Raw genomic sequence first — 72089 nt, forward strand, 5'->3', positions numbered from 1 at the left:
AATAAAAAAAATTTCCGCTTGCCGATCGCTCGCCGATTGGGAGCCTGCAATGGCGGCCAGCCGATCGGCGAGCGCATCGGCCAGCGCTCGGGAATCGGTGTGGGCTTGCCGTTTTTCTCGATGATTTGGCGCTCGCCGGCTGCAATGGTTCGGCGAGCACCAGGGGATCGGCTAGCCGATGGGCTCGCCGCCATTGTGGATGCTCTTAATCATAATCTAAAATCTCAAGAATATATAAATTTAAGTACGATTCGATTTGTAGAGTGTGCCAGTTGTTGGCACAGTGATAAGGCCATTTGTGAGACTTGGTCGCTAAGAAGACTCATTTATATAATCAAATACTACTAGAAACAAAGAATACTCTTCCAAATTCCAATAGTATTTATTTTAGGGGGGAAACCACCAAGAAATCAATAAGCAGAATGTATAAATCGAAAAATCTTTCGTACTTTACCGATATATGTTACAACAGAGTTGTAATTTGTATGTGTTTTACTAGTAATTAGGATCAATCAGGCAAAATCTATAATCTTTCCTTTACCACTCTTGTGACAAGTTTCTGGCTGTCCCAAAACAGCACCAAGGTTTCCTTGTGCACAGGAGTTCGCCGAGCCTCCAAGTTGTGCAGCTCTAACGCGCTCTTTTGAAGCTTACACCGTGCAATCTTCACGCTTCTTAGAGAGCATCTCTCACCAAACTGAAACAAATTGCGTCAGTCACGCATCCTCTTATCGAAGGAACAGAGAAACAAAGCTGCTTATGTACTCTGATCATCATATTCACCAACAACTCATGCAACGACACGTGCATTCAGATGTAGTCATCTCATCCAGTAACGAACTAAGAATTACTGCGATACATTATTGTGAAATAATCTAACACTACTATAAGTGTTATTCTTACAAGATTGATACACCTATTACCTATATAAATTATGTGTGCCTCATGCATATCTAAAGGACATAAGACTTACGCTTGGCAGATCAAAATCACCATCCTTTGCATCACATACATCAATCGATACTTTTCGGAGCATTGGCAACTGCAGACATATTAGAAAAGAAAAATAAGAGGAATGTGTTAGCCGACCAGTATTTCTCAGGCCAAATTGCAAGATGCAGCAACAAACATTACCCTGGATGCAGCATGAATAATGAAGTCTCTTGCAATTCCAGGTCCCTGCAGTCCCACAGAGCAATTTAAGATAAAAATGGACTGTAAGAAAAGTGGATGGTGCTTTCTACTATATTATTGCAAGAACAGAGCAAAAACAACACTGACACTGTGACGTATTGTAAGATCTTCAAGGGCATGGCAGTCCAAGAGAGATGTCACACCATCAACACTCAATTCTCCACATTCCTGTAAGAAATCAAAAGGGAGATAGGATATCAAGGCAGAGCCACATATATCAAGGAGGTTTCTGCAATTTTTGGCCTAAATCAATTATTAAATTCCTGCATATACATTTTTCAGATTGAATCTAACACCGATTTAATAGAGCTAAAACACCACTCTTAACATTAAAAGGTAGTCTCTTCTATGGTGTGATGGATTGCTTCCTGGTTATGAGTCAATCATTAGCTAAAATAAAGCTTTTCCATTTCTAGAAACAAGAAAAGAGCAACTGACCTCAAGATGGAGAGATGTTAACCCTGGCCAGCCACTTGAAATTATTGCTTGTGCTTCTAGGAATATAAAAATACAATATTAATATAGATATCAAAGATCAGTTTTTTATTATCTTTTCGTATTAAAATTAGATATAAAAAACATGGATAAAGAAAAGAGGCCCTGGATACAGACAGCATGTTGGAAATATTCACGAAAATTTTAATAGTAATGTTTGGTTAGGCCAGCATCAATTCGATATGCATAAAAAAAATTCAAATAGGATCAGCCAACCAAAAAGGCATAATCATTAATTTGAATAACTGTTTGCAAGATGGAAGAAAAATGGAGACACTTACCAAAATCAAGTAATGGGCATCCCACCAATGAAAATGTGACCAAATCAGTACAACTCTTAGCCAGGATAGCTAATTCTTCATTAGTCATCCATGGTGTTACTCTTTCAAGTTTCAAGCTCCTCAAATTCGGTATCCTAGTCTTAAAGCTTAATGAGGATATGCCTCCAAAGCAATAGCACAGAGATAGGATTTGCAAATGTTGCAAGTTTTGTATTATGTTGATTATGGCAGAATCAGATATCACCTGTGAAAATAAGCAATTTACACCATGGCACTTATAGAGAGCAGCAGTTGCACAATGAAAGAATAAATGAGAGTATCTAAGTTCTAACATATCAAGTACTATAAGAATGACATCATACATATCTGCCAAATATGTATATCTGGCAACCATAATCTGCCAAATATGTTCCTGCTCAATTGGAATGTGAATTGCCTGTGCTTTAGTGAGAAAATAGTGCAAAACTTCTTTGTCGGATTATGAAATTAATAAAATGAATACATCTTTGTAAACATATGGTACCTGAAAATAAAGAATCAATGTCTCCAGCATTGGGCAGAAAAGGGGTAACAGATCCAATCCATCAGGGCCCAACGATCCACCTAAACCGACAACCAAGGTTCTCAATCCCTTAAGTCCTTGTTTAAGGGAACCAAGGGAGAAATATGAAAATCCCCATCCAAGTTCAAGCTCCTCCAGTTTGCAGGACTTGCCTAGCACCGCATAAAGTTCTTCTAAGGTGTTTTTTGACATGCACAACTTTCTTAGTTTAGTTTCACTTTCCTGTTGCAAGATATCGCTACAGCCTCTTGTTTTTAAAGATTTTAGTTTGGCATTTCTACTTATAACATGAAGTAAAGCAGCAGAGGAAACCTGAATTTGACAAGCAGAACATTTTTGCATTAGAGATGTGAGTATATTAAAATAAGTCGGACTAGACTAATTGAACGTCGGTAGATTAACAACTCGAGTAAATCATTGAACAAAACAAATAAAAGAATTTCTCTTTTTGGAGGTATGCTAAGGTGTTTTGAGACAAATGTGGCACACTTTGGAATCATGAGAATTAGTGCAAAAAACTTTAAACTTTATCTTCTGATGACAAAAAAAATCCACACTTGAAAGTTTAAGAAGATCCTTAAGTAACTAATTTTGGTTTCTCTTAAACTTCTGGTAATGGAAAATAGATATTAATTCATTTTTTCTGGTCCAGATTTCTCCGGATCCATTGACACGTACAGTAAGTAAACACAGCAATCTAAACAGAGCATCCTGTATTAGAACTTCTTGACATTTCCTTGAGACAGAATTTACACCTTGGTATCAGAAACATCAAGCATTTCTAAGGAGGCCCCCTGAAAACTTGTAAAGAGAAGTGTCAAGAAGTTGAGTTTCTCTAAGACATAGGCTCCTCAAATTGTCTGATTTGGACAGAAGCTCAGATAAATTATTTTCTGCAATACCTGGACAAAGAGATTTAGCATGATAAATGTCCCAAAAAAGGCACGAGATCTCCATTAGTATGAGACATTATTTTCAAACAAATGTAAAAATTCACAGATACAGGATACATTAGGCAAGTGGGACACATGAGGAACAATACGTACAAATTTATTCTGCTAAAATGAATGCAGGAAAAAGTATACCGCAGCGGCCAATGTGCAAGGTAAGAAGTTTGCGTGCGTTTTCACTTTCCTGTGTCTTGCTTGGATTGCTGGAACAAAGTGCCAGAGCAGAATGGTTGACGAAAGAAGTATCACATGCTAAAATTGAACATAGCTCATTGCAGTTTAGAATCATCCTTGATATTCCATGGTCTGTAACTAATGTACACCCTTTTATGTTGACATAACTCAAGGAACAACATATTTCTGATATGCTAAGTAGTTCAGAATCTGTAACACATTGTAATAAAAGAAAAAAATTTAGTGAAAACATTTCCAATCAAAAGGTATTTATATGATACAAAATTACTAGTCAATAACAAAATAGTAATGTCATTCCTACTGCATCTGGGAAGGAGAAAAGGGCTATTAAGAGAGGAGAGAAGAGATCCTACCAGTAATTTCAGTTCGACCCTCCAAAGTGAGTTTTCTGATATTTGATGGCAAGGGCCCGGATATAATATTGTATAATGAAGCAGTAGACTGGCGATTATATATGTCATACCGTGGTGTTGGTGTTGATTTCTCTGGTGTCAGAACTGATGAGCACACCGTAACAGATACTTTTGTAGGTATAACAGGGTCAACATCCAAAGTCAGGTCAATTGTGGTCAGTAGAGGGAACTTCTGCACTAACTGATGTAATTTCTTAGCATTGAAGTTCAGAAAATATGCCGCCCTTAATGATCTTAACGATGGAAATGACTTGTGCAAAATCTCAATTGCCGACTCCAGGCAATAAGAGGGGCAGTTTGAAATATCTAACTCCTGCACTCCTTCAAAAATTGTGATCTGTCCCAGCTCCAGCAAGGTCTTCAAATCATCCCCACCAGTCTTTACATGATCAATGTAAGACTTCTTAGCGATCTTTTTCCAAATTCTATCTGCATTTGATAAAGGGCGAACGGATAGAAGAAATAGCCCCGACGTAATATGTGGGCAACCGGAAATATCCACTTTCTGCGAATATTGCATGAAAAAGGTAAGTATATAACTAAAGTCAGCAGATTATGCATAAACTTTCAGGATGGTGGAAAGTTCTACGCTCTTTGAAGGGACATGTGCAAAGATTGTGAAATATGAAACTGAATGTTGTGCAAGTTTGTATACTGAATGATATAGATGATTTTATCAGGATACTTGTCGAGGGTGCAACAGGATTCCCAACAAACAACATCCCCGATGAAAGGAAGAAGTTGCAACAGATACTTGAATGCTCAAATATAGGATACAGGAAATAAAGTATATACCTGTGTATATTTTGTTAAACGAACTCTAATCTGACTCAACTCGCCTTCTCTAAAGATTTCTGTCAAGGCTGTAGGATGGTGTCTTTGTATCCTAAGAATCGCTCTAGTTGCTTCATCAGCGAACTTTGCAAAGAATCGGCACCTTCGTTTTCCTTAAAGATAAAAAATAGCAACATGGCTACAGAGGTCACATTCAGGCAGTCAACGTTTCTTTGGCAAGAGAAATAGCTTTCTGAACAAAGAGAGCATACCAGCAACAAACCACATGGGCAGGAGGCTTATCCGTATCTGTTCAACACAAGTATGAATTGCTAATAAATGTCACTGACAGCAATATAGATAGGAAATAAATTGAGGAAACATTAATCAGTCTAAGTTCTACAAATGCATATGTTTCAATCCTTTGCAGGTTACTGCAATTGATACCAATGAAAGGTGTAACATCCAGGTAAAATCACGCAGAAGTTGAGTATAGTTGATTAAAGCTTTACTGACCCAACTCTGATACAAATTCCTTTTTACACTAATAAAGTGAACCATCTCTTAATCAATCTGGCTACACATAACTTACTGAAATATGAGTCATATGACACTCTTAATAGTACATTCTAATTCTTACTAAAATAAATAAGTCCTAGTATGCAGGCATCCTTCTGATTTTATAATTTATTAGGTGGCTTACAGCATGGGATCTTTCACTTCATACCTGGCGACACAAGTCATTGCTACTCCAGTCCTCTGATTCGATGGCATTCACATTGAGCCAAACTAGAATTGCATCAGCAAAATGCCTCTCACTGTGAGAAACCAATATATGCATCACAAAGATGCTTCACAATTTGACGAATGAAGATAGCATTTGAAGTAAAATTTAATGAGAACTTTAAATGAGTAAACCATCAACCTGTCCACAGTTAAGTCGGGATGCCGGATACAGGAGTAAAGTAGTTTGTATGGGACATCAGCGTAACAGTTGAAAGATAGTGCCCACATCTTTAAAAGTAAAGAAAAATGTATCAGGTTTGAGTGAGTTAAAAGAGTGAAACAAAAATTATTTTATTTTAGATTAGAGCAAAATAGCAATAAACTAAATTTTACAGTCTTCTACCATGCAGTATCAAAAGCTTAATAACTGATGCTGTCAATGGGACAGTTTATATAATGATGAAGAGGTAATGAATAACAAAAGATCAAAATCTATAAGCATTACCTATTGACTTTAATCATAAAGATTCTTACAGCTATGAGAGAGAAATGATAGCTGATAATGAGTTAATAAATTTTGACATTGACAAAAACAAATGCTCTTCTGATAAAAGGGAAACACTCTAAAACGAGGACAAGAAAATATATTTATAAAACCCAAAGTGCTCACAAAGTTCCTCGCCAGATAGCTTGTGCAGAGCTGTAGGATGAAATCATTTGCTGCAACATATTTCACTTCCATCTATAAGAGTGAGTTCAATAATATCAATGACTCGATGAAGAAACTAAGCTTTACTTCTTATATAGACATTTTTCATGGACCTTGAGAACTGGATGGAAGACCTCACCGCGCTCAAAACCATACTTCCAGATGCGAATCAAGTCATCTAGAAATAGTTGTGGTGATTGATGCTCGGTGTATGTAGTCACTTCAGCTAACCATAGTCTACACTTGTCTAGAAGTTTATCCACCCCAAAAAACAAAGCTGCCTGAGTACATACTAGAACTTGATTACATTAACTTCGAAGGAAAACTCACAACATAAGAACCTTGACTGAGTGAACCATAATAGATTGACTTATCATTCGAGGCACCAATCATGAACTCCTTGATATAAAACGGGAAGAGGCCATAACAACAGATAGCTAAGCCCAAAAAAACTTTAAGAAACAATTAATATAAGCAAAACATGAAAATAAACTTGTAAATTAACTTGGACTCAACACTTCAAAAGCTGCATCTTCTTGCGAGTATTTCACCGGAATCATTCAATCACTTCATATAATGGACTAAATACTAGTAATATCAATCCTGACCAGAATGGTTCTCCCTTTTGTTGATCAGTGCTCTATTACCAACACTTGATCAAATGCTCCATTAATTTACAAATTACAATTTACCCTTGAGGCTAGAAATGGGCCCTCAATCACTAAACATACGAAGGAACAAAACCATACCTCATTCAAAGAAACAAAACTGTTAGAGGAAATCTCCACTTCGCATCCATACACGATCCTTAAAACAGTCACAAATGATTCCGCACTCCATTCTATTGATACAGAATCGAGGCAAGATTCACTGAGACAAATTAAGGGATGCAACATCAGTAAACGTTAAACTACACAAAAAGATTCATGAAGCTGCAAGAATGGGATGAGAAGAAATCTCAAGACAAATGTATAAACCACTAACCTAAAGCTTCCACCTAGGAGTCCACGAAAATAGGAGGATTCTTCAATGAGCCTGTGTGCATAAACATCAGTTCAGAATTTTAAAAATGGAAACTTGAAAACTAAGCAGTAATTATTTCTGGGGTTAGACTGTTAAATTGAGAAATTGAGCTTAATCTGCATTGGTATTGCCTGTGGGGATTGACTTGGATTCTAAGGAGTTTGTGAGAAAGAATTGAAGGCAAGTTCCAGTTGCTGATCTCGGACGTTGATATTGTGATTTGACAAGAATCGTGGAGTTTATCATCTGGGTTTAAAGAGTTGAATTCGCTGCATATCAAACTGACTGGATTGTCTGAATCCCGGCCGTGTTCCATGGCCGCCGTCACCGGATTCAGTACGGTAACTTGTGGTCTTGTATAAACGCAAGTCGGACGCACTACTAATAATCTACTACTATATGTAAATTAGATATATATTGATGTCTAGGGGGTAGATTATTTAATGAGTAAATCTAATTAACAACTTAGTTGGAAGAATAGCAGTTACCATACTCGTCCGATCACACCATTATATATTTATTTTTATATTATTTTTTAATAATAATATTATTACATGAAATATTTATTTTTACACAATAAAATTTATAAAATAACATAATAAATGGCACATTTAAAATTATAAAAACAAGTAAATAAAAAATATAAATTACAAACAAATATGATATTTTTTTTGTATGCAAAACTATAGCAATTGTGATATTGGTTAGTGATCAAGATATAACTAATCTTAAGTGTATAACTAGAGAACAAATCTCAGCCACACATCTTAATGGAACAAATATTATTTATTTTAATAATACAAAATAGGCCAAGGGTATTTTTGGAAATTATATTATGAAATTTAAATATGGCGGTTTTCATTCTCTCCTTCCAAATCTGCGATCCTTTCTTTCTCCTTCCAAATCTGCGATCAAGCTTCAGACCAAATGGAAATTGCTATTCCATTGCTGTAATGCACAGCATCATCCACCACCGCCTCCCACTCTCTCTCCCCACCGCCGCCGCGACAGCAAAGCTCGTGCCTTCTCTCAGCATCTCCACCACTTCCTTCACGCAGACCTTCGCCGGTCAAGTCGGGGAGCTCGAGCTCGGGGAATTTGGAGAGGTTAGGGTTCCGCGGTGGCGGCGATGGCTTTGGCGACGACGTCTCCGGCGAGGAGATCTTGCGGCCAAATCTTCGAATGGAGCTTGCTCTTAGGAGATCTTGCTCGGTTGTTCGTCTGATTGGAATTGTATTTTTGGGGCAAGATTCATCAGACAGTGTCCAAGTTTGGAAATTTTCAGAAAACGTGTCTGATGTTGTTGGTGGTGTTCGAAGCCATTTTGGCCTCTCAGGTGGATCCTGAAAATTTTAAAATTCATGCATGGAGAGATGTTTATTATCATGACTTCTTCACAACCCTCCCTAGAATGAGTGCATAGATACATTACCATGGGCATTTGGCATTGGAGTAAAGGATGATCAAAAGCAGGCTGTTGATGAGTCAATACACAATCGAAGATATCACCATCTGGACTCTGTAAAAAGCAAAGAAAAAATTAATCAGACAGAAATAATGTCTACAAAACACATCACTCTTAGCATGATTTTACTTCACTCTTATTAACAAAACACATCACTCTTAGCATGATTTTACTTCACTCTTGTTTACAAAACACATCACTCTTAACATGATTTTACTTTACTCTTATTCTGATTTTACTTCACTATTGTTTACAAAACACATCACTCTTAGCATGATTTTACTTCACTCTTGTTTACAAAACACATCACTCTTATTCTGTTTTTACTTCACAATTGTTTACAAAACACATCACTCTTATTCTGATTTTACTTCACTCTTGTTTACAAAACACATCACTCTTATTCAAATTTTACTTCACTCTTGTTTACAAAACACATCACTATTATTCTGATTTTACTTCACTCTTGTTTACAAAACACACCACTCGTAGCATGATTTTACTTCACTCTTGTTTACAAAACACATCACTCTTAGCATGATTTTACTTCACTCTTGTTTACAAAATACATCACTCTTAGCATGATTTTACTTCACTCTTGTTTACAAAACACGTCACTCTTATTCTAATTTTACTTCACTCTTGTTTACAAAACACATCACTCGTAGCATGATTTTACTTCACTCTTGTTTACAAAACACATCACTCTTAGCATGATTTTACTTCACTCTTGTTTACAAAACACATCACTCTTAGCATGATCTGAGCTTTTCTATAGCTCTTAGCATGATCTGAGCTTTTCTATAGCTTTCCACCCACGCTTCCTTATTACAGATTTCATTTTCTCCTCTCTCTATTTCTATCTCGCCATCCTTCATTTGACTTGCACAAATATTGCAAATACACAAAGCTTCCATCGGTTCACACACACACTTGGATTAGTTACGCCTTTTTGTTTGTAGCTATTTTTTTCGCCCACAAACACGCACTGTGGAGTGAAATGTTGGATCTGAACGTTGACGCCTCCTCCTCCGGCGATGAGGTGGACTGCGGCAAAGCGGAGGCCGCTGCTGATTCGGTGGCGTCCACGACGACGACGACCTCCGCCAACAATAATGCAGCCGCCGACGAGGCCGGTTGCAGCAGCTGGACTCGCGAGAAATATGCCTCCACGCTCAATTTCGCAATCCTGAACAACGACGTGATCGAGATCGAGGATGACCCCGACAATGACGCCGGGAACGAGCTGCAGCTCTTTCCGATCGCCAATGCGCCGTCGCCGGCGATGGTTAGGGCGAAGTATTGGCTGAATCTGTCTGTGCCGGAGGTCGACGAGATCCATTTCAGAGTTTCAGTGAACTCTTTGCCAAGCATGTTAGCTTTCATTAATCATTTTCTTGTTATGCCATCTGCAGCTATGGCTCCACCAATTGAAATTCCAAGCAAATCTCCTGCCGTCCAGAAGGCCTGGAATTGAGCGACCGACGCCATTTCAATTTTGTATGTGAAGTGACAATTATATCCCTGCCTTGTTAATGTGGAGTAAATTTGTGATTGAGAGAACTAATTTCTCCTTAAATTAGAAAATTATATGTATTAATACTAGCCCTTGATTTTCTTGATCTTGTGGCTATGATTTGTTCTCTAGTTATTTGGTTAAGGGGTGTTTGCCATAGATCACTACCCTTGTGATATTTATTTATAATGGATGAAAAATTATAAATTTTGGTATAATTTTATAATTTTTTAATATAGTATATTAAAGATATATAAAATTTTTAAAAATACTATATATATATATAGGTCCATGATCAATTGAGATTTTTAAGCTAATTGAGAAATGAGATGCAATCTCAGCCACTCATTTTTATTAAATGAGTGGTCTGGATTTTGCCACACAAAAAATATTTTTAAATTAATTTATTATGAAAGGGTATAATGGTAATTTAAGTTAAAAACAAATCCATGACTCCTAGCTCAACTGGTTGAGAAGGGTATAATGGTAATTTTAGTTGTTGACATTTTAATACGAGCTGTTGACATTTGATATTCTCGGTATTGATATGTGAATTATAAGTGTTATTTTTCAGTTGTTGACATTTTAATATGAGTTGTTGACATTTGATATTCTCGGTATTGATATGTGAATTATAAGTGTTACTTTTTAGTTGTTGACATTTTAATACGAGTTCTTGACATTTGATATTCTCGATATTGAAATGCGAATTATAAGTGTTATTTTTTAGTTGTTGACATTTTAATACGAGTTGTTGACATTGATATTCTCGCGAGCTTGTTGACAATGAAAAATTATAAATTTTGGTATAATTTTATAATTTTTTAATATAGTATATTAAAGATATATAAAATTTTTAAAAATACTATATATATATATATATATATATATATAGGTCCATGATCAATTGAGATTTTTAAGCTAATTGAGAAATGAGATGCAATCTCAGCCACTCATTTTTATTAAATGAGTGGTCTGGATTTTGCCACACAAAAACAAATCCATGACTCCTAGCTCAACTGGTTGAGAAGGGTATAATGGTAATTTTAGTTGTTGACATTTTAATACGAGCTGTTGACATTTGATATTCTCGGTATTGATATGTGAATTATAAGTGTTATTTTTCAGTTGTTGACATTTTAATATGAGTTGTTGACATTTGATATTCTCGGTATTGATATGTGAATTATAAGTGTTATTTTTTAGTTGTTGACATTTTAATACGAGTTCTTGACATTTGATATTCTCGATATTGAAATGCGAATTATAAGTGTTATTTTTTAGTTGTTGACATTTTAATACGAGTTGTTGACATTGATATTCTCGATATTGATATGTGAATTATAAGTGTTATTTTTTAGTTATTGACATTTTAATACGAGTTGTTGACATTTGGTATTCTGAATATTGATATGCAATGATTTTGTTTCTTTGATTGGATGTGGTGACATGATATACTATCATCTGTTTTTCTCCATTGAAGGCCTTCAAGAGAGCTGCAGAATCACTGGAGAAGCTAATGGATGCCACGAGGGAAGAGCTGCCGGACACCATGGCTATCGTTCGATTATCTGGGATGGAGATCAGCGACTTGACAATGGAGCTCAATGACAATGGTTCCGATTCAGAACTCTTCTGCTTCAGATCTCGCGAGCTCGTGGAGGTGACAAAATCGTCCAAGGATCTAAGGCACAGTGTGCCGGCGGTGTTGGAGGTGGAGGCTATTGACATGTGTTGTATGATCATAATGCCAGAACTTGTGTCAAATAAAAAAATTAAGATAAAATAGTTGTTATTTTTTAATTACAAGAATTGTTTTTGAGTTGTTGACACTATATACAAGTTGTTGACAAGCTGTTGACATTTTGCTATAAGTTATTGAAATTTGATATGCAGGCTATTAACATGTGTTGTATGATCATGATGCCAGAAATTGGGTCAAATAAAAAAATTAAGATAAAATAGTTGTTATTTTTTAATTACAAGAATTGTTTTTGAGTTGTTGACAAGCTATTGACATTTGATATACAAGCTGTTGATATTTTCATATAAGTTGTTGATATTTGATACGAAAGCTATTGACATGTATTGCATGATCATGATACCAGAACTTGTTTCAAATAAAAAAATTAAGAGAAAATAGTTGTTCTTTTTTAATTATAAGAATTGTTTTTGCGTTGTTGACATTTCAATACAAGTTGTTGAACTGATTGACATTTCATATATATTACATACTGCTAAGTTCAAAAGTCAGAAACCACAATAGTTGTCCATGGTTTGTGTGGGTAGTGCAGGTTTTAGGAAGAAGCCTTCACCAACCCAAAGTTCGATGAGTTTAGAGGCACGTATCTCACAATCTTCCGGGAATGCACCCAGGTAAAGGAAACAACCTTGAAGTCTAGTGGGCAAGTAAAGGTAGCTATATAGCCAAGATCTCCAAGTAGGAACCCTCCCCCGTTGCAGCAGCATCAGCAGTATCTTTTCTGTCTCCTGAATGAGAAGACCACCAACCACAACCAGTGACAGAGGAAGACCTTTACATTTCTCGGCGATCGATATTCCAATTTCCTTCAAGTGAGGAGGGCAGGGCAATGTAACATCATCATTATCATTTTTCAGCATATCACCGAAGGTAAGATAACAGAGCAACTGCCAGCTGTGCTCCAGCCCGAGCGGCTGCATCTCATGAAGTAAACTAGATTTTTCAGAAATTTTATCAGAGACCTCCCGAAGCCTAGTAGTGAGAAGAATCCGACTGTCGTTCTCCTTATCCGGCAAAGCATGCGCGATCCACGATTAGAAACTTGAGATTGTAAAGCTCTTGATGCAGGCGTTGGAGCAACGTCTGCTCATCGCCCTGAGTTGCATAGTGGCTTGCTTGGTAGTTCTTGCTCTCCATGATTACTAGCAGTTCATGACCTCACCTATAATTTATTTACTAGTATTAAATATCAAATGAACTTTGTAAATTTGTTAAATTTAGTCATGCATCAAAAACATTATTCCGATAATTCATACTAAGAAACATGTTTTTACAAGCAGGACGAAATTAATTGATATCAAAATCATAAAAATAAATAAATAAAAACACTTTGACGAACTTTCAGTAGCCAACTTCATCTAGAACTTTCATCAAACAGTTGGCAGAAATATGCAACACTTACATACCGGCGCATAATTCGTGACGCTCTTCACACCTCCAGAACCACTGCGGCCAGTGCGATGGAACTCATCCTCAACGTACAAGCTGATCGACACAGTCTCTTCCTGCAAATCACAACAATTAAACCTTATCCACAAACTCTTTAATATCACCTTGATTCAATCGAATTAAAATTGAAAACGTAAACACAACCTTGAAATAGTTTCCAACTGGAGAAGAATACACCAAAAATGTGTACTCGGAAGACGACGCCAGCCCCAAAACCAGCACCTCCCTATCAGCAGAGGCTGAATGTCAATTTGATTATGTCAACAACGATTCTAATAAGTATGCACTATGTCAATAACAAGTACATCATGTTTAAAGCAAGCACAATTATCTTATTACTATTATATCAATTGTTAAAGTTTATAATGTCAACAACAATTCAAACAAGCATACACTATGTCAACAGTATACAATATCATCTCAATGGCAAGTATATGCCGTTTATAGAAAACACAAGTATATTATCATAACTATGTCAATAGCTATTGTATGAAATGTCAATAATCTAAGAAATTTAAACAAATCCTTAACTGGAAGAAGATGTTTGTTCTCTTCCGTTTTTTCCAGCAGCATTGTTCATTTCCATCTCTTCCGATTCTACCATCGCTAATCAACAAAAAAAATAGCAGAAATCGAATTAAATAAAAAACTGCGAGATCTCTACTGAAATCGCGAAATAAAAGCAAAATTCAGCATTGAAATGAGCAGAAATCAGTATTTTCAGATTTTTCCTCAAATGTTCAAGCATTTTGATAAAAACAACGAAGCAAAGTTGAACCTCAAAATAGCTGATTCCTCGACTTTCTGGATTCTACACAGAGCTCCGGAGACAAACGCGAACAACAGCAGCGAAAACATAGGTAGCGATTTCTCTCACTAAAAATCAGTTCACATCCAACACAATTGATAATACAAAGCCTAATACCTCCAAATTCATACTCGAATCAACAATTAAGCTTCCGGCGAAGCGACGACGTGAGAAGCGAAGGCTGTTCGGAGCTTCGTGCAGCAGGAGCGGCGAAGCGCGATGAACAACGGCGACGTTAAACCGAGAGAGAGATAGAGAGGGGATGTGTCTGGAGGCGTCGTCGTCTCTGGCTTGATTGATGATCGGCGAAGACGATTGATGGTGGCGATATATATTAGAGAGGGTTTTAGAAAATGATTTCAAATCTAATTTTATTTTTTTCCACCATTTGATTAATGAAATGACACTTATACCCCCGTGTTGACATAATGTGATAGTTGTTGATATTTCGTTAATCTTGTAGATTAGTGGCTGAGATTGCATCTCATTTCTCAATTTAGCTAAATAATCTCAACCTAACAGCTATATATATATATATATATATATATATATATATATGTAGTAGTGATCTAAGGCAAATGCCCCTTAACCAAATAACTAGAGAACAAATCATAGTCACAAGATCAAAAAAATCAAGGGTTGGTATTAATTTTTGAATTTAATGATATATTAGTTCCCTCAATCACAAATTTACTCCATAATAACAAGGCAGGGGTATTCTGGTCATTGCATAGCCTATTGAATTAACTCCAAAATCATATTAGGCTGCAAAAATTGAATTCATTTGAAACCGCGTCTTCTTCTCCGCCGCCGCCGCAACGCCCGCGGAATCACTGAAGTGAGGAATCGATCAATTCGCGCACCAGAGGTTGCGATCCTCTGGAGAAAATCGATTTGTGGCTGCAGGATTTGGTGCCGGACATTGTTAGGAACCTAAAGCAGGCGCCGCTGCTGGTGCAAATCTATTCCAGATTGGACGGCAGGGTGAGGATTGAGACGGAGAAGGCCGTGCCGGAGGAGTGGCCGGCGGCGAGAGAGGGGTGGCGAAGCGGGGAATCGAAGTCGCTGTGTCTGGATTGAGTTTTGAATGTATTTACGTTCCATAATTTTATCATTTAATAGATAGCATCACTTTTGTGGAGCTAACATGTGAATATTTGTTTTTGCTTAATAGAATTTATCATTACTTGCTACTGGATTATGTTTTGCTTTTAGATGTTTTATAACTTGTATAGTTCAGTTTGCATATTTTCTCATTTCAAAGTCAATCAAGCTGCAGAAGTGTGATAACTTAGGAGTGATGCGTTTTGTAAACAAGAGTGAAGTAAAATCAGAGTAAGAGTGATGTGTTTTGTAAACAAGAGTGAAGTAAAATCAGAATAAGAGTGAAGTGTTTTGTGAACAAGAGTGAAGTAAAATCAGAGTAAGAGTGATGTGTTTTGTGAACAAGAGTGAAGTAATATCAGAATAAAAGTGATGTGTTTTGTAAACAAGAGTGAAGTAAAATCAGAATAAAAGTGTTGTATTTTGTGAACGAGAGTGAAGTAAAATCAGAATAAGAGTGATGTGTTTTGTGAACAAGAGTGAAGTAAAATCAAAGTAAGAGTGATGTGTTTTGTAAACAAGAGTGAAGTAAAATCAGAGTAAGAGTGATGTGTTTTGTGAACAAGAGTAGAGTAAAATCAGAATAAGAGTGATGTGTTTTGTGAACAAGAGTGAAGTAAAATCAGAGTATGAGTGATGTGTTTTGTGAACAAGAGTGAAGTAAGATCAGAGTAAGAGTGATGTGTTTTGTGAACAAGAGTGAAGTAAGATCAGAATAAGAGTGATGTGTTTTCTAAACAAGAGTGAAGTAAAATTAGAATAAGAGTGATCTGTTTTGTGAACAAGAGTGAAGTAAAATCAGAATAAGAATGATGTGTTCTGTGAACAAGAGTGAAGTAAAATCAGAATAAGAGTGATGTATTTTGTGAACAAGAGTGAAGTAAAATCAGAATAAGAGTGATGTGTTTTGGGAGCAAGAGTTAAGTAAAATCAGAGTAAGAGTGATGTGTTTTGTGAACAAGAGTGAAGTAAGATCAGAATAAGAGTGATGTGTTTTCTAAACAAGAGTGAAGTAATATCAGAATAAGAGTGATGTATTTTGTGAACAAGAGTGAAGTAATATCAGAATAAAAGTGATGTGTTTTGTAAACAAAAATGAAGTAAAATCAGAATAAGAGTGATGTATTTTGTGAACAAGAGTGAAGTAAAATCAGAATAAGAGTGATGTGTTTTGTGAACAAGAGTGAAGTAAAATCAGAGTAAGAGTGATGCGTTTTGTAAACAAGAGTGAAGTAAAATCAGAGTAAGAGTGATGTGTTTTGTGAACAAGAGTAGAGTAAAATCAGAATAAGAGTGATGTGTTTTGTGAACAAGAGTGAAGTAAAATCAGAGTAAGAGTGATGTGTTTTGTGAACAAGAGTGAAGTACGATCAGAATAAAAGTGATGTGTTTTCGAAACAAGAGTGAAGTAAAATCAGAATAAGAGTGATGTTTTTTGTGAACAAGAGTGAAGTAAGATCAGAATAAGAGTGATGTGTTTTGTGAACAATAGTGAAGTAAAATCAGAATAAAAGTGATGTGTTTTGTGAACAAGAGTGAAGTAAAATCAGAGTAAGAGTGATGTGTTTTGTGAACAAGAGTGAAGTAATATTAGAATAAGAGTGATGTGTTTTCTAAACTAGAGTGAAGTAAGATCAGAATATGAGTGATGTATTTTGTGAACAAGAGTGAAGTAATATCATAATAAAAGTGATGTGTTTTGTGAATAAGAGTGAAGCTTGGTTTTTCTTTCTTTCTTTTAAATAACAATTCTTTTATATTATATTAATAAATCTGTAGAAACCATTTAATCTCAATTGAAGTAATCAAAATTCACATATAATAATTGATTGCCTTCATTTCATACATAATCAAAACTAATGCAAAAAATCTGAATGCCTCAAACTCAGGGCAATCAAAACTCACTGCCTTTTTGTGAATTTTATGAATCAACTTTAAACTAAGCAAAAAAAAACCATCACCTCCTCATCATCGCCCGCCATAATTTCCAGCATCTCCGCATCGGGATCGGCCAGCAAATTCGTCACAAATCCACAGAATTCGAACTCCACGCCTATTGTTTAGCTAGCTGCGCCAATTTCCACCCTACCGCTGCAAGGCATCGCAGTTATCGGGCACCGGCGAGTGCCACGGCGATCGTGGAACTGGCGACGGCACTGCTGCTGATGATGCATCAAAATCCGCAACTCCTCCTCCAGGCTGCTCCGGAGCTCCCTCTCTAGCTCCACGTTTCTCTGCCGAAGCGCCTCCGACGCATCACGGTGGCGGCCAGAGATCGGCACACAGGGAGAGAGAGAATGATAATAGAAATAGAGAGAGATAATGTTTTAATGGAATGTGTATGTGAGAATATGGGAACGAAGTTTGTTTCCAAAAATACCCCTATGCTATTTTTATTAACTAATAATGTATACTTTTATTAATCATTGGATTAAGATAATATGTGACTGAGATTTGTTCTCTAGTTATACACTTAAAATTAGTTATACTTTAATCACTACTATATATATATATATATATAGGGTAGTGATCTATGGCAAACACCTCTTAACCAAATAACTAGAGAACAAATAATAGCCACAAGATCAAGAAAATCAAGGGCTAGTATTAATACATGAATTTAAGGAGAAATTAGTTCCCTCAATCACAAATTTACTCCACAATAACAAGGTGGGGGTATAATTGTCATTGCAGCCAAAATTATGTCATTGGCAAATTCACAAATTCAATTCGTTTGAGAACGAACCAGCGTTCTTCGTTGAGCTCCGAGATTCCGAGCAAACAGAAGCAGGCGGCGGAGAAGAAGCCCTACCGCGGGATTCGGATGCGCAAGTGGGGGAAATGGGTGGCGGAGATCAGGGAATTGGTCATCTTAGTGCGATCTCTCTGAGGAATCCGTAACCCTCGTTCCATCGCGTACAATCGACCTGATCAAATAATTTCAAATAACAAAAAAGGTAGATGACGTTGTTTGATTGGATAAAAATCATGATTCTCTATCATAATCGTTTTGTTGTTTCAACAACAAAGGCTAAGGAAATTAATGGAGTGAGAGAGAGAGATGGGTTTTACAGTAGTAGGCAATGAGGTGTTCGTGTGTCTGGAGCTCATCGGCCCGCTGAAGATAAGGGAGAAGTAGCTTCGCCGGTTCATTTTCCGCCGCCATGGACGACAGAGGAAAGATGGGCAGTATTAGCAGAAGTGCAAAGTAAAGGAGATACCGATGCCTGCAGAATAATGAAACTTTTAGATGGGTGGTCATTTTCTTCTTATTCGATTTAACTGTTACATTAAATACATAGCATGGCAGAAATTGGTCCAATCAGTTTAAGATTTTTTATTTACGAAGTAGTATGTGTTTTGTTAACAACGGTGAAGTAAAATCATGCTAAGAGTGATGTGTTTTGTTAACAACGGTGAAGTAAAATCATGCTAATAGTGATGTGTTTTGTAAACAAGAGTGAAGTAAAATCATAATAAGAGTGATGTGTTTTGTAAACAAGAATGAAGTAAAATCATGCTTAGAGTGATGTATTTTGTAAACAAGAGTGAAGTAAAATCATGCTAAGAGTGATGTGTTTTGTAAACAAGAGTGAAGTAAAATCATGCTAAGAGTGATGTGTTTTGTTAACAAGAGTGAAGTAAAATCATGCTAAGAGTGATGTGTTTTGTAAACAACAGTGAAGTAAAATCATGCTAAGAGTGATGTGTTTTGTAAACAAGAGTGAAGTAAAATCATGCTAAGAGTGATGTGTTTTGTAAACAAGAGTGAAGTAAAATCATGCTAAGAGTGATGTATTTTGTAAACAAGAGTGAAGTAAAATCATGCTAAGAGTGATGTGTTTTGTTAACAACGGTGAAGTAAAATCATGTTAAGAGTGATGTATTTTGTTAACAACAGTGAAGTATAAGTAAAATTAAAATTTCACATAATCCACCTTTTCCAAATTAATTGCCTCAATTTTCAATTTCGGATCTCATTATTTATTTTCCCAAAATGATTTTTTTCGAAATAGATTTAAGTTTGAGACGAGTTATAATCACTTTAGATTATTTAAAGGTAATTAATCCACATTTATAAAAAAAGTAATTAATATAAAATGTACTCATCAAACAATTTCATTTGTAAAGAAATTAAATTTACATTTTTGATGAATTAAATAGGAGGGAGAGATCCTCTAAATCCGAGCATTCATCGAGTTCTCCATCGACAAATCAAGAGGTTATGGTTTCAAGTTCAGTGACTCGATCTCAAATAGGAGTCCACCGCTCCACAACAATAGCCTATTCTCACATCCATGTCTCCTTCCAAGAACACCAATCCACTTCCTTCTGATATTTTTTTAAAATCAGAAATTCATCTTCATACTCCACATCATTCTTTCTCCCAATTGCACCACTTCTCTGAAATTTTCTTTCACTAAGCACAACATCATCACAAATCCAATTCACCCAAAATTTGGAATTCTCGGCGACCACCAGTCCTATACCCAATTTTCGATCGCTACCACCACCGGTAACGCCACCACCACCAGCGACGAAACCATCGCCACCATGAAATAAACCGTCCTCACTCCTCTCCATACCTTCTCCCACCACCAACCGCCCTTCGCCATCATCTCTGCCGCAGTAAATCAACTTCGACACCGAAAAAATCAATCACAAATAATTTCAAGTACTACAAAACAATCGAAATCTGGATCGACGAGGAAGCAGAACTCCACAGCAATACGAAGAAATCGACGGCGTCGCAATCGCCATCCCCGACGGCAGCACCGAGAACATAATATAGTCCTCCTCCTCCTCTCCCGTGAAGTTGAAGTTGAAATTGAGCACATTATTTCCTAAAATATCCCTATGCAATTTCTATTAACTAAAAATGTTTACTTATTTTAGTCATTGGATTAAGATAATGTGTGGCTGAGATTTGTTCTCTAGTTATACACTTAAGATTAGTTATATCTTGATCACTCACCTCTATATATATATATATATATATATATATATATATATATATATATATATATATATATATATATATATATATATAGGGTAGTGATCAATATATAACTAATCTTAAGTATATAACTAGAGAACAAATCTCAGCCACACATTTTAATACTCCAAATTAATCCTATGGCTTAAACAAACTTTCAGATTTTTATGAAAAAAAACTTGTCCAGGGGCATTTTGGGAATTCAATACATCAATGTGAATTCATGAATAACATATAATCACTGTGAATCCAATCTTACGAAAGTCATGCGCCGCGCTAGCTGTCTCTGTGGCGGAGCTGCCGCAGGCTCCGCCCACTCCGACGCCTTCTTAGACGTCTCCGACGGCTGCACCGCCGCCGTCGGTGATCTCGTCGACTTCTTCGGCTCCGGCGCTGTATGCTGGAGCAATTATGCATTACATATTTTCTAAGTGGAGATAACATTTTTTCTTTCCGCTTTCGCTCGGCTTTAGCTCGAAAATGATTTAAGTAAAAAAAATTAATTAGTAATTTCTACCGAAATGGATTGGGATTGAAAATTATTCAAGGATTCTAATATCAGTTTTAGGATTTTCTTCCTATGTACTAGTTGAATTAGGTATATGGCTGGTGTAATTCTCCAAAAATAATTATAACTTGATCAGAAATTGGATGCTTAGATGTATGTGTTAGTTGATGAATCCATAACCTTGATAAGAGAAGTGCATGCTAAAAGAGCCGTGGTGTTTCTCAATGGAGAAATTGTCAAATTGAAGTGGATTTTGAATACTTCACTCTTGTTTACAAAACAAATCACTCTTGTTTACAAAACACATCACTCTTACTCAGATTTTACTTCACTCTTGTTCACAAAACACATCACTCTTACTCAGATTTTACTTCACTCTTGTTCACAAAACACATCACTCTTACTCAGATTTTACTTCACTCTTGTTCACAAAACACATCACTCTTACTCAGATTTTACTTCACTCTTGTTCACAAAACACATCACTCTTACTCAGATTTTACTTCACTCTTGTTCACAAAACACATCACTCTTACTCAGATTTTACTTCACTCTTGTTCACAAAACACATCACTCTTACTCAGATTTTACTTCACTCTTGTTCACAAAACACATCGCTCTTACTCAGATTTTACTTCACTCTTGTTCACAAAACACATCGCTCTTACTCAGATTTTACTTCACTCTTGTTCACAAAACACATCACTCTTACTCAGATTTTACTTCACTCTTGTTCACAAAACACATCACTCTTACTCAGATTTTACTTCACTCTTGTTCACAAAACACATCACTCTTACTCAGATTTTACTTCACTCTTGTTCACAAAACACATCACTCTTACTCAGATTTTACTTCACTCTTGTTCACAAAACACATCACTCTTACTCAGATTTTACTTCACTCTTGTTCACAAAACACATCACTCTTACTCAGATTTTACTTCACTCTTGTTCACAAAACACATCACTCTTACTCAGATTTTACTTCACTCTTGTTCACAAAACACATCACTCTTACTCAGATTTTACTTCACTCTTATTCACAAAACACATCACTCTTACTCAGATTTTACTTCACTCTTGTTCACAAAACACATCACTCTTACTCAGATTTTACTTCACTCTTGTTCACAAAACACATCGCTCTTACTCAGATTTTACTTCACTCTTGTTCACAAAACACATCGCTCTTACTCAGATTTTACTTCACTCTTGTTCACAAAACACATCACTCTTACTCAGATTTTACTTCACTCTTGTTCACAAAACACATCACTCTTACTCAGATTTTACTTCACTCTTGTTCACAAAACACATCACTCTTACTCAGATTTTACTTCACTCTTGTTCACAAAACACATCACTCTTACTCAGATTTTACTTCACTCTTGTTCACAAAACACATCACTCTTACTCAGATTTTACTTCACTCTTGTTCACAAAACACATCACTCTTACTCAGATTTTACTTCACTCTTGTTCACAAAACACATCACTCTTACTCAGATTTTACTTCACTCTTGTTCACAAAACACATCACTCTTACTCAGATTTTACTTCACTCTTGTTCACAAAACACATCACTCTTACTCAGATTTTACTTCACTCTTATTCACAAAACACATCACTCTTACTCAGATTTTACTTCACTCTTGTTCACAAAACACATCACTCGTAGCATGACTTTACTTCACTCTTGTTTACAAAACACATCACTCTTATTGTGATTTTACTTCACTCTTGTTTACAAAACACATCACTCTTATAGTATAAACAACAACAACAAAATAAGTAATGAAATCAATATAATAATAACATCAAAATTGGTAAGAACTTACGGGCAATATGATTTGGAGAAAATGGCAATTTTATACTACTTATCCTAATTAACATCAAATGCACAGTATGAATATCTAATAGTGTGATACACACTGTTAGAAGTCACACATAAAAATGTCGAATGAATATTACAAACCGAAAAAGAATTTCAAAAACCCCAAACACAGCAATTCAACTGATCCAAACCCCCAAACACCGCAAATCAATATATATTACATACACACTCCGCCATAGCCTAGAAAGGAAAATAAAAACTCAGGTCCTGAGCGCCGCGCCGACGACGAACGAAGCTACGGCTACGGCGACGGCGACGGCGAGCGACGGAAGCCAGCGCCGGTGCGGGACCTTCCTGCGCGGCTGAGCTACCGATGAGAGCGAAGACGGTTTCGGCAACCGCCATTGTCGCCACCAAAACTCTCTTCTGCGACACCGCCAACTGCGACGAGAAGAGGAGAAGAGAGAAGAAGAGAAGAAGACGCGACACGGTTTGAATTCAATTTTCAAAATTGGATTTAATTCTCTGTGCAATGACCAAAATACCCCTGACTTGTTATTATGGAGTAAATTTGTGATTGAGGGAGCTAATATCTCATTAAATTCAAAAATTAATATTAGCCCTTGATTTTTTTGATCTTGTGGATATGATTTGTTCTCTAGTTATTTGCTTAAGGAGTGTTTGCCATAGATCACTACCATATATATATATATATATATATATATATAGGGAGATGATCAAAATAAGTATGTGTTTAAATCCAGAAATACAGACCAAATCTTGACCCTAGGATTAGATGATCTAATGGTCAATAATTAACCAAAAACACGGAAGGTCATAATTAAGCAATTTTAGGTCATATTATAATATTTGGATTTAATGTCATGCTAAGATCGTTTTAGGTCATGCTTTGTTAGCATGACCTAAAAATTACCTAATTATGACCTAAAAGTGACCTAATTATGATATTGTTCTGCGTTTCTGTATTTAAATCTAGTTTTGCATAGATCAAAACCCTATATATATATATATATAGGATTTTGATCCATGCAAAAGCATTCTTAATACAAAAATGCAGAACCAAGCATACAAAAGTAATTTTTAGGTCATTGTAAGCTTATTTTTACGTCATTATAGTAAGGATGACATGAAATGATCTTAATATGACCTCAAATCCAAAGTTTATAATATGACATAAAACTGCTTTACAATGACCCTCTGTGTTTTTGTTTAATTATTGACCATTGGATTGCCAAATCTCATGGTCAGGATTTGGTCTGGATTTTGTATTGAGATCAAGTTTTGTATTGATCATTTTCCTATATATATATATATATATATATATATATATATATATATATATATATATATATATATATATCAACTAATGATGCACAATTTGATTGGCTGATGAAATTAAAAGGAGTGAGACCAGGCGATTGGAGGAGAGACATGAGACCGTTGTTGTGGAGAGAGAAGCCTCAACTTTCAATTTTTTTTATAATTGGGGTGACGTGGCGGTCGACCACAATCCCCCGATAAACATGGTCTTATTAGAGTTGAACTTTAGGGTGACGCAAGTCGATTTAACTTTAACTCTAGAAAAGAAGATCCTGATTATTAAATATTGAGAAATGCTGTTGTTTTAAATCAAGTAAAATGCCTTCTAAGACTAATAAAAAGAGTAATAATTTTGGCAGAAGCTGGCTTACCAAAACTGTATGTTGCCATTCAAATACGGCAAACTATACTTATTAAAGCCGACTAACTTCAGTGGTATATTTGTTTTTGAAAGATGGAATATTTATAATCTTAATAGCATTCAACCTCAAAATGATCTCGACTCATCTCGTTTAGATCTATAAGCCAATCTCACACAGTGGAATCTCCCTCACCAACTTTCTTAGACAGTATTTTGTGGTGTATATCTTACAAGACAACTAATGCAGGGTTAAACCACCCTTTGTTTCAGAACAAGTCGAACTCCAGATGGTCTCCGGCGTGCTGCGTAGGCGCTGGTTGCGGATTCCCATCTTCAAAGAACTCCGGTATTTGAGGAGGGGTGGCACAGCGTATCAGAGCCCAGTTCAGGCCATCGAAGAACGGGTGGCGTTTGATCTCGGCAGCTCCAGTCTCCGTACCAAGCCGATTCTCGGGCTCCTTCACCAGCAGCCTTCTGATCAGATCCCTCGCCTGAAAACTAACAATGGGGGAATCGGGAAATCTGAGGTTATGCATTACCACGTTGGATAACGTCTCGTCATTCCCAGTGCCCTTGAACGGCGTCTTCCCATACAGAAGCTCGTACAGGAAGACACCGAATGTCCACCAGTCTACAGCACTGCCATGCCCCTCTCCCTTGATGATCTCGGGTGCCAAGTACTCGTGTGTGCCAACAAAGGAGTTGGATCGCGCCTCTGTTGGCTCAGCTACGAGCTGGGGTAGCAATCTAGCTTGGTATGCAGCATCAGCTTTTAGCTTCCTTGCTCTAGCAGCAGCGTTTAGCCTGGGGCTAAAGCACGACACTTGACATGAAGGCCCCGCGCAGAATGGATCAATGCAGTTGGATCCTGCACAAGGACCAGAGATCCTAGGAGGCTCCAGTACTAACGAAGATGATTTTACGAGAGTGGGGTTTACGGAGCATCTCAGGGACAGGTCGAAATCCGTTAGCATGATGTGACCATCCTCGCGGACCAGGATGTTCTCTGGTTTTAGATCTCTGTACACGATGCCGAGCATGTGCAAATACTCGAGTGCAAGGAGGACCTCAGCAACATAGAATCTGTAAAAAAGTAACTATGAGCAAAGAGTATAGTAGAGCAGAACTCATCTCACAAACAGCAAATTAATCCAAATTGACCCATGTGTGTTATGATTCTCCTCACTTATAAAGATGATTCAAATGGTTTCACTGATTCTTCTTCTCTGCTACATATCAAATGTCTATTAAAAACAGAATCATGCAATCTATATTTGCATCACTATCTCCTCTATCAGTATTCAGTACAGACACCAAAGCTAGAGCAGTTCACAATTTTGGATCGGTCACAAACATCAATCAGTTCATAATGACAATCATTTCGAATAAAAATGTGGGTCAAGTACAATTGGGGCAAAGGATGTAACAGAACCCTAAAGGAGAAGACCAGAAAACTAAATTAGTGATATATTTAAGGTAGATATACTTTACATATGATGTACTATCTAATAGTAACTCAAAGCATCAAGTCTTGAATCTCAATCCCAAAGCTGTGAAGGTTTTATAGTTAAGTTATACTCCATACCTAGACTTCTACCTTGTTATGTTCAAATGTAAATCAATCAATTTCTAGAACATTTCACAGCCTCTTCAAAGCCAGAGAATTCCTCATATTGTTTCAAGTAAATGCAATATTTTTTTTGTGGCGCTAAAAGCATAAAAATAATTATGGACTTTAATTACCATACCTCGCGGCCTGTTCAGGAAAATATCGTCCAGGTTGCTTCTGCCTGAGGACATGTAGATCTCCACCAGGACAAAACTCCATGACTAAACATGATAAATTATCCGATGTAAACTGCGCGTAAAGTGTCGGAAGAAACGGATGATCCAGCATTCTGAGAATTTCTCTTTCAGTTTGAGCTCGAGGCATCTTTTTCCTTTTTGCTAAGAACTCGTTATCAATTACCTTTATCGCAAAAAGGCAGTCTGTTCTTATCAATTCCGCAAGATACACCGAACCAATATCTCCAGAACCAAGTTTTTTCAGTAGGGTGAAGTGATTCAGTCCTAGAAAACCATACTTCTTTCTTACATGGTTGATTGATTCCCACCTAATATCCTTCGACATGTGTGGCTTATTATTGCAAGTTGACCCACTTGGATTGCTCTCCTCACTAAGGCTTGTGGTGGTACTACTGAAATCATAATTACTGCTCTTCGAGCTCCGAGAGAGATCCTGTTTTTCACCTTGTTTGGCAACCATGATACTTTTAACAACAGATGTATCTTTATTCACCCAACCAGTTGGAATTGAAACTAGTTTGTCCGCATCAAGATCTCTGCTAGCTGTAGAAGGCTGAACACCACTACCCAAGGGATCCTTACTCGTATGCCTCAAAGAACACTGACACCTCTGGCAGATTTCTTGCTCCGAACTACGATCCTGAGCAGCTTCTACTTCACTAGATCCTTTCAAACTTCCATCAGTATATATCACTACCTTCTTTGATTTCTTTATGATGAGGTTCTTGTTTCTGCCAACTGGCTTCACTGTACGAGACGTGCTTCTCATGGAATTCACATCTTTCTTTCCTTTGACCGCACTGGATGAAGACTGTAGCCTAGACTTCCGTCTCACCTTTGGTACTGCTTTTTCAACTACTTTCAAGGAAGCGGGAACTTCCTTGCAAAGGACATTCGCAGCTTTGCTCGAGACAGAAATTTTCAGGTCTTGCTTTAGATGATTATCATGAGCATCACCATGGGGCAGAACAGAAACTGAACAGCAGTCTTCTCCCAGTTGGCCTACTCCTGATTTCTGGATATCAACTTCTGAAACGGGTATTACTTTATTATGCGCGATGTTAGACTCTGCACTCACCAAAACTACAGCAGCAGGTCGAACAGGAGAAGCACGAGCACTCTGATTCAGAGCCACATTATCTTGAACCTTCCGAGGCAGCGTACTGGCAGAACATACGCCAGTATATTCTTCAACACGAGACTTTCCTACATCATCACATTCATCCAGTGGATGGCCAGAGTCCTGTGACTTATGTTGTTTGGCCTTTCCAGTTGCTTTAACATCAAAACAGGGAGGCAAATTAGGACCACGGGATGTTGATGTTAACACAGAATCTTTTGGCGACGGTAGCAAGGTTTCAGGAGAACACGGAGCACTCTGCTCTGGAGTCAGAGTTATTTCTATTCTTCGCGCCTCACTTTCAACAGAAGAGCAGCTAGATTCACCGGTTTCAATACCAACAGACCTGTACATATTCGCAATTTTCCCAGCTTCCGAGACCCTAGGAGATGCTGGCAGCGACAACCGTTTCATGGCAGCCACCTCTGCTGCCTGAGAAATGCATAATCCCCTAAGAGCTTGTTTCAAAGAGACGGGCCCAGAGAATCCGATTCCAGGAGAATGACAACCACCACCCCTCATCGGCTTCTTCGAGGCATTTCTCCTCACATCTGAAAGATCAAGACTCTTTGATGATCTGAGATTGACTGCTTCAAAAAGCTTATTGATATCATCTTCCAACATCTTGTTCGGTCCTTTTCTAATGATGGGAGGCTTCTGATCTCTGTTTGATTGACAAAATGCTTGAGGTTTCCGAGTTGCACTCCCTTCATCCTTCACCTCCATTATTTCACGATTTCCACAGAAAGAATCCATCACTTGCTAGTTGCAACAGATCAATGTGCAACGACTCATCAATGGAGGATGCTTCAAATTAGAAAATCAAAGAGCTCCATCTCTCAAGAGCGTAAAGGAAAAACTAAACCTCCGAATCTTTACCAGCTAATCGGTGAGAACATTCACCACCTCGGCCAGCATCAACAACCCGAAATAAGATAAGCTTACAACCCTATCATTCCGCAGCATCAGATTCAGAACTAATGCCCATCCTGCCAAAAATAGTTATTTATTTATCAAAAAGATTGCTCCTTTCATTTTTGCGAAACATCAACTTCACAAGATAAGAAGAAAAATCACCCATTTCGCAATTTACCCTATCTTCATATGGAAATTAAAAAATTCACAAAAAAAGAAATATATTAATATCACATATACAGCTCTAGGAAATCCATTTTTAGAAGAAATGAAAGAAGTAGTAACGTTAAACATTAATTGAAAAACAAATTACTCAGACAGATGTGATTAGAGCTGCTAGAAAAAATGCGGTGAAAATAAGGTACCTGAAGCATTGAGAGATCTACTCCGGTGTAAACAGACGTAATGTAAATTCAAAAGTTTCCTCCCTTAATGAAGAAAAAAAATGCATTTGGCGTGTGCAAGCTTTAAACTTTTTCCTGTTTTAGGTGTGGAACGGAATAAAGAAGCAGAAAACACTAAAGAGAATGGTGGGTTTTTCTGATTCTCAGGAGGCTATTCGGTGGACAAGGATGTGGGAAGAGAGATGACAAACTCTACTGACTCTCTCACTGTCTCCCCATCTCCTCTCTCTCTTTCTTTCTTGACTAGCATTATTTTTTTTTCTCACTTTCTGCATTTTTTTAGTTTCGTACGAATTTGATTTAGAGCAATGTCCTACTTAATTATAGAATGGGGCCCACTTAAAACGTCTTTGGATTCCGATTTGCATGTAATTATACATAATATATTTTGTAGTTTCATATCTTATTAGAGGCAACAAGCAATGATGTAAGATTGATTCCGGTTCACTCTACCAATAGTATTACCACTTTATCTCCTCACTTATTACATTTATTTCACAGATTTTTTTAAGATGTATATAAAATTTAAATTAAATGGATGCGGTTTTATTCGTAGTATAGGGGCCTCGTTATTAACTGTATCAAGAATTTCATAAAACTATATAACAACCAGGTTATAATGTTTCAAGGACATTATATACGAGGCAAAATGCAATGTGATAAACATGTGATAAAAATTGGCCGGTACTCACAAATCATAAATATGTTGAATATAGATTTTTTCTGATATTTTTATACTAATGTTACATAGCATATATGGTTTAAAACCATAATTACTTAAATTAATTTTAATTAGCACTAGCTAGTAGTAATAACTCTGATTTAAACTCAGTTTATAAAATGTGGAGGTTCGGAATTTGGACCTTTATATGTACAAACATCTTTTTCAGGTCATTTTCGTTACACAATTTTGGGAAAGTGATTTGCTATATAGCCCTTTCAAATCAATCAAATTTAATTCATTTGTTTTTAGTAATTTGTGCCGCTCGGAATGCGTTATAGAATCATTTATTAATAGATGCTCAACACAATTTATTTTTATAATAATAATAATATTATAATAGGAGTACTCAACACAGGCCATATTTAAGTAAAAATTAATTGCAACAAATGCGGGAGCATTTATCCATTGTATAAATATCTTTATGAGTACTGTATTTGAAACGTCGTAAGGGCACCCGCAACGCTGTGCCGATGCGGTTCCTATGCCGTTCCGGCGGAACGGTTCCGCGGCGGCACGCGTTACAGGCTCCGTTCCGTCGCCATTCCGTGCCCATGCCGTTCCTATGCCGTGTCGCGTTCCGTTCCGGAGGAACGCGGAACGAAACGTTCCGCCACGCGCCGAGGCGACGTGGCGGCCTCCCATTCGACGCGTGAAGCCCACTCGCTGCCCCGCGAGTGGGCTTCGTCCCGGTGACGCAATAATTCAATTTTTTTTTAAAAATTTGAATTTAATAAATTTTTTTTTTGCAACGGTAATGTGACCGTTTTTTTTATATCCGTTTTGTATTTTTTTTATTTTTATTTACTCTATAAATACTCCTATTTCATACTCATTTCAATCACAAACACACATCTATTCCTCTCTATTTCCACCCCAATTTTCATCTCAAATCAACTTTGCTTTCCTTCTCCCAAATTTAATCAAACTAATGGATCCTTTTGAACAAATGCGTCAAATATTACAAGAACGTTTATCTATTCGTGCAAGGACACGCGACTCTAGTGCCCACACCCAACTCCAACAGGATCTAATTGAGCACATTTGGGCAAATTTTGGCGGATGAAATTATTAAAATTGTGTACTTTTATTTTTTTAGGATTTTAATTGTGTGCTTTTTATTTTTTTAGGATTTTAATTGTGTGCTTTTTATTTTTTTAAGTTTAAGTTGTAATTTTTTTTAATGTTGTGTGTTTTTTAATAAAGTGTGTTTGTTTTTTAATAAAGTGTGTTTGTTTTTTAATAAAGTGTGTTTTTTTAATTGAATTTAGTTGGAAATAAAAAAAATGAAATTGAATGAATAGTAATTTAAGGAACGGTTAAGGAACGGAGGGTTGCAAGTTCCGTTCCTTAGTTAAGGAATGGAGTAAAAAGTACAGTGAGGCCCTCAAATAGTGGTTTAAGGAACGGTATATGAACGGTATAGGAACAGCGTTGTGGATGACCTAATGTACACATATTTGCATTGAGTGGCAGTTAATTATTTAATTAACTAATTAAACTGCCGGTTAGTCAATATTTTTGGGCCGTTGTGCGTCTGATTTATACTACTATCAGTCTTTATGGGTCAAATTATTTTGATTAATTTTTGCTTTTTCTGAATAATTAAATTTATGACTATGATGAATGAAATAGTTGAATAATTCAACGTTAGTTGGTTCCATGATATGACAGTACATACTACTATAATGAAGTTTTTCTTGGAATAATAATCGTAATGAAAATTTCATATGGATCTCTTGCCTAACTACCCTCTTCGAAATTAAATGACTGTGGCGATCTGAATGGAAAAGAAATCAGGCTGTCGGCAGATCAGATGAAGCCCGAGTCCCAGACATAAGGCCGTCGGCAGATCAGATGAAGCCAGAGTCCCAGACATAAAGGGCATAAGCAGTGCGGCGCCCGCCCTAGACACCGCCACGTCAGCATTTTATCCTCCTACCCTTCCACCCGCAGTGGGGCGCCCTAAGGCGCGCCCTAAGCATTTTCTTTTATTTGAATATTTAAATAACTACAAAAATTGGGAAAAACCTTCATTTCATTTAATACATTACAATACGAATAAAAAAAAATACGCAAACTCAGCCACGGGGTTACGGGCCTACACTTCTTCAATCATGTCGTTCATGAGCTGAGCATGGTCTTGTTGGTTGCGCATTGAGGCATGTCTAGATAGAACCTCATTGAAGCCCGTCAGTAATCCTTGAGCGGGGGGGGGGGGGTCGCCGTGCTGGAGGAGCTAGACCCACCTTCATCATCGGCCCAATCGGTGACGTTTCCGCCTTCGTGTTCGACTATCATGTTGTGCAAGATTATGCACGCATACATGACATCGACGAGGACTTCCTTGAACCAGAGACGCCCCAGCCCTTTCACTATTGCCCACCGTGATCGGAGCACACCAAATGCCCGCTCCACATCCTTCCTCGCCACCTCCTAATTTTGCGCAAATAAAACTCTCTTCTCACCCATTGGGCAGCTGATCGTCTTCAGAAAAACAGGCCACCTTTGGTATATGCCACCGGCCAAGTAGTACCTCATGTGGTATTGGCGCCTGTTGGCAGTGAACTCGATGGCCGGGCCGTTGCAATTGCATTGCTCGGTGAAGAGGGTAGATGAGTTGAGGACGTTGATGTCGTTGTTCGACCCGGCTACACCGAAGTAAGCGTGCCAGATCCAGAGTCGATGGTCAACGACGGCTTTGAGGATCATCGTCGGGTGGCTGCCCTTGTATCCACTAGTGAATTGGCCTCACCACGCCGTCGGACAATTCCTCCACTCCCAGTGCATACAGTCGATGCTTCCTAGCATCCCAGGAAAGCCGTGCGTCGTCTCGTGCATCTTCATCAGGCCCTGGCAATCTACAGCAGTCGGCCGTCGCAAATATGTGTCGTCATAAGACTCCACAACTCCCCTACAAAATCTCTTCAGGCACTCGCGGCCTGTTGTCTCACAGACGTGGAGGTACTCGTCGAACATGTCGTTGTGGTGCGGTAGGCCAACTGACGGAGTGCAACTGTGCACTTCTGCAACGGCGTAAGTCCGGGTCTGCCGATGCCATCTTCCCGATACTGGAAGTATTAATCACGTGACTTCAACGTCTGGACAATGCTGAGAAAAAGGTAACGAGGCATTCTAAACCGGCGGCGGAAAACAGTCGGGCCCCACCGTGGTTGCTCGGCAAAATAGTCTGCAACTAGACGTTCGTGAGTTGCGGCGTGTTCACAGAGGACAAACGTCCGACGTCGAATAGGCCTAGGGATCTGCTCCGCCGCCGCCTCCGCCTCCTCGCGCTGCATTTCGGCTAAGCATTCCGCCATTACGTCTTGAACGGCTGCATTTAAGGCTTGAGTCAAGGTCGGACTACCTCCCTCCGAGGAACTCTGGTCGTCATCGTGGTTCATTTTGGTTTGTGAGAGATGGAGAAATGTGAGAGATGAGAGATGCGAGAAATGTTCGTATGAAAAATAGAACGAGAATCGAGGTTTAAATAGATAAATTTTGAAAAAAAAAATAAAAAAACGCGTTGTATCGTCCGCGTCGCCCACAGTGGGCGGCCGATGGCCCGGACGATGCCCTATCGTCCGCGCTTCGTCCGCAGACTAAGCTTAGGGCGAGGACGACGCATCGTCCATCGTCCGCGCACCCACAGTAGCGGATGATGGCACGCCCGAGGCATCGGGCGGCCTATCGTCCGCCTCACTGTGGATGCCCTAATGTGGTCGCCCTTATTCCTTCAACAAATTAGCTATATATTTTCAGATAATAGATAGTAATATTACTACTAACTAAAAGACTTTATTTTTTTGGACCAAATATTAGTTACTACTATAATAACTTATTATTTCAATGTTAGCTGGTTGTTTGATGGTTTGATGCTAGGAAGTAGTTTGCATATATCATAATCCTCAATTTTATAGTACCATTTTGTCCGATTGCCTCCAAAATATGTTTTTATTGTTATTAATTTTAAAAGTAATATGGCAAAAAAAACGGTGGAGAATGAATAATGCATTAAAAGAGAGAGTTTTTGTCTTTATAACTTTATTTTACTGATAAATATTGTATTAGAGAAAAAAAATCACAAAATATACACAAATATAAAGCTTATATAAATAGGGCGATATATAGTCTGCGATTAGAAGTGGTTATGATTTTATACAATTGACAGGTCATGCGTCAGATTTTTTCATACTTAATTAACCTACTTAGGAGTACTATATACTTTGAATCCATATATTATTATCTTATCTTAACTAGCACAAAATTATCTGTATTTTTTTTTGTCAATAGTTAGAAATGCCATATTGTCTCTTACGAATGAATATCAATATCATCTCGATTTGAGAATATTGAAATCTCATTGTCAAATATATACACATTATTTGAAAGCATGAGATATCGTTCTTAAGTTTTCTCGTATATAAGATAAGACTATAAAATTGAAATTTCTGTTCAATAGGAAGGTCGTCTATAATTTATGTAGGAATGAGATTGTATGTATTAATTTTTTTAAAAGTATTTTATAAATATTAATTTATTTTGTTAGACATATTTTGCAGTTGCAGATTGTTGTACAAATTTAAGAATTTACTAAATGCACATATTGTTAGCAACGACATGCTATCCACGTCTTCAAAAAAAAAAACTTAATAATAATAGCGTGAATATTTGGGATACGTAAGTACAATAAACATGAATAATTAGGTAAGAGTTATGAGTGATGGCGATTAGGTAGTGGGGAGCAATAGCACGCCCCTAATTTATAACCACTTGCATCCACATGCACAATGTCTTTACCTTTTTTCTCGAGGAAGATAAAAGTAAAATAAAAAATAAAAAAATTAACCAAATAATTAACGTATTAACTAAAATATTAGTAGTATATCTGCCCTAACACTATAAAGTGTATAATTACATCAGTCTCTAACAAAGGACATAGTATAAAATCAATGGTTACACTATTAGAAAAAGGAGTCAACAATAGTAAAGCAATATGCGGTTGGATGGGTCCTACTTTTTAGGATCAATACTTCCCGTTCTACAATGTATTTATAAATCGAAGTTGACAATCTTCTTTATTAAAAATGAGTGATGCTAAATGGCCATAACGTGGTCGGCCATAAAGAGTTAATTTAGTCCATTTACATGTATAAAAAAATTAGAATTACCGATATAAACTTATATGTGTGTGAATGGACTTGTAAGTTGATACTTATCTTTGAATTCCATTACGTAAAACACATTAATATCACGAATTATTGTATACGTTGATCAACAATCAAGAAATGACAGTAGTAATAAGTTGAGCAAAAACTACAAAAGAGCAACACTAACATGTTGAGCAACATATAATGAAGATGATATAAAAGTAAAATCAAGTAGTATTAAACCAAAAATTTGAAAAAAAATCAATTTTTTTTATTATTTAATTAATTTATGGCTGGCCATAATGTGGTCGCATAGCTTTATTCATTAAAAATACGGAGTATAAATTAAAATTATGTTGACAATCTCTTTTTATAAAATAAAGAAACACTATCTGACATTTTTATATTTATAATTGTTGATTAGCTAAATATAGCCAATGGATACCAATTAGTACAATCTACCATTTCGAAAAACAAACAATATAACGTCTAGAAAATGACTGGATCAGAAATCAATGATCTCATAATTGAAAAGTGACATTACTATTTGGTAGCACCTACACCTATCTTAATTATTCACAATAAAAACGCCACCCTCCCTAATCTAAGTAGTAATTAAATTTTGGTTTTCTTATCTCCATTATATTATTGATCTTGATCTTGGGGAATTTCCCCTTTTTTCTTTTGGTGTTTTGAAGATGTCTTAGTACAAGAGAGAAAATTTTGGAACCATCTTCACATGCACAATGTGTGTTAATGACAATGTCCATGGAAATGGACTTGAAAATGGATGGATGATGATTATATAGGTTTTGATGGCTTAAAGGCTATCTTTTTTTTTGAATTGCACATGGTTTGAATTTGATTCTGATCACTCATCTTTAAAAATATTTAAAACTTTGACTTGGTGATTTTTCATCCCAAATTTTTATTACATTTATAGAACAAATTTATCTAAATTAGTCCGAGGCTCCGAGCTAAATTTTTGGCCAACTAATCAACGCCAATGTATACCACCGGAAAAGATGCTTTAACGTTTAAAATAAAATAATAAGAATTTACTAAATAGATCATGTTGATAATTGTTTGTTGATTATTTGGCTGGTTAAGTGGTGGACTATTATTTGTGTTGGGCCTGAGTTAGTTTCGGCCCAGGAAACTTGGGGATGTGTGTTGCCCTAGCCCACTCCACTTGAGATATACTCTCTTTACTCCATCCGCCGTTTCAGTTGACTCATTTAACTCTCACTGTGCAGGCTTTCTTTTCTCTCTCGGTTTTTTCGATTTCCCTTGAGTTCTTCTTCTTTGGTGATTCTCTGAGTGTTACACGGTGGTAGGGCTCATGTGCTTGAGTGTGTAATCGTGTGAATGGGTGAGATTAGCAACTGATTCGGTTGCTAGGGTTCCAGAGGAAATTAGGGTTTTATGGTGAGAGGTTTCTTGTGAGTGTGAGATCAGAGAGGGGTCAGATCCGGTTTTGTGGAGTGGATTGGAGTTGTATTCGTCGTGTGTGAAGTTATTTCACAACTGGATTCAACGTTGCTCCCTTGGATTGTTGGTTTGGTGAATAGATCTGCACTATTAGCGGGTGGCTGAGCCACGGCTTGTAGATCTATGCGATTCCTTTGTTATCTCTCTGTTTCTTGTATACTTTGTTTAGATCCGAGAGGATCTCTCATTCTATGCTAACAAGTCTTCCAGTGTGCAGGTTCCTTGGTAGAACTTGGAGCTACTGGAGCAGGAAGACAGTGCTATAGTGTACAGATATCTACTCTGTAATAGCTTGTAGTTCTTGTATAAATCAGTCGCTTGGTTGGTGGTTTGACTGAGCCATCTTGTAAACAAGACCAAAGAGGTCTCGGTAAATAGTGAACCCGGATAGTCTGATCCCTACAGTGGTATCAGAGCCACGGGGGGGACTATTCCGGCACGCCGAGTCGCTAAAAGGAGGTGGGCAAGTGGAACCCTCCCTCGAGTGGGGGTTTGCTCTGGTAAATTGGCTGAATCTTTCTGGATATTTTTGTTTTCTGTTTAGTGCCAACTATATGATTGGGATTTTGTTTCTGGTAGACAGTCTTGGCAAGACTTAGGTTTTCCTTGTGTGTTTTCTCTGTGTTTCTAGCTTCCGTGGTGTGTTTTTTGAAAATCTCCTATTGCTTGACCACCAAGCATATTGTGCTGCCTAAGTGACCCCCTGCGCCCTCCAGAAGTGAGTGATTGCGAACTGGGATAGCCTTAGCCGGCCTTGCTCGTGACTGTCAAGGATTTGAGGTTCTTTGTGTGAAATCTGGTGAAATCTGTGAATCTGTGTTTGTCTGTTGCCTTGGTGTTCTGCCTTTTGTGATTGGCTGACTGCTTGTTGTGTGTTGTGTTGTTTTCTTGCTCTTAGTGTTGCCAGAAATTTTTTTTTTTTGGTTTTAAAATGGCTCAGCCTGTCAACTTGGTCCCTTTCAATGGTAAAAATGATTTTGTGATCTGGAAACAGAAACTAAAGTGTGTTCTTATTCAACAAAAAATCTTCAAATGTGTTGATGGCACTTTGTCCACTAATACCCCTCAAGAAAAACTGGATGAAATGAATGAATTGGCCAAGGCCACCATTATTCTCAACTTGTTTGACTCTGTGATTAGGAAGGTTAATCATATTGAATCTGCTTCTGAAATATGGAAACACCTTGATACTTTGTACACTGAAACTTCTATGTCTTCAAGGATGTATTTGCTTGAAAAACTCTTTAAGTTCAAGCTTGATTTGTCAAAAGATATGGATGACAATGTGGATAGGTTTCAAAAGCTGGTTCAAGATATTAAAAGGTCAGGGGATAAAAGTATTGATGAATATACCAGTATTGCCTTGATGAATGCCATCCCTGACTCTTACAGTGATGTTAAAGCTGCTATTAAATATGGCAGAGATACTGCTCCTCTTGAATTGATTATTAGCTCTCTTAAGTCTAAGGAAATTGAATTAAGGGAAAGGGCTCCTGATAAATCTGCTACTAACAAGGTGTTTAATGTTAGAGGTAGACCTAATTCTAGAGGGGGTGATGTGTAATTTTCGAGTTCAAATATTGTATGCAAGATCACTCAAGTTTACTAAAATAACTCTAATATTACAACGACACTGCAAGAATACAGGGTCGAATGTAGTACTATGAGTGTCGATCCACAGAGAAGGTAAAGATTAATTAACTCTTAAACACAGAAAACACAAGCTAATGAGGTATTTTGATTTGAAGATTTTGATTAAGAGATTATGCAAAAACAATTACAACAGATTAAACAAGCAAGACGAAATAAGAGAAGAACGTGTTACTCCAAACATTCACGGATAAAACGATGATTTATTCTAATATCCAACTCTATCTTATGAATTACGGGACTTCAAAATCAAATCACAATGCTAGCACTAAACATGCTTGACATACGAAAGCTTAAGAATAGTTGAACACATATTCTAAAAACTTATTTTCGTTAATCTAAGAATCCTACGGGTGCGCGAGAATCAGAGATCAACTACTATTAGCACATGAAATCCATTATCAAATTATCATTTGAACAAATCTAATTGATAATTAATTACCACAATGTTCCAACTTATTCAAAGTTAAAGAGACATTCAAATAAGCCTAAAGATCTACTACAAAAGGTGCACCAAAAGTAATAGATTCAAACACTAAAATTGTGGTAAAAACGATCATAAGATAAAGAAGAACATAGCATAAATCACATGAACAAATTATCCAATTACATGTTTGGAGCAACACTAAGATTTCTAGCCACTCATTGTCAAACTAGGAGCAATACAAAATGGAAGAAAAACCCTTTGAACCATGGAACTTTGAAGAATATGGCGTGGCGTCACTTTCTTGCAATTGGATTCTTCCTTCTTCACTTTTTCGCAGCCTTTTTCTTCCCCCTTCTCTTTTTTTCGTCCCTGACTGCCTTTTTTCTTCCCTCACGTCACCTTTTTCTACTCACAAACCGTCCACGAAACTGCAATTTTGCAGTTAGAAAAAACAAACGCCCGACCGGGCGAAATTAGAGGCAAGAATCGCCCGACCGGGCGAAATGCTACTGGGTGCATCGCGGGAAACGCCCGACCGGGCGTTTTGTGTCTTGGAGAATCGCCCGACCGGGCGAACTTTCTGGACTCTCCTCATGCTTTTACGCGTTTCGCCCGACCGGGCGTTTTGAAGCTCATAATCGCCCGACCGGGCGAACTTTCTGATCTCTGCATGCTTTGCCAATTCCACCCGCGAACTTCCAGCTTCCAACCCTCCTAAACTTCAATACAAATACAACTTGATGAGTTATAATTAACATAAAAAAGTGTAGTTTAGGGGAAAAAGTATAAGAAATATGCTACGCATCAAATACCCCCAAACTTAAGCTCTTGCTCGCCCCGAGCAAGGTACATTTTAAGCACGAAAACTAACCCAAACTTCACCCGCAAAGAGATTTTCATCAAAAAGAATCATGTAAGGACGTGAGTGACAAAATCTAAACCCCCAACATTTCCAATCGAAATTTCCCACTCTCAAGAACAATCACTCATCCCCCTAGAACTTCAAGTCAAGGTGCACTTCAAAGTAGGTCCAAACATACGATCAAACAACTCAAACCGTCATCATCGACTCATCAAGCACTACTAATCACATAGACACACGGATTTCAAACCGAACTTCTTTAACTCTACCAAGTTATTTACACAACATCCACAAGCATCAACGATAAGGTCCAAGGTCTTGTTTCAAGGTTGTAATGGGGCTAGGGACGAGGTAGGATCAATATGGATAGTGAGCTCAAAGGCTACACATTTGAGTGCCAAAATCTTCCCTCCTACAACTTCCTTCCAAAGATTAACCAACGAAAAATTACAACCAAACCCACACTCCCCCAAACTTGAGATCTATTCCAGACGAGATTACACAAACAAACATAGAAGCTCTATCTTTATTTCATCAACTTATTCTTTTTTTCTTTTTTCTTTTTTTTTTGTTTTTGTAAAGACCTCGACTTTTGTGAATTTGGAGGTCGTCTTTTTCTTTTTTTTTTTCTTTCTTAGAACTTCATTCTTTTCACCTTCTATCAAGTCTAGAAATGTCTATTCTTTACAATCCACCACCTCACACTCACAACTCAAAACACAAAGCTCAACTTGTATTTAGCACCCAAATAGTAGCAAGGTCTATTGATGGGGCTAAAATTAGGCTTATTTAAGTAGCTAAGTGTTTGGCTAAGTGTTTACACAAAGAATAGGGAATTAAGCTCAAGGTGGCTTCTAGGGGATCATTTGATGGACTAGGCATGTGATCATTTGGCCATAGAGTTCATCCTAGTGCCTTATCCTCCCAAATCGTTAACACAAACGAACGCAAGCACTTCACTCGATAAAGCAAATCAATCCAACATAATTTCCACAAGTCATGCGATTTTCACACTCTCCTCAACTCAAGAAATCGGATGTAATCACGACATGCTTTTTCAAAAAGATTCATGCACCCATTCCATTCATCCTAAGCTTCAAAGATCAAGTAAAATCAAGCACGAATTCCCAACTAGAAAGCCGAAGATAAAGCATGCACCCGTCAAATACATTGATTCAAAACACCTTTATCAAATAATACACCCAATAAACATGCATCAAGCATAAAAATCATTGACAACCCCCCCAAACTTGAATGCGTCATTGTCCTCAATGCATGCATAGAAGAACAATTATAAAGTAAAGGGAAAGATAACTCCCCCAAACTTGGCATGAAGTCCATAGTGCATTCGGGTGGGAGGGTGGGTGTATATCTCTTTGTGGGTGTGCTTCCTCTTAAGCTCCAATAAATGTCACATCTCCATGTTACTCCTACAAAAAGAAACAAAACCTACAAAAAGAAACACTCAATTCAAAATAAATGTTAGAGGAAAGAATTGAGCAAACAAAACCTCAAACATAAGAAAACAAAAATAAAAGAAAAAAAAAACTTGGGTTGCCTCCCAATCAGCACCTTTGTTTATAGTCGTTGGCTCGACCTTCTTCATCATTGATCTACACTTTTGGCTCCACCAGAGAAGCCACTTCTCTTGCCTCCATGCCACTTTCAACTCCAACATAAGCCTTCAAGCGTTGGCCATTCACCTTCCAAATAGAATCACTCTTCTGATCTCGAATGTCCACCGCACCATAGGGGTACACCTTGTGCATCACATAAGGCCCCCACCATCTTGACTTGAGCTTGCCCGGAAATAGTTTGAGCCGAGAATTATATAAAAGGACCAGTTGTCCTTCATGGAAATGACGAGGCTTGATGGCTACATCATGTATCTTCTTAGCACGCTCCTTATAGAGATTAACGCTCTCATATGCATGAAGCCTAAATTCATCCATTTCGTTCAGGTCAAACATTCTCTTCTCGGCTGCCGCATCATAATCCAAGTTTAACTTTTGCAAAGCCCAAAAGGCTTTATGCTCAAGTTCTACCGGTAAATGACAAGCTTTTCCGAACACCAACTTATATGGCGAAGTTCCAATCGGGGTCTTATATGCCGTTCGATATGCCCACAAAGCATCATTTAACTTTTGAGCCCAATCCTTTCGAGACGGCTTCACCACTTTCTCAAGCACCCGTTTTATCTCACGATTGGAGACTTCAACTTGACCACTTGTTTGGGGATGATAAGGGGTAGCAACCTTGTGTTGGACACCATACTTCCCTAGGAGGTTTTCAAACAATTTATTGCAAAAATGAGTTCCTCCATCACTGATTATAGCTCGCGGTGTCCCAAAGCGGTTAAAGATGTGATTCTTGATGAACTTCAACACCACTTTGGCATCATTGGTTGCCGAGGCCACTGCCTCCACCCACTTGGAGACATAATCGACAGCTACGAGAATGTATTGTTGTCCATTAGACTTGGGAAACGGTCCCATGAAGTCTATTCCCCAAACATCAAAGAGTTCTACCTCGTGAATGTTGTTCATTGGCATTTCATTTCTCCACGAGATATTGCCGGTTCTTTGGCAACTGTCACATCTCTCTACATAGGCTTTTGCATCCTTGAAGATCGATGGCCAATAGAATCCGGACTGAAGCACCTTAAATGCGGTTCGACGTGCTCCAAAGTGGCCGCCATACACAGAATCATGGCATGCAGACAAAATCTGAAGGTGTTCATGCTCTCCCACACACCTTCGAATCACTCCATCACTACAAATACGGAAGAGAAACGGATCTTCCCAAACATACGTGCGGGTGTCACTCAAAAATTTCTTCTTTTGATTAGAAGACAACCCTTCTGGTATAATGCCCGTGACAAGGTAGTTCGCCAGATTAGCAAACCACGGCACATATGTTTCCCGAGCTTCCACTTGCAACACTTGCTTGTCGGGAAATTTTTCATTGATCCTTTTCTTTCTCTCATCTTCCGTCTCTTCCAAGCCCTCTAGCCTAGACAAATGATCAGCTACCAAATTTTTGGTCCCCTTTTTGTCTTTAATTTCTACATCAAACTCTTGTAATAAGAGGATCCATCTCACCAACCGAGGCTTTGCATCTTTCTTATTCATCAAATATTTGATAGCTGAATGGTCCGTGAACACTACCACCTTCGTGCCAAGTAAGTATGCACGAAACTTCTCAAAGGCATACACTACTGCTAGCATTTCCTTCTCCGTCGTGGTGTAATTCAATTGAGCTTCATTGAGTACTTTACTAGCATAGTAGACGGCATGTAGGACCTTATCTCTCCTTTGGCCTAAAACGGCCCCCACAGCATAGTCCGAAGCATCACACATCAACTCAAATGGCTTCGACCAGTCCGGTGTGATAATAATAGGGGCTTCGACTAGTTTTTTCTTCAACTGTTCAAATGCCTCAAGGCATTTCCCATCAAAGACGAACTTGGCATCCTTTTCAAGCAAGTTACAAAGTGGCTTTGCAATCTTTGAAAAGTCTTTTATAAAACGTCGGTAGAATCCCGCATGTCCCAGGAAACTACGGATGCCCTTCACATTCGTTGGGGGAGGTAACTTCGAGATCACATCAATCTTCGCCTTATCCATCTCCAACCCCAACTCCGACACCTTGTGTCCCAACACTATGCCCTCCTTGACCATGAATTGACACTTTTCCCAATTTAGCACGAGATTTGACTCCTCACATCTTTGTAGGACCCGTCTCAAGTTTTCTAAGCAAAAGTCAAATGAGGATCCAAAGACGGAGAAATCATCCATAAAGATCTCCATTATGTCTTCATTCATATCGGAAAAAATTGCCATCATGCAACGTTGGAATGTAGCCGGTGCATTACACAAACCAAAAGGCATCCGGCGGAAGGCATAAGTTCCAATAGGACATGTGAATGTCGTCTTTTCTTGATCTTCCGGGGCAATTGCAATCTGATTGTACCCCGAGTATCCGTCTAAGAAGCAATAGTGGGAATAACCCGCAATCCTGTCGAGCAACTGATCTAAGAATGGCAACGGAAAGTGATCTTTTCTCGTCGCTGTGTTCAACTTCCTATAGTCCATGCAAACTCTCCATGAGTTCACCAATCGAGTTGCTAACACTTCATTCTTTTCATTGACAGTCACGGTTATTCCCCCTTTCTTCGGTACACATTGCACCGGGCTAACCCACTCACTATTAGAAATGGGGTAGATCATCCCATATTTCAACAATTTTTTCACCTCTTTTTCAACCACTTCTTGCATGAGTGGGTTCAACCTTCTTTGTCTTTCTCTTACCGGCTTAGCTCCCTCTTCCATCAAGATTTTGTGCATGCATATAGCGGGGCTAATCCCTTTGATGTCGGCAATGGACCATCCTAGAGCTTTCTTGTGTGACTTCAGTAGCTCTATCAACTTCAATTCTTCTTCATCATTCAACATCGCCGATATCACAACCGGTAAAGACTCATCCTCACCAAGGAATGCGTATTTCAGATTTGTCGGGAGTGGCTTCAATTCTAGCTTTGGTGGTACTTCAATTGAAGGCTGCACATCCGCCACGAAAGTATCCACCACACAATCATTTTCGAGATTTGGTTGATCCATTTGAGCATCCTCACTTTCATCAAAATCAAAATCAACTTTAATTGTCGAACCAAAATCTCTTTCCAAGCTCCCCTTATCATATACGCTTCCTTCTATACTTGCCAAGGAATGCGTATTTCAGAGGAAATTAGGGTTTTCTGGTGAGAGGTTTCTTGTGAGTGTGAGATCAGAGAGTGGTCAGATCCGGTTTTGTGGAGTGGATTGGAGTTGTATTCGTCGTGTGTGAAGTTATTTCACAACTGGATTCAACGTTGCTCCCTTGGATTGTTGGTTTGGTGAATAGATCTGCACTATTAGCGGGTGGCTGAGCCACGGCTTGTAGATCTATACGATTCCTTTGTTATCTCTCTGTTTCTTGTATACTTTGTTTAGATCCGAGAGGATCTCTCATTCTATGCTAACAAGTCTTCCAGTGTGCAGGTTCCTTGGTAGAACTTGGAGCTACTGGAGCAGGAAGACAGTGCTATAGTGTACAGCTATCTACTCTGTAATAGCTTGTAGTTCTTGTATAAATCAGTCGCTTGGTTGGTGGTTTGACTGAGCCATCTTGTAAACAAGACCAAAGAGGTCTCGGTAAATAGTGAACCCGGATAGTCTGATCCCTACATTGTTGATGCACAAACAATGAATCAAAGACGTTTTATTAGTGTCAGTTGGCCAAATTTTAGCTCGAGCTAGTAATGCTATATTTACAATTAGAGTAATTATTGTAAATTTGAGTCCATTCATCGCTTTCCGCTGATCAAAGTTGGTGCTATTTTTCAAACAAACCACAGAAGAAATTAAATCATTAACTACAGTGCTCTTAGTTAGGCTAACTTAAGTTTAATCACATTAATACTGTTTTATATCAAACCCCACGCAGGTTCTTTTGTGGAGTATTATTTTAACACTCCATGTTTTATGTAACTAACCAAATGATATGTGTAAAAATTCGTAAAAGTTAAATTTTAATAATAGATGGAGTATATACATCAGTGGCGAATCCAGGATTTTTCATTTGGGGTACGATAAATAATTATAACGATTCGAAGTTTCAAAACCTGACCAATCGTTTTTATTTTATTTAATTTTTCATGCTAAATATTTATACTTGTAATTTTAATATAAAAATATGATATAGACGTGCACTAGAAAATAATCGGAAAGATAAAAACTGACGAACGAAACAACATGCATTAGAAGAGAATCAAAATCTATTAAAATGTTTAAAAACTAAAATTATAAAAAGTGTCCAATTTTTTGAAAAAAATAGAAAAATGAATGAACGAAACAACATGCACTAGAAGAGAATAAAAATCTATTAAAATATTTAAAAACTAAAATTATAAAAAAGTGTCCAATTTTTTGAGAAAATGAGAAAAATGAATGATGTGAGTTGTGTCGGTTTTGAATCCAATTGAATATTTTCAAACAGAAAAAATAAATATATACTATGCATTAGATAGATTTCCCCTTTCAAAAGCATTTTAGAATATTTAAAAAGATAAGTAAAGATATAAAAAATGCAATATTTGAAGATACAAATATGTAGGAAAATGAAGAAGGCGTTGGTGATGAGAATCAAACCCTGGCCTCCACCGTGAGAGGCGGAGATAAATACCACTACACCACCTGCGCGAAGTTGTTTTGGGGGTACAGTTGTACCCCTTTGTTCCCACGTGGATCCGCCACGGATATACATACATAGGTAAAAAAAATTGATTAATCGAAAAAGCTCATTCCGACAAACGTCGAGCAAAGATTCGTGTCAAGCAATCTAAAGACAAACTGCCAAAAAAAATAAAAATTAAATAAAATAAAATCAAAAAAACACAAACCACACAACATCCCAACCAAACAAAAAAAAATTATCCTACATCAACAGCCTACAAAGTCTAAAACCAAGCAACACGCGCAACAACAACATAACGAAAACATGAGCAAAGACCATAACTCATGATTGGGATCCGAAGACACAAACTCGGTATCAATTTTCACTTCAAAATCTGATATTCAATCGATAGCTCCATTGTGGGGTGTTTGGACACCCACTTCTATTTCACAACGTAAGTTGCCAAAAAAGTCTTCTCTTTTCGGCCATTCTACAAAGTAAGTTGCCAAAAAGGCTTTCTCTTCTCGGTCTCCCAGATTGGCTCAAATATTTGGAAAAGCATTTTATTTTGTATGCTCCAGATCGACCATGATACGATATATAATAGAGAGATCCACAACTTCTTATCAGATTTTTGGAGAGTGATGTCCAACCAAGAGAGGAAACACGCCATCGGGTTCTTAAGGAGGCACACAGATATGTTCCATGTATCACAACAATAGTATCACAATTGACTTGAGATTCTGTAGCTGACAATAATATTTCGGAGACTCCTGTTCATCATTGCGAAAGATGCATTGATCATTCTCGTTTCCTTCTATGCCATGCCCGATCAATCTATCCTTGATGTAGTGGCACAAGATTTCTCCAAGCAAGGCGTCCTTGAGTAGCTCTTGGATCCCCATCCTTAGCTTCGGCATGACCTGCAAGACAAAGTTAAAAATTAAAGATTTGTGGAGCGTCAACACTCGCACATCCCTCGTGTTTTTCCTCAATTCAATTTGATTCGATTCACGGCAAGGTAAATGTTCCCAAGAAGTTCATCTTCTCAGGTAAAGAGTTTTCTTCTCCACATAAAATGCCATCTCCATTTTCCTTCTTCCCATATCTTCAATAAGCTTATTCTTTTAGTTAGATAATGAGAAAAACGTTGGAAAGAGGTTATTTAGAGTCTCTTCCCTCATCCAACAGTCGTGCCAAAATCGGGTTTCGGTCCCATTTTCCACGATATTGAGAAAAGCCTTGGAAAGAGGTTCTACAAATTATAAATACTACTCCATCCGTTCCATAGTAATGAAGACGTTTCTTTTCGGCACGGAGATTAAGAAAAATTGTGTTAGATGAGTTAAGTAAAGAAAGAATAAAATGGAAAATAAAAATATAGAGAGATGAAGGGAGAAAAAAGTAAGTGAGAGTAAAGTAGGCGTGAAAAAATGTGTTGACTTTTACTTAAAAGAGAAATACCTCTGTTACTATGGAACGTACAAAAATGGCAAAATGACTCTATTACTATGGAACGGAGGGAGTAGTAAGTTGTCTTATCTATATAATTCTATTTTTTACTTTTATTTATCAACTTTAATTATTTATTTTGATTTTTTTAAAATGAGTGCAAAAAAAAGTGTCTCAACTTTCTTGGGACATATGAAGTAGTATAATATTTGGAAAGAAGTTTCTTTGAAGTTTGTATTAACCCACCTGATTAGCATTGCTAAATCTGATTCTTTTAAAGTTATGTCTTTAAAATCGAATTCCTATATTTTGAGTTCCACTCCTTCGAGGCCTAATATTCCGGTAATCTGTTAATTCTAAATAAAATTTTATACACACATATTTTGTCCTTAATTAGCCATTAATAATAGATGGAGCGAAATAGTATAAGTATCACACAAACTTGTAGTATTAAATGGGGATAATAAGGGTGACTGATAGAAATCTGTGGGTTCCATCCTAAAATCAATTAGTGAGAGGAGGAGAGACCCATGAGACTTATACTGTGAGATATTTTTTTATGTTCATTTTATGTTTCAATTGCCAACGGTGCCTCTTTTTCGTTAAACCCCATTATCTTATTCGAAATTTATATGTAATTTTGACATAACTTTAAATTTGTAGCATAAATATTTGATGAGATGAAATACACTATTAATTTAATTTCATATTTTCTCAGATCCAAAAGTTGCTGCAAATATCAGAGGTCTGACCGTCTGGCATAAACTAAGACCATGTTTTTCGCACAGTGGGGTTCGTATAATTTGGAATTTTGGACCTATTCTTGATAGATTAAAATTCCATATCAAGCTACAATGCCTAAACCACTAATTTTGTACATTGTAAGTTTTAAAAAAACAAATAAAAACTTTATAATTGGAACATACGAGGCAATAAATTGTGATAAAAATTCATAGGTTTTATCATAAAATTAATTGGTTATAGAAGAAATGAATCATTAGACTTATATAGTGGTTTCAGTTTTCTCTTTACACCGATGTGGGATATTGTTTTTAGTTTTTTTTCCTTGCCAACAAATTGCATAAATAGTAATTTCACTTATCAAATTATTTCAGCTAACTAATTAATTATTTGGGACTGTATCTTTCATTTCATAATTTGTCTCATGCACGCACATTTTGAATTAAAAGTTGTCGTCCTTAACTATTTACATAGTAATTTATTTTCGAATGAGCGCACAAACCATCATACTGCATAGTGCATACTATATAAAAGTGTATACGCCTGAGAAATTTTGACAAGGAGTCGAAAATACTAGTAATAGATACTACTCCATAAGAGAGTTTTATATGAATATATGACACTTACAAACAGAGAAAAGTTCATATGCAATCCAACGTGGAAATTTGTAAAAAAAATTTTAAAAAAAAGTTCATATGTAATAGAACTTTGGTTGATCCAACTCAATCATACCATTTACTTATAAGTTATAATATCAAAATATTATTAAAAAGGTATGAAATCGAGTCATATTTTTTAGCCTGGTTAAGCTCAAGATAAAAAATTAAATAATCTAAGTTTCCATATTATTATTTGATAGCCTAGTTAAACAATTTAGGAAGCTCGTGTTAAGATGAAGGCCCATCAATATTGTTCTTCTATAGGTTATTGATCTCACTCATCCAATGTTACCTTGGTGGAACAATAACAATGATTCAAACTTCTCATTTATTTTTTCCCGCTACTTGAAACCCTGCATTTCAATTTACCTAAAGGCCAGACGTTGTTGTTGTGCGACAATAGAAATGGAAGGATTAGGCGCGACGTTGCTTCTTGCGGGTGAGCGGGAAGGAGGAATTGAAATTTCAGGGACTTAGTTAAAAAATGGGAATTTCAATTAGATACGAAGAGAGGTTTGAAAGAGAACAAAGACCTTCTAATAGAAGGTGGTGAGAGGGTTGAGAAAGAACAAAGACCTTCCAACAGAAGGTGGTGGTAACAACAACGACCATCTTTATTGTATGTGATACAATGGCGCGACAATAGTTCATTCATTGTTGATTTGTGTGTACAACATAATTACCTCAACTTAATATCCCTCATTTATGAATGAAAAGAGAGTTCAACAAAAATGGCATAATACCCATGTGCAGGGGTCCAAACAACCAAAACTAAGTACTTTAGGGCTCATCATGTCTTAGGTTTGTGTAAATTGCCCTAAAGGAAAAATGGTCCCTTTTGTATAAGTGGTCCATCTTGTGGTATTGTCATTTTAGGGCAGCCCCTATAATTTAAGGCTACACAGTACAGTCTGTACTATGATATTTTAATAGTATTATTTATTATTAATGGTGAACTTCCATATGTTTAATCAGAAAGCATTAGGTAAAAAGTTGGCATGTCAATGATTTGGCCGAAACCCTATATCATAGGAAATGGACTAAAAGGTAAAAAAATAGCATATATTTTAACTAAGTGAAGAATACAAGTTCATAATTTTAGTAACTATTTCCATCAATATTCAGACAAACATTGCGGTCTGATACATTCATATTGTACTCTAGCTTCCTAAACATCTACGTCAATTTTCAATTTCGTCAGAATCCTAAAGCGTGGAAAATTAGATACAAAATAAAAGTTCATAATTTTTAGACGAACTTTTAAATTTATGAGAAATACCATATTTCAGCAAAAAATCATAATGTAAAGACTATTTGCCCAACCAAGGAATGATAGAAATTTTGTTGCCGAGCTTGTTCAAAAGAAAGAGAAAATGATGTTTCATTAGAAAGCAGGTATATAACTGCAGTCGAGTGTCTACAAGATCTCGTGATGTTGAATGGTGAGACAAATCTTGCGGTCCCCTCATACCACAAACAAAACTACTAACAATTAGTATGAGTTTTATTTTGAAGAGATATGAGTTTACTATACATTGTGTAGTTGTGTTTTCAGTTTATACTGTAATTTTTAGTTGATTGGACTTTTTTAAATTTATTGGATGATATACGATTCATAGTATTTCGGTTTAAACAATTTTATAATTAATTAATTAATTGATTGGATGCTGATTTAATTTATTGGATGATATACGTGTATAATTTAAATTTTCGATGAATTTGGGGCCACAGCTCGAGGTAGGAGAAATTAATATAATTGCCGCGATTTACTCAAGGGAATGAAAAAACTAAAAAGTAAAATACTAAAATTGCATCTTCTAAGTCACACCATTTCAACTGAAAACTCAATTAATGGTGGATGCATTTAGTTTTAAACTTGTAATTGGTTCATTCATAGATGTAGTAATAGTACAATATTTACTCCCAAGTGTTTGATATTGTTGGGCTTTTATGGCCCATTAAAAGTAAGCACTTATTGAGACTGGATAGCCCATTCAAATTAGATTGTAGTATACATTTGGGCTTCAATGGAGTCCATATACTACATTTATCTTATTCTTTGAACATCAAATGCTGTTACATAGTTGTTGGAAATAACGGATACTTTAGGGTGAATAATACAATCTTCTTTACTCCAAATATATGTTTGGGTGTATATAATCAAGGTAGTCATAAACGTACATACATAATTAGCATTACGTGTAATTTCAATTTCATGAGATTGAAACACACAATTTAATCTTATAATTATTTCCCATAAAATATACTATGGACTCATTCAATTTGAAAGATTATATCTTATGATTGAATATGTATTATGTTTGGTTCAGAGATTGAATCTAATCCCTTAAGCTTATATGGATAATCATATAATAAAAAGTCATATTCACCTTCTCCAACTAAAATAATCATACATTTAATCTTAGATGAATAATTCTATGATGATGAGTCACAAGAATGACACCTACATGTACTCCAAATATGTGAAGTTACTCAAATTATTGATATGTCATTGCTCGAAAGTAAGATTGAATAATAGTCTTATATGACCACGTAAAATATGCCGCTATTGGAAATAGATCATTTGACAGTCATCCGAATATAATTTTAACGTAGGAGTAAGTTTTTAGCACAATATTTACGTACCAAAAAAGTGAGGTATTACCATATTTTGATAAAAGGAGAAATTCATTAATGGATATTTACCCCAAAATATTAAAATCAAGCAACTGTCAACGTAATCAATAATGTCGTCTTCATCTTAGAGCATCTCCAATGCCGGCGTCAAAATCGCGACGCCGATTTTTCGCCGACGCCAGTTCTGACGCCGAACCATTGGAACCGGCGTCGGCGAAATCGGCGTCAAAATCGGCGTGGCCATGCCGATTCGCGCGATAACGCCGGTTCCGACGCCGATCCTCACGGCGCCATTGTGGGTCCCGGATCGGCGTTAAACCGGCGTCAGATTTTATTTATTTATTTATTTTCTTTTGAAAACACTATATATACGCGCTTTGAACGTCATTTTCATTCGCACCACTTGTTTTAACGAGTACTCTCTCTACCTTACTTTTTGTTCAAGATCAATAACGAGCAATGGAGAACAACTACGAAGGTACTCCAGTGACTCCCGGGGGATGGTCTCAGACTCCCCCGCCTCCCGGTGTAGGGTCTCAGACGCCCCCGACTCCCGGGGTAGGGTCCCATACTTCCCCGGCTCCTGGGGGAGGTGGTTGGCCTCCGATGACCGGGTACTACAACATGTACCCGTGGCAGCAGATGATGCCGGGGTGGGCACCCGGCATGCAGCCCCCTATGCAGATGATGCCGGGGTGGGCACCCGGGATGCAGCCACCGGCGCAGCAGATGATTCCCCCGGCGCAGGGGACGCACGGGGGGGACAACGCCTATCGGCCGACTTTTGATTTTTCCACCGGTTCTTCACACACATCGACCCCAACGGATGCACAGTATACGGAGACCTTCTCCTTAGCGGACTTGGGTTTTGATATGAACGAGGTTCCGGAAACTCTCATTCAAAGCCAGGGAGTAGGGCGGGGTAAGAAGAAGGGCAAGGCCAAGAAGATCGGCGAGTCGTCGCAGCCGGAGGCCGAAATCCCGGGCCGGAGGAAGTGGATGGACGCGGAGAACGTTGCGGTTGCCAAGGCGTGGGTGAGTGTCTGCGACGATCCTCTCGTTTCGAACAACCAGAGGATCGTCAACTTGTGGGCCAAGATAGCCGCAGCCTACAGGGCATTTTGCCCTGAAGGGAGACCGTGCACCGGGGAGGAGGTCCGGAAGTGCTGGGACCGAATCAGGTCTGGCGTCTCTCGATTTTCGGGTTTGTACGCCAACGCCCTCCGCATGCAGACCAGTGGCCAAACAGAGAAAGACTGCAGGAGGATTGCGGAGAGAGCCTACCCCGATCCGCAGAAGAAGTACTATGAGTTCACCTACTGGAACTGCTACGTTGTGCTCAACGAGTCGGAGAAATTCCGGGCAGGCGTCGACGCTGGCTGGCCGAAGAGGCAGAAACTGAACTATACCGGAGATTATAGCGGCAGCGGTGGTTCGACAGACCTCCCCGAGACGGCCCAGGAGGTCCCGACTCCTCGTTTGTTCGGTCGCCGACCTCGCCCGGTTGGCCAAAGGCGGGCGCAACAGGTTGCGAGGGGGGGCACCCCGAGTTCCCAGGGGGTCCATTCGACATCCCCCCCTCGGCAGGTCTACCGAGGAGCTCAAATTCTTCGCGCGCCAACAAACGCGCGCTCAAATGGTGAAGACCTTAGCCGACTTTCAAGCGGCGGTGGACCCCGAGGTGAAGGATTTTCTTCGTGTATTGCTCCAGAGCCAGCGTGAAGAATTGGAGGCGATGAGGAGGGACACCGGCGGGAATAGCCGCGGCGTAGGTGGCGACGGAAGCGGCGGCGACGACGGTGAAGAAGCGCTGGGCGACGACGGAGACGAGGACGGCGACGAGGAGTGATTTTGTTTTACTTTTTTAAATTAATGTACTTTTTAATTTTTGTACTTTTTTTAAAATTATTGTACTTTTTTTTTAAAATTAATGTACTTTTTAAGTTTTAATATTATTATTCGAATTTTCCGTATTTGTCTCGTAAATTAAATTTCGTATGTTGATACGAGTGTAAATTAAATTATATAATTGTTATTAGTGATGTGGATAGGTAGTGTGAAGGCTATGCGAGGGCTATTTGATGTCCAGTTGATGTGGCAAGCTGATGTGGCAGGAGAATTGTAGTGCTGATGATGTGGCAGTGTGAAGGCTATGTGAGGGCTATTTGACGTCCTGTCTTACTGGAGATGCTCTTACTAATTCTGCAAACGTGGCGATTGTACAGTCAGCAGATTAAACGGCTGATACAGTGCCACGTGTAATCTTCTCAAAAGAGTTCCAATCCATCCTTGGTCTGCTTCAACGCCTATATATTTGGATATCTGAATCTCCATGGAAAATTCTCTGCTAAAAACACCCAAAACTGAAATACCATCTGCAAAATCCATCGAATCTGTTTCAATGGCGGAGAAGTCATTCAAGTACGTGATCCTTGGCGGAGGTGTTGCTGCTGTGAGTACTCTTTTATCGTTTTCTCACACCACTTAAAACCTTTTCTTTTTTGGGTTTGTTTTTCGTTATATGTTGATGATTCATTTCGGCATGTTTTATGATTTGCCGATCTCGATGAAGACGGAATTTCATGCTTTTGATTTTTCATATGAATGGAAAAAAGTTGGAAGAAGAAAGGCCTCGCTTGTTATTTTACCAGCATCGTTATCATATAGACATGTTAAACGTTCTTTGCTTACTTCATCACTATGATTCCACTACTATACTGTTTATCAGTATTTTATTTATTTATTTTTATAGTATTATTTATTTCGGTGAGAAAAATTTTCCCCGGCATAAATGATCTTCGGTTCTTTGTTGCGAGTGTTGGATACAAATTGACAATTGTCGGTATGTGTATGTAGCAACTAAAATGTGACTTAAAAGTCGTGTGAATTAATTTGATGTGTTAACATTTGGAATAAATTTATTAGTGTAGTGTGTTAGTGTGACTAACTTGTAATCGATTGGTAATTTCAGGGGTATGCTGCGAGGGAGTTCGCTAAGCATGGAGTGAAGCTTGGCGAAGTTGCTCTGATCTCAAAAGAGGCGGTGAGAATTATTTTGTTTGCTATCTGCTGGTATATTAGCATAGCCTCTCTTGACATGAAAATGCATTTTTGTCTTATTGCTATCTTATATTTGGTCCCTCCCAATCCCAAGTTTTTTTTTATCACACTATAAGACTCTGATTCCACATTCAGATGTCTGTGTACGCTGACATTATTCTTTGATTCTTTGATGATGGTTTCAGGTAGCTCCTTAGGAACATCCAGCACTAAGTAAGGCATACCTATTTCCAGAAGGTTAGTGGGTTTAAATTCAGTTTTCATGGTTCTGCTATATCTGTGAAACAATTCTTGTTTGTGCAGTAGATTGTTGACACTTTCTTAAATTAGAGATTTAAACATAGGTAGGAGGGATAATCTGTATTCACAAATTGCAAATGCACACACATGCAATGTAAAGAAATTTTGACTTATATTTCAGATTTAAACATAGGTAGGAGGGATAATCTGTATTCACAAATTGCAAATGCACACACATGCAATGTAAAGAAATTTTGACTTATATTTCCCTTCATATTTGAACTATGTCGATAATTATTTAAAAATTATCCTGGCTGCATTCTTATAAAAAGTTTGTGGTATTTGCAGCCTTGAACAAAGACTATTTTATAATTATTGCTCATGTAATGTTTTAAAAGTACATGTTTATTTCTTATGTTATTTTTTGGAGATGGTTGTAATAATTGTGTTGGAGTTTTGGTCCAAAGGGCTACAGAATATTGACATTGCTACTGTAAAATTTCTATTATCTGTTTCTCACAAAGAGCTGATTTTTTTATAACACTACTTTGTACTTTCCTCCAGGAACTGCAAGACTCCCAGGAACAAAGACTATTTTGTAATTATTGCTCATGTAATGTTTTAAAAGTACATGTTTATTTCTTATGTTATTTTTTGGAGATGGTTGTAATAATTGTGTTGGAGTTTTGGTCCAAAAGGCTACAGAATATTGACATTGGTACTGTAAATTTTCTAATATCTGTTTCTCACAAAGAGCTGATTTTTTTATATAACACTACTTTCCTCCATGAACTGCAAGACTCCCAGGATTTCACGTGTGTGTTGGAAGTGGTGGAGAGAGGCTCCTCCCTGAGTGGTATATGGAGAATGGTAATTGTTTTTCTTCCTTATTAATAATAATATTTGCCTGAGGCAGTTCTACTATTGGCAATCTTTTGGGTGATGACATGCGTCAATCATATTGCTCCACATTATCTCTTGTATGAGATTCAATAGAACTTCTCCTCATTTATCATGTCATTATTATTTGCAGGGATATCTTTGATCCTTAGCACAGAAATTGTCAAAGCAGATCTCGCTTCAAAGACCTTACCAGTTCAGCTGGGGAAACCTTTAAGTACCAAACACTTATCATAGCTACTGGTTCTACTGTTAAGTATCGTTCTTGAATTGTAACTTTCATCTTTTGATCTGGTATCAGCTTGACGCTGTGTTTCTCATCTATGTGTTGTTTTGATCAGGTTCTTCGATTGACACACTTTGGCACACCAGGAGCTGATGCTAAAACATCTTTTACTTGAGAGAAATTGATGAAGCTGATGCACTTGTGGCTGCAATCAAAGCAAAGAAAAACAGTAAAGCTGTGGTTGTTGGTGGAGGATACATTGGTCTGGAGCAAGTGCAGCTTTGAGAGTCAATAATATTGATGTCAGCATGGTTTTCCCCGAACCTTGGTGTAGTAAGTTATTATTTGTTTTCGTTACATTGTTTGTTTCAGAAGTTTGTTCAAATAACTTGATTCATGTGAAGGTGACCAAAGTTATGACAGATTAGATGAGATGAAGTGCTTTAGATATAAGTCAACTTTGAGATTTAATTAACAACTATTAACACTGCGTAAATGTTTGATTTTGTAGTGCCTAGGCTGTTCACCGCTGGCATAGCTGCCTTTCTATGAAGGTTACTATACAAACAAGGGTGTAAATGTCATCAAGGGCGCATTAGTTGTTGGATTTGAGACCAACGAGAATGGGGAGGTGAGCTTTAAAGCTTTCAAAACTTAATTTCTGGTTACATACTCCATGAAGAACTTTGTTGGTTACCTGAAATATTCTTTCTGCTGATTTCAGGTGAAGAATATGAAACTTAAGGATGGTAGGGTGCTGGAAGCCGATATTGTTGTTGTTGGTGTGGGTGCAAAACCACTGACACAATTATTCAAAGGCCAGGTTGAAGAGGACAAAGGTGGCATCAAGGTACAAGACCACTTACATCGTTCTGCTCTTCATATTGAAAGCCTCAAGAAAAAATGAAGCATATAGTTGATAATTGATATAATGACTGATATACCTTGCAGACAGATGCTTTCTTCAAAACAAGTGTACCCAATGTATATGCTGTGGGCGATGTTGCGACATTCCCCACGAAGATGTATGGTGACATTAGAAGAGTTGAACACGTAGATCATGCTCGCAAATCTGCTGAACATGCTGTGAAGGTTGGTACAGGCACATGTAAATATCTTGTGGAGTCCTGATTCCATGGAGTGATAAACACTTGGCAATATTCGCGAGTGAAGAAGGGAAATCCGTTGGTGAGTACGAGTACCTCCCTTTCTTCTATTCTCGATCATTCGACCTGTCGTGGCAGTTCTACGGTGACAATGTTGGTGAGAGCGTGGTGTTCGGAGACAGCAGCCCAGCGTCCTCCAGCCACAAGTTTGGATCATACTGGGTGAAAGACGGGAAGGTTGTGGGGGTGTTTCTGGAGATAAACAGTGTTTGGTTCCATTACTACTATTTAGTTTCAACAAGCTTCAAGTGACAATTTTAATGTGTACGATCAAACAAATCTCAAGTTAAACCTGATATTACTCTCAGACTTGGTTGACATTTTGAATGTGTCTCATTTATTTATCATAGCAGTAATTTTAAAATGTAAGATATTAATCAATATTATTTGATATAGAATTCAAAAATATCACTCCACTATTTTTTTATAGTATACTCCACTATTTTTGGAGTACTATTTTTTTCGCAGTTACTAATTAAATTCATGAACCAGAAGGCCTGAGGAAGAAACGTTATACTATAATGATTCCAACCTATCCCGATCCTCAATGATAACATGAAGTAGTAGTAAATTATTTGATTCCATCCGGATTAAATTGTTAAGAAATGAAAGATTGTAATTAAGATCAATTACCTAAATCACCTAATTGACAAAATAAATTTCATAGAATAAGATTATTCTTTTCCCTTGTGCAAGACTTACCATGTATATTGTGTTATACTCCTTATTTAAAGGAAACTATATTCAATGGAATTATCATCATTTTCTACGAACTATTTTCCATGTCTTCTTCTGTACCGCTTAACATGGTATCAGAGCAGGACTCAGAAACATATCATCATCGTCCCTAACCTCTCTCGACCCTATAGCCAAATTCTGCTGAAAACCATCCAATAAACCATGTCAGAAGACGATAGAACATTGGTCTCATCCCAGTCGGATGAGATCGTTGGGCAAATCGCTGAAATCATGAGCAAAAGTTTTGTCATGATGATGCCACCAACAACAGTCAAACCAGAAGACACAAATAACCCACCAGAACCACCAATAACCTACAAAATCGATACACAACCTCTCCACATCGGAGGAAACAAATTGAATGGGGAGAATTACTCCACATGGGTCGTACTGATGCAAACGACGATAAGTGGCAGGGGGATGGTTTCTCACATAATTGGAGTGCCGCCTTCCCTGCCACGGACAGATCCAGCCTTCAAGCAATGGCAGCAAGCCGACCACTGCGTGTTTACATGGCTCATACAGAACATCGAACCACGGTTGGTCAACTGGGTTTCGAAGCAACCGACGACCAAACATATATGGGATGCGTTGGCCGTCACGTACGGAAGCGGAGGAGACAAACTCCAAGTATACGACCTGTACACGAGAGCAAGTATGGTGAAACATGGTAACCAATCGTTGGAGGAAACTTGGAGTACCCTACAAGATTTGTGGTTATCAATAGATCAAAAACAAACAACTCGGATGAAGTACCCTGAAGATATCGAGATACACGATCAATTCATCCAAGAACTAAGACTTTATCAATTCTTAATTGCAATTGACAGTAAGTGTGAAACTACCAAGAGAGATAGTGAAGATGGAGCCACTTCCCTCTGTGGATCAAGTCTACAACTTGGTCCAGCATGAGGAAACACGATCTCAAGTGTTACAGCCCGGTAACTCCAACAATAAAGTTACTTCAGACGGTGTAGGCGCTGGACTCGCTGTTCGAGGAAGGCAGAATCAACCCAATGGCTGGGTGCCTAAAGGCTCGCGGGGCGGCGGTCACTGTGGCGGAGACAGCGGCGGCGGAACTGGATGGAACCGGTGGAATGACGACGGGGAAAAATCCAAAGTGGTGTGCTCGTACTGCAAGAGAAAAAAACACACCAAAGAGTCATATTTCGAGCTAGTCGTCTACCCCGATTGGTGGATAGAAAAACACATAAAACCGTCGAATGCATCGCCGTCTGCTTGTACAACACCATGGAACCGCGGCGGCCATGCTGCCGCTGCCGTCGGAGAACAGGATCGTGCCGGAGATGGAGGATGATTGGCCACCACCGAGGACAACCAAGAGGTTGCTCAAACTCGGGGTGGCGTTGGAGGAGGCGCGCACAGAGGTTTTCAGCCAGCGAATCAGACCGAAGCGGCCAATTTTTCCGGCGGGACCGTGATTGCAAACTGGGCGGAGGCGGAATTGACCGAGAATGAAGAAACGGCGCAACAAGGTAAGTTAGGGTTAGGGGGTTAGGGTTTGGGGAGGTTTTATGTTTGGATCCCCAAATTTTCGAAAAATCCCATATTCTACCCCGTAACTCACCATATTTGCATAAAAGACCCCAGTTTTTGCAAGTTGACCCATGTACTTCTTTTTCACCCAAATTGAGCCCTCAATTCCGAAATAACTCCAAAAAGCCCAAATTTTGTGTGAAAATCGATTTCAGTCCTTAGAAAACCTTGGAACTGCATGTAAAATATCTAATGATGTTGGTAAAAATGATCGATGGATATTTGATTGTGGTGCTACCGACACAATTACTTATGATGCTTCAGATCTTAAGAATATCCAAAAACCAAAGAAATCTTATATTCAGACTGCTAATGGTGAATTTACAACAGTTGAAGGGGCAGGAACTGTGAAGATATCGCCTACCCTGAAGTTATCAAACTGTCTATATATTCCGTCTATGTCTCATAAACTGTTGTCTATCAGTCATGTTACAAAAGAGTTGAATTGTACTTTACTAATGCAGTCGCACTTCTGTCTGTTGCAGGATATCCAAACCGGGGAAATAATTGGACGTGGTACTGAACGCGATGGGCTCTACTACGTAGACGAGATAGCTCAAAAAGGGACTGCCATGCTAACTCACGGGTCTGCAGATCAGAAAGCTTGGCTTTGGCATCGACGTTTGGGACATCCCTCTATCGGTTATTTAAAATTATTATTTCCTGATTTTATTCCTAAGCATGACATGTATTGCGAGACTTGTTTTTTAGCCAAAAGCCATCGAACTTCTTATCCTTTAAATAATACTCGTGTTGATTCTCCTTTTTCCTTAATACATTCGGATGTATGGGGCCCGCACCAGTTACTGGGGGGCAAGGCCTTAGATACTACTTAGTATTTGTAGATGATTGTACCCGTATGACATGGGTGTATTTTATGAAACACAAATCCGAAGTCTTTGCACATTTCTCCCATTTTTTCAATCTTATCTAAACCCAGTTTCAGCAAACTATTAAAATCCTGAGATCAGATTAGGGGGGGAGTTTGTTAATACCAGCATGAAACAATTTTTTCAAGAAAAAGGCCTAATACACCAAACCTCTTGTGCCCATACTCCTGAACAAAACGGTGTTGCCGAAAGAAAAAAAACCGCTCTCTCCTAGACATGACCCGCTCTATGTTAATAGAATCAAAAACCCCAAAACACTTCTGGCCAGAAGCCATTGCCACCTCAGCCTACCTTTTAAACTGACTACCCACAAGTATCCTCAAACATCAAACACCACTCCAAGTCTTATCCACCTTTATCAAAATTCCTCCACCTTTAACTCTTGAACCTCGGATCTTTGGACTTCCATTTTTGTCCTCACCCCTAAACATGAAAGAACCAAACTTTCCTCATGTGCAATTAAATGTGTTTTTGTTGGATATGAGGTGAATCAAAAAGGGTAGAGGAGCTTTGACCCTAAAACCAACCGAATGTTCATCACAATGAATTGCAACTTCCTTGAAACTGAGTACTTCTATACCCATCTTAGCGGTCAGGGGGAGAGTAATAGAGATGATAATATTGAGGACCCGCTAAGTTGGATATCAATGTCGTCGTTGCCAACTCCAAGTAATCCTAAAGCGGACCTAACAAGACGAAAGTACTTAGTTCCGCTAAGCAAGCCTTTGGAGTAGGAAGGCCTATCGTCGAAGGTGACACTCACCCCGTTAAATCCCCGTTGAGGTTATCCGATGTAAGTACTCATGACCCTGTTTCCTCGGATATTTATCCTACTAATGATGTGAGCGCAGAAGAAGTATTAGATCCTGTTATGGAAAGCACAGATGGAGATTCAGGGGAGTGGAAGAAGTAGAAGGGATTGACCCCGATACAGGAAGATATATTCTTCCACCAAGGACAAACAAGGGAGTTCCACCGAAAAGATATACACCTGAAAAGATCAATAGGAAAGCCCGCTACTCCGTTGCATGCTTAGTTACAAGTCATCTATCAGAGATGGCTCAGGTGTTCGAGAAGGCGTTGTATGAGGAAGAAGATATCCCACAATCATAGGAGGAAGCTATGAGGTACAAACATTGGAGAGAAGCAATGAAGAAAGAAATAGATGCCCTCATTCGAAACAACACGTGGGAAAAGTGTGTTATACCTGGAGGGAAAAGACCAATAGGATGTCGGTGGGTCTTCACCATCAAGAGAAGACCAGATGGATCGATAGAAAGGTACAAAGCAAGATTAGTTGTGAAGGGTTACACCCAGACATATGGGGTGGATTATTCAGAAACTTTCTCCCCAGTGGCCAAAATGAACACAATTCGAGTTTTGCTATCTGTGGCAGCAAACAAGGATTGACCACTTCACCAATTCGATGTTACTAACGCCTTTCTGCATGGTGAGTTAAAAAAGGAAGAAGAGGTGTATATGGAGGCACCACCAGACTTTGCAACAGAATTCATGGTAGGTGAAGGATGTAGGCTCAGAAAGACCTTATATGGGCTAAAACAGTCCCCAAGAGTGTGGTTTGGAAAGTTTGCTGGAGCAATGATTAGCTACGGATATACACATAGCAACTTTGATCACACCATGTTTCTAAAGAAGCGAGGAGATAAAATTACTTGCTTAATCATATATGTCGATGATATGATTATCACATGTGATGACCCTGAAGAGATCAAGAACTTGAAGAGAAATCTGTTTCAGGAATTTGAGATAAAAAACTTGAGAGATCTCAAGTACTTTCTTGGGATTGAAGTGCTGAGATCACAAGGAGGAATCTTTTTGAGACAGAGGAAATATATTCTCGATATTTTGGCAGAAGCAGGTCTCCTGGAATGTAAGCCGGCAAATACACCTATGGTCGTCAACCATGGATTGAAGATTAATGATGGAGCTGCGTTGACCGATCAGAGTCGATATCAATGACTAGTAGGGAAACTCATCTATCTCTCACATACTAGACCCGATATTGCCTATGCAGTAGGAATTGTGAGTCAATTCATGCATAAGCCACAGACGGATCGTACGGAGGCAGCGCTCAGAATTTGTCACTATCTAAAGGGAACAACTGGGCATGGAATATTATTTTCCAAGAATGGAAGTCTTGAGATTCATGGATACACAGATGCTGATTGGACAGAGAATACGAACGATAGGAGATCCACAACATGCTACTTTACCTTTGTTGGAGGCAACTTAGTGACGTGGAAAAGTAAAAAGCAGAAGGTAGTAGCTCTTTCAAGTGCAGATGCCGAATTTCGTGGGATTAAAAGTGGACTCACCGAGATATTATGGCTAAGAAGATTGATGAAGGAACTTAACCTCGCTCCTAACAAGAAGTGTCAGTTGTACTGTGATAACTAGGCGGCTATAAGCATCTCAGAAAACCCAATTCAACACGATCGAACAAAACATGTGGAGGTGGATAGACACTTTATCAAGGAAAAAATTGAAAGGGGAATTGTTGAGTTTCCATTTGTTCGTTCAGAAGCTCAGCTTACCGATATATTGACAAAGACTGTCAATGCTAGAAGTTTTGAAGATGTTCTTGGCAAATTGAGTTTTGGAAATCCCACTACTCAATTTGAGGGGGAGTGTTAAGAAAAGAAAGATTGTAATTAAGATCAATTGCCTAAATAACGTAATTGACAAAATAAGTTTCATAGAATAGGATTATTCTTTTCCCTTGTGCAAGACTTACCATGTATATTGTGTTCTACTTCATATTTAAAGGGAACTATATTCAATGGAATTATCATCCTTTTATACAAACTATTTTCTATGTCTTTCTTCTGTACTGCTTAACATAAATACCTACTATAAACTATAATTGCAATTGGAAAAAACTGATAAATACATTGCAAATCTAATTATAATATGTACCGCTTAACATAAATACCTACTATAAACTATAATTGCAATAGGAAAAAACTGATAAATACATAGCAAATCTAATTATAATCAATGAACACCAATGCCATAAAAGCAAGAGAATCTTTGACGACCTTCGTTTCAAACACATAGTAATCACCTACTTCGGCACATGCGTGACGAAATTCTTATAACAGTATATATTTCTTAATTTCAAATTAATAGTATAGTACAATAGAAGAAGAAAAGGCTGCAGGATTAAAAAATAAAAAATCAGTCAAATCAACATATAATAATAATGAAATTGATAAAAACTGCGAAGGGAAACTTAAAAATGACAAAATATAAAGAACCAAAATAAGAGTAGATATTTATGTAAAAAGAAACAAAACCTAAAACTCTGTGCAGTGAAAATTTGGGGGTTAGCGCTCCATCCCACGGCTCGGCACGTGCGGTGGGGTGGGACACGTGCCAAAATGAGATGCATGGTTAGCTGCTGACGAGAGGCTTTGTCACCACTTTTCCAACTGCTTTTAAAGCCTTCCTCTCTTCAAACCCCAACTCTTTAACTACTTCTCGGCTCCGCGCCAATTGAAGAATATCAACATACTCCCATGCTGCTACCCGAGATCGAGGCCGCCGAGGCCCTCGCGGCGCTGGCTCGCTCCTCCTCCTCCTCCGCCTCTTGTTCTCAACAACCGACGCGCCTATCGCCCGAGGTTTGTTACCGACTTTTTTAGTGTGTTTGTGTGTGTTCTAATTTGACGTCTTGCTTGTAAGCAGAAGCTCAAGACTGAATTGGAATTTAGGGTTCAATTTGAAGCATTAGTTATTTTGTTCAATATACATTGAAGAAGCTGTTGCAGGCAAAATGAAAATAAAACAGAACAAAATAATTAGCCTTGTTGACGTAGATAACAAATGGTTACAAAAGAGCAAGAGAATCATCATCTTTGCAGAGGAATATCTCTTATATGAAGATGCCTTGTGATGGCGTGATTTTTCCTTTTTCGAGTTTTCAATGTCTTGAATTACACATGAAAATATGCAGAAGATGATGCCGCACCACATCACCAACATCTTTGGCAATCAAGATGAATTGTGATCCTCGTTATTTTTCAGAAAACCGGTGCACCCCACATCAATTTGGCAAATTACTTTTAGGCCTACTGTTTTGAGTTTATCTTGAATTAATGTTCAGAGTGCAATGTTTCTCCAGGTTATCCTGCATTCTTTCTGGGGCTTGAAAATGTATTTATGTATATCAGGATCAAGCAGTGGCTGCCTCTCATGAAAATAACTATGCAATGGCTACAATCTCGCATAGAGATGCAACCACAAAACTAGGCAGTAATCGGTTAAATTCTGCTACCAAGTTAAGGCGAAATTTGACACAGGTACATAGTTATAACTTTATTTTCTTTGTTGTTCTGTATTTTCAGATTAGGGACTTTCTTGTCTTATTATTCTGTTGCTCAGGCTGAAAAGGAAGCACAAAGGATTCGTCGAATATTAGCTAATAGAGAATCTGCCCGGCAGACAGTTCGTCGCCGGCAGGTAGCTTACTCTGCCACTCTGTTGTGAAAATTCTCATTTTGCTTCCTCTTGTGATTTATCACTGGCCACTGTTGTTGCACCTATTGTTTGGTAAAGATATCGTCTTTCAGTTAGTTACGAGTTCCTCATTCCTCTCTTTCTTCATTGGCCTGCCATTTATATACAATAATTTCATCACCTATGAATCTATGATATTTACTTAGTGTCATATTGATTTTGGTTGCAAGGGAAATTATGATCTTGAGAGAGCATCATGGTAATTGTTTGTCTCTCCATTTCTTCTTCCTGTCAGGCTATGCACACGGAGTTGACAAGGCAAGCAGTTGATCTGGCGGTGGAAAATGAAAATTTGAAGAAGGCAAGTCTTCAGCTACTTGTATTTAACACAAACATTGTTCTGTCATTCTAGTTGAAGTAGTTCACATACCTTCCTATCCCGTAGACTTATACATATTGGATTTTGGTGAGAAGGAAAAGGAGTTGGCTGTTGAGGCGTATAATTCTTTGAAAAATAGAAACAAATTTCTCAAACTGCAGGTAAGAACTACTTCTAACATTTAGCTGGTTTTCCTTCAAAACTTAGTCTGTGATACTGGTTGCTTTGGATTTCCAGGCGGATAATTCGAAGAAGGCTGAATCACAAGAGCCAAAGTCATCCCAGGCTGAGAAACCTATTACGACCTCATCACTTCCTTTGTATAACCATCCTTCTTTAATTCCTTTCTCGTGGCCTACAGTTCTATCTTCAAACTTCGTCCACTATCAATATCCATCTCATTCTGATCCCATTAGTCTATCAGAACATAAGGATATATCATCCACAAATCTGGGGCCAGAAACTTCCTCAGTGAGAACTGGACCAGGAAATTTGTTAATTGCGATTCCTCTACCTTGGGTACTTCCGCTCCCTAGTTACGGTCCAGTGCTGTGTTCATGCTCCGATACAGAGAAGAAAACGAATGAAACACATCCAGCTCATCAGTGCAGTAAATCTTCGTCTTCAGACAATCTGTTTGTGGTTGAAAACAATGAGTTGTCATCCAAGTCGGATATGCTGATAAAAGACAGTACATGTGTTAGAAGTGCAGTTGGAGATTATCCTGTGAACAGTGGCGACCATTGCACAGAGCTTCACTCCGGAGCTACTCTCCTTGCTCCCGAGAAGCTGAGCTGCATCAGGCCAACAAGAAATTCATTGGAAGATGAAACTGGCGATCCCAGTGCAATGGAAAATGTGTTGGAAACTTAACCGAAGAAGAATGCAGAGCTAGCTATCCGGCACCACAATAAACCGGAGAATTTGTTTTCAGCACTTATGGCCGGGAAGAGAGGAAGGAATTGATGATGCTAAGGAGTGTCAAGTTCCATCAGGCTCGTATACACAGTGCCAACTCTCGAGTCTTTGCAATGCAGGGAAGTGGTACTTGGTAATTTGTTGAAGCTAGTTGTGGACTCTGGTAGCATCTGTAACATAATGTGTTGTATATAAGCTGAGCAGTGTCTCGTTCTTGCTGCAGTTGTGTGACTGTATGACACTTTGATGTACTGTATGTTATTTTGAAGCCCAGTGGAGAAACTGTCTGTAATGTTACAGTATCATTTTCTGAAAACTACTGCAGAGACTACGAAATATAATATGCTGATTTATGTTACTTTCAGTGTTTTTATAATATTTTGTTTAATTTATTTATCTGACATTATCAAATTTCATCTTATGGCCTTCTTAATAAGTTATATTTCTGTAATCTGCTACCAAGGAAATCGACCTACAGCAGCAGGTTGACTGAAGGGAGGAAGTATCTGCAAGTGAGAAGCGCATTTTTCATACATGATGGGTATTATATTCAGAGTTTAGTCAAATCTGTCAGAGGATACAAGAACTGGGCTTCTAACTTTATGCTTGGAGTCAGTCCACAAGAGTGATCCAGAGAGGTACCACGCCTCCACCGCAGGCGGCTTCCCTTCTAGTGTTACTTTAAACGACCTATTTTGGTTGGGTCGAGTAAATGTCAAAACGTTGGGGGTGACTTTGATAGAAAGACCGTCCGGGGCGGTAACCTTGGCTTTGTATGTTGAGTTACCGGTGCCCACATTTGTCACAGTCCTATAAAATACTCCTGTGATGACCAACTCGTCTCCCTTGACTTGCAGGTATATGGAAGGGTAGTTGAGGCCATCTGCTCCTTTTGCTTGTGGAACGCTGGAGCAACTGTATTTCCTGCTGCCTGTGAGTAGAGCTATGTCTTTGTCTTGGTAGCCCTCTTTGCAGAGAAAACTTATGTAGGAGACTAGGTCGATGTCGTAAATCAGCCCTGGATTTACTGCTGCTTTCGGGTTCAGTTGTCCAGAACCAGATGCAAATTCAGCTCCAATCGGCGTGATCTTCAGTCTTTTTGCTGCAACACATAATGTGGATGAGTTACGGTTTAATGTTTAGGCGAATAAGAAAAGGCAGAGAAGCTTACAAGTGGTCATTAAAGCAGATTTGATGGCAGCGGGCGACCAATGTGGATGGAAAGACTTGACATAAGCAGCAGCCCCTGAGACATGAGGGCAAGCCATGGAAGTTCCGGACAGGATGTTGTACTTCACAACTCGTGCATCACCTTCTTCTCCAGTTACAGTGGCGAGTTTTGTGTAGGCCGCCAATATGTTAACCCCAGGTGCAGAAATGTCGGGCTGTATGATATCCGAGTCAGCAAATAAACAAGGCCGCAGGCATCATGTAGTGGGAGATGGATCTTACCTTTAGTAAATTAGCACACAGTTGCTGAGGTCCTCTAGATGAAAATGAAGCTACAGCTGGTGCAGCTATTTTGATGGATTTCGTTTTGGATATCACAGCTCGAGCTGATCTACAAAGATGACAATGTCGATAAGATCAAATCTAGAGACAGATGATACCGAGTTTTGGATCAAAGCCTGAGTAGTTACCTAGTGGAATTTATGTAGTTACTAATCTTTGTACCATCTTCAACACTGACATAAGTTCCTGGTCCCATTAGAGCGAATGCAGTGTCATCCAATTCTTCATCCGACATGATGATTCCTGCTGCACCTAGTTGTGGGACGACAGAATCACCGCCTGATCCCTCGCAGTATACTATCTTTCCTTTTACCTTCACCCGGTCCAGGGTTCCTTCTTCACATTCACTGTTAACAAAAAAATGATATTAATATGTAGCAACATTGCTTAATTCTCCCATTCTGACATTGTTTCTGAGGCCTCAATCGCCTCTTTGTTACAGGACAGAGGAGAAGCAAACACAATGGATGTGCGCTTATTCTGGTAAGAGAAGGAGCTCTGTTAAGGTACCTGGCTTCTCCATATGGAAAACTTGAATTCTTTGCTTCTTCTCCACTTGTTAGAGGGTAGAAGCTTTTCTTGGGCACATATGTATTGATTGCAATTCCCTACAAATAAGATATAGAGAGTAAGCACATTGATTATCATTACATCATTTTATGAGGACAGAGAGAGAGAGAAAAAGACCGTGATCTTTTGTCCATCGCCCAGTTTCACTCTTGTCACAAGCTTCCTGTCTGTGGTGGTTGCAGCGACAGTCATGATCCACGGCGCAACATTCTGGATTGTCCCTGGATAAGGTCCTTCGTTCCCTCCTGAGCACACTGTCAAGACTCCCTTTTTCAACCCGTGGAAGGCCCCAATGGCCATAGTATCTTTGCTGAAGCTGCGCCCTGCCCCGCCTATTGATACTGATATCACATCCACCCCGTCAGCAATGGCTGCATCGAACGCTGCCAGAAGATCTACGTCCTGGCAGCCATTCCCCCAGCAAATTTTGTAACTAGCTATCCGGGCTGATGGAACCGCGCCTCTTGCAGTGCCTTTCGCAATGCCGTACAAATTAGCGCCTTCCACAGTCACACCGCCTGCAATTGAGGCCGTGTGTGTCCCGTGCCCGTCAATGTCCACCGGAGAAGCATCGGGGCCAACGCTGCCCCCAATATCAAAGTACTGTGCACCAATCAGCTTGCTGGGAAAGTTGAAGACAAGATCAGTTATGAATACAAGTACGACAACTACTTCTAGTTAAAAATGTCTCAATTTTTTTAAATCTTCAACTCACTTGTTGCAGCCAGTGAAGTTTACTCCTGTAGCACACTTGCCTTTCCACTTACGTGGTGGTGGTCCCATTCCCGAGTCGTTGAAACTAAGTGATTCCGGCCATATTCCTGCAGACATCAAAGCAAATAAGTATGAATTCAAGAGCTAGTTATCATCGTGTAGGAGTATAAGGTAAATTTCTCTTACCTGTATCAAGAACAGCTACTATCATGTCTGATTCAAGCCGAATATTTCTCTTGACATTCTGAGACATTCCTATAAAATCCCATGATCTTGTAGTCATCTGCTTGTGCTCTTTGTTAGGAAACACTGAAATAACACCTTCTCTCTCTGTAATACAACAACAAAAAATGTCATGTAAGTTTGACTTAGTATGACGGACCGAACTAGAACTATCGATATCTATAACCATACCCGATAGCAACTTGGCTTCGTGTGGCTTCAATCGCGCTGCGAAACCATTGAAACTCCTCTTGTAGCTATATATCTTTGATCTTCTTGCTACCACTTCACTGTCATCAATTAATAGGTATCATCATATAGTATTAATAAGTAGTAATATGATGAGAGAGTAGTGTAGATGTAACCAATATATTACTCTCCAATTGCTTCAGAAAGAATGTTGTGGTGTGCATTCGTTACAGACTTCCTATCTAGCGGCAACTCTCCCATGTATACAATGTAGGTCTGTTTCATTACCATCACAACACCAATTCTCAGTTTCTTTTTTTTGGTATGAACATATTACATCTCGTAGGTCACTTCACGAAACGCGCTTACCTGTCTCTCGTGGTCGTCGTAGGCCTTGTTGAAACCGGCAATTCGATCAAGGCAAAGCGTCGAGCATAATGCAAAAATCAGCAGCTTATTCGATGTGTTCATGGTGTTGAGCAGAGTGTATGATTTAGTGAAGTAGTAGTGTAGTGGAGTGGTGAAGTCATATATATATATATATATTGATGGTCAGCTACGAATATGGATCGTTCTTGATTTGGGAAGAAAGCTACTCACCACAAGAAATCTTGATTGCCGTTAGTTGTGTAACCATTCGACGCACTATATCTGCTATAATTCATTTTACCAAATCTCTTCAAATTTGAATTTTTATTAAAATTTATGGAGATATGTCGGTTTAGATGGAAGATGCATCCACTATATATTAATCACGAATTTTAATCCCTATAGTCTTACGTAGTAAATATGTGGCCATATTCTATGAATGTATATTGGTCGATGGAGCGAATTAGAAATACTGTCTATGGCGTGTGTACATATAGATAAATGAAAAGTTTGGATTTAATGCTCTCTTTAAATTAAAAATATATCGGAAATGAGTCTCTCTAAATAGTTGTTATATAATTTTTTGAGTGAATTACGTAAATGGTTTCTGAACTATGCGTTTTGCACGCAAATGATACCTAAACTTTAAAAATATCGTGGGTAGTCCCTGAACCAATGTATAATCATATTTTTAATATTTTTTCACTATTCATCACAATTTTGTACCAAAAATGCCCCCAAGGCATGAAGGACATTTTTAAACTTTCATATCTAGGTATTGGATTTGATATTTTCTTTATCTTTCTCTCTAGTAATAAATATGATATTTTCTTATAGTTTGAGTACCTAAAATGACATTATTCACTTCACTTTTTCAATCACTTTATGTCATATCTTCTTTCTCTCTTTCTCTAAATTTTAGGAAGTAAGAAATTAAAATAAAAAAAATACACTATGGAGTTCTTAAATGTATGGAATAAAATTTAAAATTATAAATTTAATTATCAAAATAAATTTTAGCTAAATTTAACTTGATTATGATTATTTTTTTAATATTAAATATTATAATTAATTAAAATTAAGAATTTAGTTTTCATTAAAAAAGTAAATTTTAATATTAAAAAACAAATCACAATCAAAATTAAATTTTGTGACAAATTATTTTATAATTAAATTTAGAATTTTGATTTTTATAATTAATATATTTAAGAATTTCATAGTACTATTTTTTATTTTAATTTTTTACTTCCTAAAAATTTTAGAGAAAAAGAGAAAGAAGATATGATATAAAGTGATTGAAAAAGTGAAGTGAATTATATCATTTTAGGTACTCAAACTATAAGAAAATATCATATTTAGTACTAGAGAGAAATATAAAGAGAATATCAAATCCAACACCTAGATATAAAAGTCCAAAAATACCATTCATGCCTTGGGGGCATTTTTGGTGCAAAATTGTGATAAATAGTGAAAAAGTATCAAAAATGTGATTACACCTTAGTTCAGGGACTACCCACGATATTTTTAAAGTTTAGGTACCATTTGCGTGCAAAACGTATAGTTCAGAGACCATTTACGTAGTTCACACTAATTTTTTTAGTCCAACTTGAATACGCAAGAACATTTGATTTTATGATGTTATTCGTTACTAATTAGATGTGGTACCACTTTGTAGGAACTTTGTTCTTTTCAATCGGTCAATCTTTGATCAATTTATGTCATATCGTTTTGGATGATAAACTGATTTTGTCACTAATTGAGGGAGAAAACACATTATATGCTAGTAATTATGTCCATATCAGTTTAATCAAGATGAAAAATTCACAAATCGCATGTTCCTAATAATTAGTTAGGCTGACAATATTAATTTCAAAAAAACACGTACGCAAATTTATTTATAAGTTAATTAATATGGGAGAGGCGTATTTGAAAAAATAACCATACTTGTGGCTGTAAATATGCTAAGTGACATTCGCTTTTTAATAAAAATAAGATGTGGGCATATGAATCATTTTATAACAAATCTCTTTCTTCTAAAATACTTCAAATATTAAATATCTCATAAATTCTTTAATTTGAAATAATCAGATCAAGATTAACTTCACTGATGCCCTAAATCAAAATATTCTCAAGTGAGCTAAAACACAATTTATATTTTTAAAAGAAAGTAATGTGGGCTATTAAGGCCACGATTTTTCAAAATTATATACTCCATATAGTAAGGCCCATTGGGCTAAACTCCAACAGAGTAAATTAGTAGTACTAAATATGTATATATTGATTTCACTTACATTATTGGTACACAATTTATGGACTAGGAGTAAAGAGTAACCGTTTAGTTAGAAAATTATCTCTAAAAAGCGTTTCGATTAATTAGTTTGGTGGAATTAGATTCTTTGCACGATCAAGTAATGTCCCACAACTACATAATTTATCCAAGTGCCTGCCTATATAATTTGAGGCTTTGGTAGTGTTGGGGAAAAGTTCAACATTACAAACAAAAAGTAGATCATACTTTGAAATCTAATCACCGTTTTAGAAACCATTCATTGTCATTTTTCTTCCATCATTATATGGGCCATCTTCCAATCAATTTTATTACATTCTTAAGCTACAATCTCTAGCTGGGACTACTTATATTACTACTAATATGCCTTCTTTTCTTTTTAGTTCGTTTGCACTTTCTAAATTATGAAACTATTTTCTCTCTAATTAGGTGTGACCGATTCTCCACTAGTAATACTTTAATCACATTTTATTTCTACTTTTCTCATACTTTACTATCAATTATGCATTAAAATCTGTGTTCAACCAAAAGTGCATATTCTTGCCATCTTGCAGGGCGGAAGGAGTACTATTTTGCAATTGGAGTGTAAAGTAACTATGCACAACTTTGATTTTTAAGCGAACTTAACTTGTGCACATAAATTTTGCTATGAACATACGTTATTAGTGAAGAAAGAATAAAGTGAGATTAATTATAAATTTTAATGACTTACTTATCTCGGGACGTTCAAACATAAGAACACGGGAGTAATAAATTAGGGACAAATGAAAAGTAATTTTTATCAAATTAGTATTTTATCTAACAAATTTATTCAGGACAATTATGGCTTTTTATCCATTTACAAAAGGCTTAAAGTGATACTGAAAAGGAGGGCAAAATATATATTCAACATGAGTAGCTGAATTTTTAATCTATTAATCCTAAACTCACGTGAAGACATCACCACCATAATTTAAT

General features: G+C 37.9%; 4 protein-coding genes, 1 long non-coding RNA gene and 1 pseudogene across 7 annotated transcripts; 3 read left to right on the forward strand and 3 right to left on the reverse strand.

Annotated features, from left to right (window-relative positions):
• Window positions 1-358: 358 nt before the first annotated feature.
• Window positions 359-7706, reverse strand: LOC121764896 (BTB/POZ domain-containing protein FBL11-like). Its single transcript, XM_042160921.1, is given in 20 exon segments — window positions 359-697; window positions 974-1042; window positions 1135-1179; window positions 1282-1362; window positions 1633-1688; window positions 1971-2214; window positions 2494-2844; window positions 3288-3326; window positions 3328-3434; window positions 3618-3866; window positions 4031-4595; window positions 4886-5037; window positions 5137-5173; window positions 5592-5682; window positions 5790-5878; window positions 6261-6310; window positions 6439-6580; window positions 7049-7169; window positions 7284-7334; window positions 7454-7706. Coding segments are annotated over 20 exon segments (2898 nt in total). The 5' UTR covers window positions 7639-7706; the 3' UTR covers window positions 359-523.
• Window positions 7707-24547: 16841 nt separating this feature from the next.
• LOC121765457 (serine/threonine-protein kinase D6PKL2-like) lies at window positions 24548-28990 on the reverse strand. Its single transcript, XM_042161626.1, has 3 exons — window positions 28675-28990; window positions 26217-28383; window positions 24548-25551 (listed from the first exon to the last, which is right to left on the reverse strand). The coding sequence occupies exons 2-3, from the start codon at window positions 28148-28150 to the stop codon at window positions 24735-24737; spliced, it is 2751 nt and encodes a 916-aa protein (XP_042017560.1). The 5' UTR covers window positions 28151-28383; window positions 28675-28990; the 3' UTR covers window positions 24548-24734.
• Window positions 28991-53056: 24066 nt separating this feature from the next.
• LOC121765432 lies at window positions 53057-56657 on the forward strand (annotated as a pseudogene).
• Window positions 56658-62972: 6315 nt separating this feature from the next.
• On the forward strand, window positions 62973-65627 carry LOC121763995 (basic leucine zipper 10-like). 3 transcript variants are annotated; one of them, XM_042160086.1, is made up of 7 exons: window positions 63018-63137; window positions 63470-63547; window positions 63638-63815; window positions 63898-63975; window positions 64268-64333; window positions 64447-64512; window positions 64589-65627. In XM_042160086.1, exons 3-7 carry the CDS (start codon window positions 63726-63728, stop codon window positions 65222-65224), a joined length of 936 nt encoding a protein of 311 aa, XP_042016020.1. In that variant the 5' UTR covers window positions 63018-63137; window positions 63470-63547; window positions 63638-63725; the 3' UTR covers window positions 65225-65627. The 3 variants fall into 3 exon arrangements, with proteins under 3 accessions (XP_042016018.1, XP_042016020.1, XP_042016019.1); XM_042160084.1 differs by lacking the exon at window positions 63470-63547 and having other exon boundaries at window positions 62973-63137; window positions 63687-63815; XM_042160085.1 differs by having other exon boundaries at window positions 63470-63815.
• A 160-nt stretch (window positions 65628-65787) lies between these two features.
• On the reverse strand, window positions 65788-68947 carry LOC121763898 (subtilisin-like protease SBT4.15). Its single transcript, XM_042159994.1, has 10 exons — window positions 68846-68947; window positions 68664-68752; window positions 68252-68577; window positions 68067-68172; window positions 67469-67973; window positions 67292-67389; window positions 66910-67128; window positions 66722-66830; window positions 66441-66654; window positions 65788-66371 (listed from the first exon to the last, which is right to left on the reverse strand). Exons 1-10 carry the CDS (start codon window positions 68945-68947, stop codon window positions 65827-65829), a joined length of 2313 nt encoding a protein of 770 aa, XP_042015928.1. The 3' UTR covers window positions 65788-65826.
• LOC121763899 lies at window positions 66971-67672 on the forward strand. The gene is made up of 3 exons (XR_006042512.1): window positions 66971-67073; window positions 67224-67287; window positions 67534-67672. It is a non-coding gene; the product is annotated as an uncharacterized LOC121763899 (long non-coding RNA).
• Window positions 68948-72089: the final 3142 nt, after the last annotated feature.

The sequence above is a fragment of the Salvia splendens genome, chromosome 14 (genome assembly GCF_004379255.2).
Source record: "Salvia splendens isolate huo1 chromosome 14, SspV2, whole genome shotgun sequence".
Lineage (NCBI taxonomy): Eukaryota > Viridiplantae > Streptophyta > Magnoliopsida > Lamiales > Lamiaceae > Salvia > Salvia splendens.

Coding starts and splice junctions, on each gene's coding strand:
- LOC121765457 (XM_042161626.1), bottom strand. CDS start 28,150: ATGGATTCTTTCTGTGGAAATCGTGAAATAATGGAGGTGAAGGATGAA. Junction 25,552..26,216: donor TTTCCTGAACAGGCCGCGAG/GTATGGTAATTA, acceptor ACTTTTTTACAG/ATTCTATGTTGCTGAGGTCC.
- LOC121763898 (XM_042159994.1), bottom strand. CDS start 68,947: ATGAACACATCGAATAAGCTGCTGATTTTTGCATTATGCTCGACGCTT. Junction 67,129..67,291: donor TTTCCATATGGAGAAGCCAG/GTACCTTAACAG, acceptor TTTTGTTAACAG/TGAATGTGAAGAAGGAACCC. Junction 66,831..66,909: donor AACTACATAAATTCCACTAG/GTAACTACTCAG, acceptor TCATCTTTGTAG/ATCAGCTCGAGCTGTGATAT.
- LOC121763995 (XM_042160084.1), top strand. CDS start 63,033: ATGCTGCTACCCGAGATCGAGGCCGCCGAGGCCCTCGCGGCGCTGGCT. Junction 63,816..63,897: donor TAAGGCGAAATTTGACACAG/GTACATAGTTAT, acceptor TCTGTTGCTCAG/GCTGAAAAGGAAGCACAAAG. Junction 64,334..64,446: donor AAAATGAAAATTTGAAGAAG/GCAAGTCTTCAG, acceptor TTTGGTGAGAAG/GAAAAGGAGTTGGCTGTTGA.